The sequence below is a fragment of the Symphalangus syndactylus genome, chromosome 21 (assembly GCF_028878055.3).
Source record: "Symphalangus syndactylus isolate Jambi chromosome 21, NHGRI_mSymSyn1-v2.1_pri, whole genome shotgun sequence".
Taxonomy (NCBI): domain Eukaryota; kingdom Metazoa; phylum Chordata; class Mammalia; order Primates; family Hylobatidae; genus Symphalangus; species Symphalangus syndactylus.
Window position 1 is genome coordinate 2,664,544 of NC_072443.2, and position 72,089 is coordinate 2,736,632.

A 72,089-nucleotide genomic window follows, 5' to 3' on the forward strand; every position below is an offset into this window, starting at 1 on the left:
CCTGAGACTTTGCTGAAGTTGCTTAGCAGCTTAAGGAGATTTTCGGCTGAGACAATGGGGTTTTCTAGATATACAATCATGTCATCTGCAAACAGGGAAAATTTGACTTCCTCTTTTCCTAATTGAATACCATTTATTTCCTTCCCCTGCCTGATTGCCCTGGCCAGAACTTCCAACACTAAGTTGAATAAGAGTGGTGAGAAAGGGCATCCCTGTCTTGTGCCAGTTTTCAAAGGGAATGCTTCCAGTTTTTGCCCATTCAGTATGATATTGGCTGTGGGTTTGTCTAAGATAGATCTTATTATTTTGAGATACATCGCATCAATACCTAATTTATTGAGAGTTTTCAGCATGAAGCGTTGTTGAATTTTGTCAAAGGCCTTTTCTGTATCTATTGAGATAATCATGTGGTTTTTGTCTTTGGTTCTGTTTATATGCTGGATTATGTTTATTGATTTGCATATGTTGAGCCAGCCTTGCATCCCAGGGATGAAGCCCTCTTGATCATGGTGGATAAGCTTTTTGATGTGCTGTTGGATTCGGTTTGCCAGTATTTTATTGAGGATTTTTGCACGATGTTCATCAGGGATATTGGTCTAAAATTCTTTTTTTGTTGTGTCTCCGCCAGGCTTTGGTATCAGGATAATGCTGGCCTCATAAAATGAGTTAGGGAGGGTTCTCTCTTTTTCTATTGATTGGAATAGTTTCAGAAGGAATGGTAACAGCTCCTCCTTGTACCTCTGGTAGAATTCGGCTGTGAATCCATCTGGTCCTGTACTTTTTTTGGTTGATAAAATACCTAGGAATCCAACTTACAAGGGATGTGAAGGACCTCTTCGAGGAGAACTACAAATCACTGCTCAATGAAATAAAAGAGGATACAAACAAATGGAAGAACATTCCATGCTCATGGGTAGGAAGAATCAATATTGTGAAAATGGCCATACTGCCCAAGGTAATTTATAGATTCAATGCCATCCCCATCAAGCTACCAATGACTTTCTTCACAGAATTGGAAAAAACTACTTTGAAGCTCATATGGGACCAAAAAAGAGCCCACATTGCCCAGTCAATCCTAAGCCAAAAGAACAAAGCTGGAGGCATCACACTACCTGACTTCAAACTATACTACAAGGCTACAGTAACCAAAACAGAATGATACTGGTACCAAAACAGTGATATAGACCAATGGAACAGAACAGAGCCATCAGAAATAATGCCGCATATCTACAACTATATGATCTTTGACAAACTTGACAAAAAACAAGAAATGGGGAAAGGATTCCCTATTTAAAAAATGGTGCTCGGAAAACTGACTAGCCATATATAGAAAGCTGAAACTGGATCCCTACCTTACACCTTAAACAAAAATTAATCCAATATGGATTAAAGACTTAAATGTTAGACCTAAAACCATAAAAACCCTAGAAGAAAACCTAGGCAATACCATTCAGGACATAGGCATGGGCAAGAACTTCATGTCTAGAACACCAAAAGTAATGGCAACAAAAGCCAAAATTGACAAATGGGATCTAATTAAACTAAAGAGCATCTGCACAGCAAAATAAACTACCATCAGAATGAACAGGCAACTTACAGAATGGGAGAAAATTTTTGCAATCTACTAATCTGACAAAGGGCTAATATCCAGAATCTACAATGAACTCAAACAAATTTGCAAGAAAAAAACAAACGACCCTGTCAAAAAGTGGGCAAAGGATATGAACAGAGACTTCTCAAAAGAAGACATTTATGCAGCCAACAGACACATGAAAAAATGCTCATCATCACTGGCCATCAGAGAAATGCAAATCAAAACCACAGTGAGATACCATCTCACACCAGTTAGAATGGCGATCATGAAAAAGTCAGGAAAAAGGTGCTGGAGAGGATGTGGAGAAATAACACTTTTACACTGTTGGTGGGACTGTAAACTAGTTCAACAATTGTGGAAGTCAGTGTGTGATTCCTCAGGGATCTAGAACTAGAAATACCATTTGACCCAGCCATCCCATTACTGAGTATATACCCTAAGGATTATAAATCATGCAGCTATAAAGACACATGCACACATATGTTTATTGCAGCAGTAGTCACAATAGCAAAGACTTGGAACCAACTCAAGTGTCCATCAATGATAGACTGGATTAAGAAAATATGGCACATATACACCATGGAATACTATGCAGCCATAAAAATGGATGAGTTCATGTCGTTTGTAGGGACATGGATGAAGCTGGAAACCATCATTCTCAGTTAACTATCGTGAGGACAAAAAACAAACACAGAAAAAAACACAAAATGATAAGGCAGAAACAAAAATCCCAGTCACTTGCAGTATCTGTCAGCTTTCAATTTGGCTCTCCTGTTTAAACAAAGAAAAATAATAAAATTAATCTATGTAAAACATGCCATATATATTCAACTGCTACTAAATACAAAAAGCTTTAAAACTGTGTTCAATTTTGGTTATTACCACAACGCTTATATTAAAATATGTATACTTTTAAATTTGGTTTCTATAAAAAATGGTTTCTAATCTTATAAAAGTGATTTCCTAATACTCAATAAATGTTGCCTAAGGGCTTGTTCAATCCAAATAGCAATTTTAATTATTCCGGAATTTAAAGGTGCTCTAAATTTCCATTTAACAGGGTGAGAATGCTGTCTTATTACAAGTGATAAAAGTTAGAAGACATCGAGCTTATTCCGTTTTAGAGTTCACATCCTGATTATATTTTATATCCTCTTCTTGATTTCTTACTAGATACATATTCATTTGCTCAGCTGGAAAAAATTCTTAACATTATTTACTGACTTTAAGTATGAACTCTACCAGCTAGTTAACAGGAAATATGTAATTAAACGTTGTCTTTATCAAGTAATGTAAAAAAAAAGGGTAAGAGTAACTTTGCAGCCGGGCGTGGTGGCTCACGCTTGTAATCCCAGCACTTTGGGAGGCCGAGGTGGGCGGATCACGAGGTCAGGAGATCGAGACCAGGGTGAAACCCAGTCTCTACTAAAAATAAAAAACAACAAAAAAAATTAGCCGGGCGTGGTGGCGGGCGCCTGTATTCCCAGCTACTTGGAGAGGCTGAGGCAGGAGAATGGCTTGAACCCAGGAGGCGGAGCTTGCAGTGAGCCGAGATCGTGCCACTGCACTCCAGGCTGGGTGAGAGAGCGAGACTCCGTCTCAAACAAAAACAAAAACAAAAACAAACAAACAAAAAAGAGTAACTTTGCAACATAGGCATTGAATGAGCAGCTGGTGATTATCAAAATCTCACACTTAATTGATTTATACTTGTATACCCACAGCTAAACATCTCTACCTGTTTTTCTATGTCATAAATCTAGGACATTACTTATCTACCTAGGAAGAGTAATAAATATTAATAATGTGCTATGATAAACACCCTGCACTCTTCCAAATCTTACAATAAAACTGCTTCAATTTCACTTGTTTAGCTTTTATACTTAGTTTTTTAGTTGATCTATGCTTATTTTAAGGAACCTGAACTACTCTAACAGAATCCACATAATTTTTATATTAGTCAAACTGCTTCTTTCTAATTCTGGTTCTAATAGTTATAAAAAGATAATGATAAATTTATGAAGTAGATACAGTCAAATCTGAGTTTCTTAAAGTATATAGTTAGAATCGGTTATAACTTTAGATATTCGTTCCTGACAGTCTTTTCCCAAAGTTATGATGTCCTTGCTAGGTAATATTGCCACACTCATAAATTAGAAATAAAGACAAAAATGTGAAAACTACAGTAATTTAAGAGAATGTAGGTTTTCTACATGCCATTTCTATTGGCTACTGAAAATAGTGGAAATAAGTAAATAAATAGCTACCTATCCAGAAGCATCTCATGCAAAATTCCATCTTTCCGAGCCTTTTTAAGAATTTCACTGTCTTCTTTACCTATTTTAAGTTTGTGGTCTTGGAAGCTCTGAAATTTCTTTCTGCAAAGAAAATGTCTTCATTGAAAAATACCTCAAACTCTGATTATACATATTTACTATTAAATTTATAAATACTGTCAATTTTTCACTTATTAAAAAAGTCTAATTGTAGGCCAGGCACAGTGGCTCATGCCTGCAATCTCAGCACTTTGGGAGGCGAAGGCAGGCGCATCACTCGAGGTCAGCAGTTCAAGAACAGCCTGGCCAACATGGTGAAACCCCTTCTCTACCAAAAATACAAAAATTAGCCAAGCGTAGTGGCGTGCGCCTGTAGTCCCAGCTACTCGGGAGGCTGAGGCAGGAGAATCACATGAACCTGGGAGGCAGAGGTTGCGATGAGCCGAGATCACGCCACTGCACTCCAGTCTGGGGGACAGAGCAAGACTCCGTCTTGGGGGAGAAAAATAAAAAGGTCTAATTGTATTTTTTTTTTAATAAGCTGGAGCTCTTCAACAAAGATGACCTTCGTGACCTCTCACGAGGAGGTCCACTCATTGGCTGGGTAGCACAAGGCCCTACTTCCATTAAGGCATACTGGCTGGAGTCCCCTGTGTCTTGGCCATAGCACAGCCTTTGACTGGCATCACACCCGTTCTATGAATGAATAGAGAGATTGACTAACCTGAGTGACTAGCTTTGAGAGCTGGTAGGACGATTAGGAAAACTGAAGCCTCAAGAAAAGAAAAGCATTTAACTCAGTGCCTGTCCTAGAGGCCACATTGTGTTGTATCTTCTTGTCAGTTTTATTTTTTCAGACAGGGTCTTGCTCTGCCACCCAGGCTGGAATGCAGTGGTGATCAGAGCTCTCTGCAGCCTTGAACTCCTGGGCTCAATCCTCCTGTCTCAGCCTCCCGAGTAGCTGGGCCTATAGGCATGTACCACCATCCCCAGCTAATTAGGTAATTTATTTTGAAAGCACTTTGAGAAGCACTTCACTGTCAAATCTGTAGGTCTAAAAGGAAAACAATACATACACATAATTGATTTCATATTGTTTTACATTTCCTTTGCCTTCTTCTGGAATGCCATCTTTTTTCTTGGTTTCTCTTTCAACACAGGGTCTAATCTAGATATTGGAAAAGAGAATCCAATGGGTTATATGTTTATCTTCCATCTTCCCCACTTTAGGTATCACATAAGAACATTCGAGATGATTTCTTACGCAGAGGAAAAAATTAACTGAGCAACTATATTCAGAAAAAGGTTCTGGCTATGTGTTTTTACTTCATACATATAATCTATATGAGTAAGTGCTATCACATGCTTCCTCCAAAGCCCTTGTGTCAGAAACACTACAGACAAAATTATTTCAGAAACATTTTACACATCAGATCCTGCTAGGCAATAAAGCAATCATTAACTAATTTACTTTTGTCCTCCAAGTGAATACACTAGGATCAAATTATCCCTAGTAGACAAGTGTTCATTTGATCAGACTGAAAGCTTAATAGCTATTTTATGTTGCAGAGACTATTACCAAAGTATTAAAACTTTTAACATTACACAACTTTTTTTTAATTAATTGGAACCCACCTCTTTTACTAGCTTCTTATATCCTCCTAAGTTTGGATAGATGTTTATTATCACATGTCATAAGTTAATTGATCTGCATTCAACAATTAGGATCACCCACAGAACAGGCAATTGGCAATGGTAAAGACTCATGTCTCCTAAGGGATCTCTGTGGCCAGAGTCCAGTTCCAGGGCTGCTTAGAAAGTGATGATAAATAACGTGTTTGTGCCAATGACATCTTTGTGACAGTTTTGATTAAAGGGGTCCCAGACCTGAAAACATTCCGTGCTAGGGCCTGTAACACAATGTTACCTTTAGTAAGAGGGATCTTTCTTGTGGTCATAAAGGTGAAGGGCTGACAGAGGTAACACAAGGCTACCTTTAGTAAGACGGATCTGTGCTCTGGTCATAAAGGTGAAGGGCTGACAGAGGTAACAAAAGGCTACCTTTAGTAAGAGGGATCTGTGTTGTGGTCATAAAGGAGAGGGGCTGACAGAGGTAACAAAAGGCTACCTTTAGTAAGAGAGATCTGTGTTCTGGTCATAAAGGTGAAGGGCTGACAGAGGTAACACAAGGCTACCTTTAATAAGAGGGAGCTGTGTTCTGGTAGATAAGGCAAGGTCATAAAATTGAAGGGCTGACAGAGATTAGGAGAGCCTGCAATTAAATGGTAAGGGAAAAGAGTCCTAAATAATAACTGTTCAGAGCTTCCAGGTACTTGACTAGCCAAAGAGACCCAGAAAACTTTGTATTTCATCTGAAAATTGCTTTAAATAGTGAAAAACGCAATCTTTGTGTAAGTATCTTTTTATCTTTGTTTAAGTGCAAAGCACTGCACATATATCTGCAATTGTTGCCTTCAATAACACTTTTGTGATGATATCCAGATGCAAAATAATTTAAACGTGATACAATAAAATATAAATAAAATTAAATGTAAGTCACAAAGCCATCTGCATTTCCCCAATGACCTGTTTCTGGAGAAGCAATGTGCTATGAAATACTGAGAGTGGCCTCTGGAGTCAGCTGGGCCTGGGTACACATCCTGTCTTACCACACCTTGAAATCACCGTGATTTCCATGAACTGACTGACAAAAACCACGAGGATGTAAGAAGGGTCAGAGGCTGTCTTCTTTTCTGTAACGCTGAGCTCACATCCACCTCACAGGGGCATTATGGAAACTCAAGACTACAACGCATGTGCCGGATGCACGCAATGAAAAAATATAACATTTCACTTCTCAAAGAAAATACCTACATTTTAGATTGAAATTGTTTGAGCTTTAGATTTGAAATTATCTGAAATCAAGATTATTCTAAAAGAAAATCAAACATATGACCGGAAAACTAACATGAAGAACATACAGAGATTTGATAGATGCTTTTAAATTGCCCTGGTAGTAGAGAAAAATGTAACATAAATTTGTATGCTCTAATAAGAATGAAAGGCATTTTAGAAAAGGCATTTGCCCCCCTCTTAGAGCCTTCCACTCTGGCCCCCACAATGCCTTACAGAGCAAATATGGGTCAGACTGGATGCAACCTGTGATTCCCAACAGAGACAAACAAAGCAAGGTTCAGGATGCTCAGTACTGGGACAGAATGCCAAGAAACAGAAAAACCATGTGTCAATAAGGGGGGATTTATTCTTCAGACATATCTTGGTATATGTTCATAATTAAAGATCAGTGGCTTTCGTGAGTCTAAAAAAGCCTTAAATGTTTTCATCAAATTCCAATTAACTACTTGATTTATCTAGGTTATATTAACAGTATTATTTAGAATTTCATCTTGATATGAAGATGTCTGTGTAACTTTACAATGATGTAAAACAAAGAGTAGCATTAGGGAGGGCACAGGCCAGTGGTGCAATGGATAACACATCTGACTACAGATGAGGGAATTTACCCTGGAATAAGGAACTTTTATTTCCAGCTTAGTGACACACACAAATTTTAAAAATAAAATAAAAATCATGTTTTATGTGATTAATGTTTCTCCTAATGCAAAGAAGTCTGGTACTATTAATAAAAATATTTTTAAAATGTGAGGGCTAAGGCCCCAGAAGTTCTGCTATGATTTTTTATGTTTCATAAAGTGACTATCATCACAGAGGCTCAAGCATTACATAAATACAAATGCATATACCCCTGACCTGGTAATTCTCCTTGTGGAAATTTATCTCCAGGTCCACCCGCACATCTGCAAATTGATGCATATTCAATGTTATGAACTGCAGCACTGTTTATAAGAGCAAAAGACTGGAAACGGCCTAAATTTCCATCTATAAGAGACTAAATAAATTAAGGTGCATCCCTAAAATGGAATATTACGTGGCTGTTAAGAAAGAGAGGAAAAGCAAGAGAAAGAAAAAACTTCCTACATTTAAACTAATAGTAGAAAACACTCCAAGATATGATTTTAAGAAAAATCAAGTCTAGAAGACTACAGAGGAGGCTACCTTTAGTGTAAAACAGTTGAAAATTATAAATATATTCACATGTTTATAAAGAAATTTTAAGAGGCTATAAAAAGAAAGGGAAAGAGGAACAGGAGCTGGGACACAGGTGAGTAAGATGCATGGCAGGCGTATGTCTTCACATGCTTTTATTTGAAAATATTGGACCACGTGTACATGTTACCTATTTTAAAAATTAGATTTTAAAATACAAGCAAGAAAACAAGAACATGAAAGCCTAAAAAGAGCATGTGGAACTACCAGAAAAAGATACTAATCCATGGAGATAATGGCAAGGTAGCTCCTAGATGCACTCATTTCTCTACCACATTGTATAAACGAGCCATCGTTTTAATTATAAATCTATGGGATTTATAATTAAAAATGAGTCTATTTGAAACACCACATTACAAAAACCTATTAACTAAATCTTTAAAGTGACAGTAAAGGACCATTTAACATTTTTAAAGAGATACAGTCACATCGCATGTGTGAATGGAGTTATCTGTATAAAATATCATTACCTTGATCATTTCTTCTCCTGCTGTTTTACTTTTTGCTTCTATGTCTCCTGCTTCATTGCATCTAATAAAGCAGCTATTTGAGGCCAGTAAAGTCATTTTCCCCTAAGTGAAACAAAATAACAAAATAGCCATGAGGATATTTCTTGTAGAAGAAATATTAAGTGTTTAGACTGGATTAATTTTTCCTAACTGATTTAAAAATCAAAGAAAAGAACTCAGAGAAAAACCTGAAAAATATAATACAACAACATATAGAAAAGGAAACCAAAATCACCTATCATTTTACTATTCAAAGATTACCACAACAAACATTTGTAGTGCATCTTCCTAGTAGGACTTTATTCAAATATTAGCACTTTAAGCAAAATTTATTTTCTTCAGAATTAGAAAACATGAAAAGGTATATACAATGCCTTTGGTGATTTGAATTTAAGAATCAATGTCTGAGGGACTTTTGTGTGTAAAAATATTCATAAACTTTTTTAGTTTTTTAATGTTTGATATCTTACACTGCTTTCTATTAAACAAAACATTAAAGACTGATTTTCTTGTGTATCTAAATCTGGGTTATAAATTTGGTTAGCTTAACTCCCTTAACAAATATAATGTTTATAACTTGTATTTGGTTGATTCTTTTGGAAAACTTGGAATACCATAACATTTAGACAAAATATTTATAAATACGATGATTACAAAATGTGTTAACTTTATATCACATCCAGTTAAAAAAGTGCTGATAACATGGATTTAATTTCTTAGTCAAGGTCACAAGGGCTGGGTGGTCTCTCATCTGGATGGCTCCTGGTGAGCCCTGGAACATGGCAGGGTGGTCCAAGACGATTTAAACCTGTGCCACAGATTATTCAGCTGAGTCCTTTTTGCAATAGAGTTTTAAGACCCTCTTTCATTTAAATTTAAATTTTTGACACTTAGTGTCCTTCCTAAAAATAAAATGAAATGAACTTTCCTAAAGTGTTGTATTATTAGTACTACCTAAGTCATCATCTAAGGCCTTAGGATATATTGGCCTTTTCTACTGGTGTAACTTTTATTACAAGTATCTTATCATAACTAGTAGTATCATCTCAAAGGGGTTGCAACATATTAGCGGGTCATGAAATCAATGTAGTGGTTCAATGTAGTGTTTCCTGAACGGTATGGGGGGTGGGGGAAGGAATACACACAGACACACAGAGGAAGGGGTAAAAGAGAATAAGAAATATCAAGATGCATAACACAGGGATAAGTATTGTTAAGCACAACTCTTGCTTTAGTTATACATGTGTGTGTGCTGGGCTGCAATGTAAAAATGCATTTCTCAATGGGTTGGGTCAAAATAGTTTTCAAGTCACTGACTTAAGATTTTATCCTAGGGGATGAGGAAATCAGTCTAAGTGATTACCTCTTTCTGGGGGGATGTTTTTTTAATCTGTCATCTTAGAAAACACTCGGAGTTCCTATTTTCAGTTCATTAGTGTAGACTACCAAAGCTGCTACTCAGGCTGAGCTTATCTTCTATTTGCTTGTTCTGCGTGCTGCCTGTTGGTCCTTACTGTTTTTGATATAGTTATCTACCTTTTAAAGACTGTTTAGCACATATTTTTGTTCAATCTTTACTGCTCACACAAGAGAAAAAGGAAATTATGTATTCTGTATCAACAAAGATTTAACAAAACATCCATATACTACAACTGTCTACTTATTAAAATTAAGAATTAGTATCTTTTTTCTTCTTAGATTAAAACTATCTTTTCGTACACTATTTTAAGCTTATGAACTGAAAGTCTTTTAGAGATAATTTACTTCAATGAACCATTATTTATTTTATGCACAAATTGTAGCAACTTGGTCTTAGCAAGCTCCACTGTTCACTGACAGTCTCGAATGTTTCTGAAAGCATCCATGATTTCTGCTACAAAGAAGATACTTAGGGACTATTCTGTTTTCCTACTCTGAGACCTAAAGTTGACTGGTTCTTTAATGGAAATGAGATCCATATCTAGGCAATAAGGGTACACAGAAATAATTGTGGGCAAAAGTACTAATACTATTTTTGTTGCACTCTATTTTGAGATCTCTTTAAGGCTCTATGTTCTTATTGATTTATTCCAATTTAATGTATTATAGTATTGCATCCTACTTTTTCTTTGTAAATATATTATGATTGTTACAGACTTTCTGTTAAACTGACAGGAAGCTTTTATAAACAATAACAGCACTTACATTTTGAAAGACTGTTTCCCACTGTTCTCTTGGTCCAATTGCATCTGAACGCCCAACAATAAATTCATCTGAATTTATACCAAGATATTGTCCATAGCCAGATTTCAGGGCGATTCTGTACATTAATAAGATAGATAAAAGTTAAAAAATGAGAGAAAATTAATTATAGAACATCAAAACAGGACATGTGTATGTGTGTGGGTGTGTACATATCTAAAATTTCAGACTGGACATATTCCAAGTGTTCAAAAGCTGCATGTAACTCAGTGGTGACTCACTCCTGTAATCTCTGTGCTTTGGGAAGCCAATGGGAGAATTGCTTGATGCAAGAAGTTCAAGATCAGCCTGGACAACACAGTGAGACCCCATCTCTACAAAAAATTTAAAAAATTAGCTGGGCATGGTGGTGTGCACCTGTAATACCAGCTACTTGGGACGCTGATGCAGGAGGATTGCTTGAGCTCAGAAATTTGAGGTTATAGTGAGATACGGTCGCACCACTGCACTCCAGCCTGGGTGACAGAGTGAGACTCTGTGCCTTAAAAAAAAAAAAAAAAAGCTACATGTGACTAGTTGCTGCCATGTTGGACAGTGCAGTTTTAAATTTAGTTTTATATTGTGCTTTTTTAATATAAACATTGTACCTTATATATTACATAACAAATATTTTCGAAATTCATCATTCTTCAATTATACTTCTCTAGTTATAAACTTCAATAATATATTACTAAATCTTTTTCTCTTATTATAAATAGTTCTATGTACATCTATTCTGTACATAAAACTGCTTTATCCTTAGAAAATATTCCTAGAAATAATTGGATCGAAGAGTATAAAGTTCTTATGTCATCAAACTGTTTTCCAGAAAATGCTGCTTCCATTTACATTCTTACCTCTAATTAACAGAGTATGTTTTGTGTCACGGAATTTTTAAACATTATGACTTTAAAAAAATACTTGAAAACCTGATATGAAAAACAGTATCCTATAAATTTGCATTTTAGTAGCCATCTAGAATAACAACTGTTTTTCTTTTCCTTTCCTTTTTAGTATTTAGATTATCTGGTAATGTCCCTTGTCCATTTTTCTATTGAGATCTGATCTCAATTTTTCTACTGGGGTCTTCAGTGCTATGAATTCTACATAAGATACATATGAAAAGTAAGAACTCACTGCCTATTAAGATTATTGCAAATATTTTGCTCATTTGTCAGTTAATTTTCTTTATAATCCTTTTTTGTTTATAATTATAAAGCAGTTTAAAACTATTGAATTTTTTCTTCCTCTGCTTTTATTCTTTGTCTTTCACCATACTTATCAGACTTTCAAAGAAAGTACAGAAATAATCATCTAAATGTGATTTTTTAAAATTATGATTTCTAATCTTTTACCTTACCGAGAATCCCCTGGGATGCCAAAATTGACTTTTAGTCCTTTATACATTAATGATTATATAACAGAAATCATTATCATATTGATGTAACCAATTACTAAAATATGTAAATTCACTTTCAGTATCTTCTACCCAAAGAATCATTCTATACTTTTGCACAAGGTGAGAATAAAAAAGGTTACTTTATAAAATGACTGCAAAAATAGTGAGTAAAAATATTCTTTTGGTCGTTATGATTCTGTAACATTCTCTGCTGGTTTCAACAATATTCCTTTTTTTAGTCTTCCTGTTTGCCTTTGGACTTCCAAACAGTGAGTTTAAATATCATAGCAACAGTGAACCAGGTTTTGTACTATTTGATTTATTTTTTAATCTATCTTATTCAGTGTGTGAAATTATTTATCTTCACTTTTTAACTTACATATTTTTTATTCCAGCCTAGCATTATATATTGATAGGAAACCCACTAAATGTAGATCACAAAATCTATTTTTCAAAAAAGCTATTTTGTTTTTTATATCAAAATTACCCTGTGGGCTTAAGACAGATACTAAAATTTTTAATGAATATAATTAAATTTTTAAAATAACTGATTACTAATTATATTACAACATAAGCTCACCTGGAATCAGATCATTTGATAGCTGCAAACTGCTCTGGAGGACTAGGGCCCTCACCAACTATTGGAGAAAAAAACATTTGAAAATAAATTTGACATTTGCTATAAATATAAAGACATTATTTTGCTTTAAAAAATGTGGCTATTTTCTTCTGCAATTAAATGTAAGAATATTCAGATATACTGATGTCATTGAAATACTGTATCTTTGGAATCAAGATCTATTTTGTCTTCTTTTAACTACAGTGCTAATTTTATATGCTGAGTAAGACAGGGTGATATAATGCTTATTTAATTACTTTTGAGATAGCTTCTCTTTATGTTTTAAAATACAATCATAAATAAGCACTTATTTAAAAAGCTAAATGCTTTCATTTATTCAAGGGATGGCTTTGCTGACCAAATGATACTGCTTTTTATCTTCTAATTACTTCATATCTCATTAGTGCTTCCTCTAATGGGCTAAAGAAAATGAGGAAACTTCAAATTGTTAAACGCACCCAGGTTAGTTTTGGCAATAGGTCTGAATAAAAAAGAAATTCAAACATTTTGACTCAAATAGGTTTTCTTTTTTCTTTCCACTTACTATTTTAATTATTAATCTTGTTTTGATTTCCAAAGATACTCTTCTGGAACTATACGGAATGTTTTCAAATGTTTATATTAGAAAGAGGGACTTGCCAATGGCTGGGAAATATTAAGGAATTAAAAAAAATGGAAGAGTCAAATGCAATGGTTCCATTCCTTTGGAAAATGTTTGAGACTAGTCAGAGTTTGGCCTAAGTGAATGAATGTCCTAAAATCTATACCTGTGGCAGCCTCTTCCCTTCCAGACCCAAACCTTCTTTGTGTGGAGCTCCCAGGGTAAAAAGACCATTGTCGAGTGCATGTATATAGGTTCCCTCATCCATTTCAATGGCTATGGCTCCTGAAATTTCACCAAAGTTTTTTACTGTCCACCAGATTCCTAAAAAATAAAATCAATATTTCAACTTTATATTTTAGTTTTGAAACAGAGTTCTTTTTTTGTTAATATAACTTAGTTTTAAAACCTTTTTATTTTGCAGTTGTAAGAAATAATACAAAGATCTCACATATCCTTTACTCACTTTGTCTCAATGATGACATCTTCCATAAGTATCATACACTGTCAGAATCAGGAAACTGACATTGATATAATCCATGAACCTTATTCAGATTTCACCAGTTTTACATGTACTTGTTTGCATGTATGTGCACAGATTCATGCGACTACCAGCACAGTCAGGATTAGGTTTTTAAAACACAAAATAGCAACATACATCCGTGCACGGGGGTGCATGCCTGTAATCCCAGGTACTCGGGGAGCTGGGGAAGGAGGATCACTTGAGCCCAGGAGTTCAAGGTTATAGTGAGCTATGATCACGACACTGCACTCTAGCCTGAGTGACACAGCAAGGTCCTGTCTCAAAAAAGGACCAAAACAAAACAAAAGGCAACATGTGAAAGTATAAAGTGATATATAGAGAACGGTCTCTCTCATGATGGACCCCATCCATCTATTCATGCCTGCTTTCCAGAGGCAATGCCTATCATAATGTTTCTTAAAAATGCCTCTATAGGAAGACTTTCTAGCATAGCAATCTTTTTTTCTTTTTTGAGACAGAGACTCGCTCTGTCACCCAGGCTGGAGTGTAGTGATGTGATCTTGGCTCACTGCGACCTCCGCCTCCCGGGTTCAAACAATTCTCTGCCTCAGCTTCCTGAGTAGCTGGGGTTACAGGCGCCTGCCACCATGCCTGAATAATTTTTTTTGTATTTTTAGTAGAGACGGGGTTTCACCACATTGGCCAGTCTGGTCTCAAACTCCTGACATCGTGATCCACCCACCTCTGCCTCCCAAAGTGTGGGATTACAGGTGTGAGCCACCGCTCCTGGCCAGTAATCTTAACTATGATTTTAGATTGAAAGTAAAATGAGCAGAATCTATGTCTATGTATACTAAATCCCAATTTGCCAATAGAAATGTTAGACTCTAGGAACAATTATTTAAGCAGTTGTTATAAAAGTTTATATCTTAATGTTAAAAAATGTCCTCAAACCTCCTCCTAAATTGTACTTTAGCTAGAGTAGAAATGAGTCAATCATTAACTGGATATGACATATTAAGGAATTCTTGCTAATTTTACAAGGTCTGATAATGACATAGTATAATGTATAAAAATAAGAAAACAGGTGATGACAGAAAGATATATCACATTAAGAAATGTACATTTATGTACTTATGGGTAAAATGACATAATATCTGTGATTTTACTTAAAATTTTCTAGGAAAAAATGTGTGTGTGGGTGTGTGTGTAAATCAAAGGAGATTGGCAAAATATTGATAATTAATGCTGGGGCCCGGGTACATGGGGGACTCATTATATTCTTTTATGTATGGAATAGTTTGGAAAAGCTTCATGAGAATGAATTCAGCAGTGATTTCCTGTATAGAACATCAAAGGCACAGGCAACAAAAGAAAACATAGACAAACCGGACTTCATCAGAATTAAAAACTTTTTTGTATCAAGGACTGCCGTCAACAGAGTAAAAGGCAACACAGAGAATGGAGAAAATATTTGTAAACTACATATATTATAAGGAATTAATATCCAGACTATAAAGAGAACTCCAAAAAGACAAATACCACAATTCAAAACTGGGCAAAGGATATACACGGACATTGCTGCAAAGATGATATACAAATGGCCAATAAGCACTCAAAAAGACAACATCACTAGTCACTAAGGAAATATAAATCAAAACCATAATGCAATACCACTTCACACCCATTAGAATGCTATTATCAGAACAAACAAACAAACAAAAAACAGAAACCAAGAAAACCAGAAAAACAAATGTTGGACAGGATGTGTAGAAACTGAAACCCTGTGCAATGCCGGTGGGAAGGTAAAATGGTGCATGTATTTAAATGCCACTGAAGTGTACATTTAAAAATAGAAAAACTAGCAAATTCTATATTCTGTATATTTTACCTCCACACACACACAAAACCAATGGAGAAATAGAAAATCAAAATTAAAATTTCAGCTAAAGACAATGAAAAAGCAATAAAACTAATTGCAATTTAGATGCTTGAGTTATAGCTACAATCGTTTTCAGGAAAATAAATAATGCTTTATTCAGAATCATTATCAACAGTGTTATGATTAGCAAGTCTTTCCTATACATGTAATAGTTAATGATTTTAAGTTAGATTTATTTTGTATGTTCTATGCCACATTGACCAAGTACCCTTAATATTAAATAAAATCGTTTAAATATAATATCTCATTAATGTTTTGCAAATGAAGAAGAAATTTCTGGCAGACAAACTCCTCAAAATTTTCACACTCTGTCCAAGTAGGGAAATGATACAATAACATTACTTATAATATTGTCAACTGAAAAAGAAATTACTTTGTGCAGATGCCAGTATTTTTTCTCAATGAGATTTCAAAGAATAAGAAAGCTAAATATAGTATCATCAAGAATTAAATGTGAGCATTCTGCCTATTTTCTGCAAGTGGCCTCCATTCAGCCTTTGGAGGTATGCTTATATGTTTAACGACTAAAGTAACATAACATAATACTTAACGGTGCCACTCTGGGGTTTTAGCTGTGAAAAAGCAATGGATCCTAAGAACACGGGCACCGAAGTTGCCTGTTTCTATATCAGGTTACAGCTCAAGCTCTGTATATGCTGCAGATCCCCAAGCTGAATTCAAGAGAATCCGCTCTAAAATATTACTTGCTATTTAGACACATGCTTAAAGTTATTTCCTTTTAAACCTTAGGCAGATGGTCAAATATTCCTGCTGTATTGTCTCACAATGCATGACAAAGCTTTTCACATATTTTCACATAGTTTAGAATTTTACATATATCTGGCATGCCTGTAATCCCAGCACTTTGAGAGGCGGAAGCAGGAGAATCAATTAAGCCCAGGAGTTCAAAATCAGCCTAGGCAACAAAAGGAGATCCCCATCTCTACAAAAAAATTAAGAAATTAGCTGGGTATGGTGGTAGGAACCTGTGGTCCCAGCTACTCGGGAGTCTGAGGTGAGAGGATTGCTTGAGTCTACGAGGTCGAGGGTGCACTGAGCCATGATCACGTCACTGCACTCCAGCCTGAGCAACAAAGCAAGAGCCTGTCTCAAAAAAAAAAAAAAAAAAAGCCCGATGCACCAGTGTTGTGGCTGATAAGATACTACCAGGGCACCCTCATTCTAGCATCAAGGCTGTGTGACAGCTCACCTCACCTTCTGACTAACCCAGTGCTTCCGTGCTAAGGGCCCCCTTATATCTCTACCTTTATTATGTACTTGGCACAAAGGAATGATATATCTTAGATTTGGAAATGGAATTTTCTTCCCCAATCTTACTGTAGTCTAAGTACCCTTCACAGACCTTCTATTAACCCATAGCTGACTTAGCTTTAGTTCCTGGGTAAATAAAATATGTGTTTTGCAAACTACGATATTATAAGCCCAACTGCTTCTTAATCTAGCAGAGCTCAGTGAAACTGTTTGCTTACAGACATGCTCGTGTTTATTAATGTCACACTTGGTTTTCTCCATGTGAAAGACAGAATTTCTTTCATCCTATTTACCAATCCCTTCAGATCCTAACAGAACAGCTTTAAAAAATTAAAGGGTTTTTTTCTTTCCCTTCACAAATAGGCACGTGCTTACTTATACGGCAAGTTTAGAAAATCCACAACGCAAAAGAAGGTGGAAGGACAAAGAGAAAAAGACGCAGAAGGACTTCCTCTTCCAGCCAAGATGGACTTGCCCTCCCACCATGACCAACCAGAAAACTGAAACTGGATACAGTATTTGAGGAAACTGTTTTTTGGGATTGGAACACAGGCAGAACAGGACTGTGATATTTGAGAACAGGAAAACACAGGAGGCAGATCTCACACACACTTCTGTTTTCTGCCCAATGGCAGTTTCTTGACCACACGGAGAGAGGTAGAGACCTCCAGAAATGAGGCAATTTCACTAAGCTGAGAGTCTTGCAGTGCTAATATGTTGGGAGTTTAGCGAATAAGTACTGGAGAAGAGGGAACTACACACAGGTGCGGCCTCAAAAGAGTATACAAAAGTTGTCTGCAGGTCTGGGTCCAAGGGCTGGGGGGAGTGCATTCAGTAGGCAGGCTCCACAAGGCCTCTGCAGAGTGGCTGGCACTTCTGAGGGCTGACCGGAGATGCCAGAGATCACACAAATTTGGGACACAGCAGAGTGCAGAGAACTCACCAAGTAGACCTGGAACATGTGGCTGAGGCCCATGAGGATGAACCTTCCCTAGCGTAAGAGTCACTGTCGAAGTCTACGGGCAAAACTCTAATAAATAAGCACAAACTAACAAAGGCCCAGGCTTGACAGGAGCAAAAGGGTGGTCAAATAATTTAACTAGGCATCAAGACATTTAACAGAAATAAGGTTAAACTGTTATGAAAATGAAAGACTGAATTTATAAGGAAGACTTAACAATCCTAAATGTCTACACATCTTATGAGAGCTTCAAAATACTTTAAGCAAAAACTGCTCAAGTAGACAGATCTAGAATTACAGCTGGAGATTTTAATATAACTCTCAATACACTGTAGGATTAGTAAAAAATCAGTAAGGACACAGAAGATATGCACAGTCACAAGCTCTACCTGTTGACCTAACAGACATCTAAGGAACACTGAACTGGCTGGGCACCACGGCTCATGCCTGGAATCCCACCAATTTGGGAGACTGAGGCAGGCAGATTACTTGAGGTCAGGAGTTTGAGACCAGCTTGGCCAACATGGTGAAACCTTGTCTCTACTAAAAATATTTAAAAAATTAGCCGGGTGTGGTGGCAGGTGCCTGTAATTCCAGTTACTCCGGAGGCTGAGGCAGGAGATTCAGTTGAACCTAGGAGGCAGAGGTTGCAGTGACCTGAGATTGCACCACTGCACTCCAGCCTGTTGGGCAACAGAGAGACTCCATCTCCAAAAAAAACAAAAACCCTGAATCAACATCAGCAGAATACACATTCTTTTCAAGTGTACATGGAAATTCACTAAGAAAGTATGTTCTCCAACTATACTATAAATGAATTAGAAATCAGCAACAATAACATACCTATAATATCTCTATGTAGTAGAAATTAAAAACAATACACTTCTAAATAACTCACGTGTCCACAAAAAGAAAAATCACAAGGAAAACTAGATAATATTTTGAATGGAATGAAAATGAAAACAAAATGTGTTGACTATAACTGAAACTAAAGTGGAATGAAGAGGTCTAACTCCCTTCTTAAGAAGCTATAAAACAAGAGCAAAGTGAACTTAAAGTAAGTTAAAGGGAGGAAAAAAAAGACTGAAAATAAATAAAATAGAAAATGAAAATAGAGAAAATAAGTAATACTGAAACAGGCTTGTCCAACCTGATAGCTGCATGTGGCCCGGGCCAGCTGTGAATACAGCCCAACAAAAATTCATAAACTTTCTTGAAACATTATGAGATTTTTTTTGCTTTTTTTTTTTGGCTCATCAGCTTATCGTTAGTGTATTTTCTGTGTGGCCCAAGACAATACTTCTCCTTCCACTGTGGCCCAGGGAAGCTAAAAGATTGAATACACCTGTACTAAAAGATCATTAACGATCTAAAATAAATGATCTTATAAAGAATTGAGAAACCTCCAGCTAGACTGACTGATCCAGGAAATAACAGCAAAAACACAAATTACCAATATGAAGAGACTGCAATACAGATTAGATTCTGGATCTTATAAAGAATTGAGAAACCTCTAGCTAGACTGACTGATCCAGGAAATAACAGCAAAAACACAAATTACCAATATGAAGAGACTGCAATACAGATTAGATTCTACGGATATTAAAAGCATATTAAAGAAAGGAACATTCTGAACAATTTTATGCCAATAAATCCAACAACTTAGATGAAATGAAATTTTCTTAAACGACACAAACTACCAAAATTGACACAACAGAAAAATCTGAAAATATCTCTTAAAAAATTTTAATTTTCCCACAAAAAAACTAAAACCAAACCAAACAAAACCCTCTAGGTTCAGTTGACTTCACTGGTGAATTCTATCAAACATGTAAAGAACAAATCATACCCATCTCACACAGCTATTTCCAAAAATAGGAAAGGAGACAGCACTTTCCATCTAATTTTATGACACGCAATATCACCTTGACACCAAAATCAAATAAAGATATTACAAGAAAAGGATACAAAAGTCCAATATCTCCCATCAACACCAATATAGAAATCTTAAAAAAAAAAACACACAAAGACCTAGAAATCAAATCTAGCAATATCCCAAAGGACAACGCACCACAACTAAGAGGGGTTTATCTCAGGGATATAAAGTTACTTTAAAAATTGAAAATGAAACCAATGTAATTCATTGGCATAATGAAGAAAGCCGTATAATCATCTTAACGGATACAGAAAGAGGCATCTGACAGCATTAAACACCACTAAAATAAAAACTCCCAAGAAAAAAAGTTTAAAGGGAATGTCCTCATTTTGATAAAGGTTTTCTCTGCAGATCCTACAGACATCATACCATATGGTGGACTACTGAAAGCTTTCTGCCTTAGCTTGGGAACAATGCAATTATGCCCATTCTCATGACTTCTGTTCAACACTATGGAAGTCCTGGACAGTATAATAAAGCAATAAAAAGCAAGACAAGACACAAGGATTAGAAAGAAAGAAGTAAAATGATAGTCACAGGAAACACAATTGCAAATTTCTTAGTTTTCTATATAAGCAAACCACTAGAAGTAATAAGTGAAACAGACTTATCAGACTACAAAGTCACCACACAAAAATCAATTGCATATCTACGTACTGACAGCAAACAACTGGAAAATCAAATTCAAAGGTTCTATTGACAGTAGTGTAAAATTATAAAATACTTAAGAATAAATGTTTAAACAGTCATGCAAGACTGCTACATTGAAAATTATGAAATATTGAGACCCAATATTAAGATGTTGATTCTCCCCCAAATGATCTGGACTCAATACAGTTCTTGAGAAAATCCAACAAGCTTCACTGTAGAAATTAATAAATTAATAGTTAATAAGTACAAAGTTGAAGGACTCACACTACCTGATCTCAAGACTTCATGAAATTATAGCAATCAAGAGAAATATACCAACAGAAAAACAGACAAACGTATCGATAAAACAGAGTCCAGAAATAGACCAATACATAGAAAGTTAATTGATTTATTATGAAGATACCAAAGTGGATTAATGGAAAAAGGAAACACCAGTGGTGCTGGCACAACTGGCTATCAAGATGTAAAAAAAAAAAGTAAATCTTGAAACCGAACTCACAACGTCATGCCAAAATTTAATTTGAGATGAATGACAGATTTAATATAAAAACTAAAACTATGATGCCTCTAAAAGACAATGTAGAATATTTTCCTGACTTTGGGGTAAGCAAAGATCTCTTAGATCAAAGAGATAAGGCAGTAACCATAAAAGAAAAAAATAAATTAAGCTTTATAAAAATTAAAAGCTTCTGACCATCCTGGCTAACACGGTGAAACCCCGTTGCTACTGAAAACACAAAAAATTAGCCGGGCGTGGTGGTGGGCACCTGCACTCCCAGCTACTCGGGAGCCTGAGGCAGGAGAATGGCGTGAACCTGGGAGGTGGAGCTTTCAGTGAACCAAGATCGCGCCACTGCACTCTAGCCTGGGAGACAGAGTGAGACACTGCCTCAAAAAAAAAAAAAAAAAAAAGCTGCTCATCCAAAAACCACCATTAAGAAACTGAAAAGGTAAAACTCAGACAGGGAGAAAAGACTGATAACACCATCAACTCTTGGCAAGGATGTAACTGGAGCACTATCTCATTCTTGGTGGGAGAGTAAAATGGCACAACCACTTTAGAAAATTTTTGGCAGTTTCTTATATGGTTAAACATTCACCTATCCTTTGACACAGCAATTCCACATCTACATATCTACCCTAGATATCTACCCTAACTTTAGAATTGTTGATTTGCCATTTTGAAAGCAATGATTCTTCCAGAACATTAGCTTTATATCATTCCATATTTTATATATTTTTTAAGTTACCATAATTTATGAAGATTCAAAATGCAACTTGCCAAGTTTTAAAAGAGAAAAAAAAATGTATGGAAAGAACTAAACGGAAAATAGGCTGGTTAAGTGTGTTTAGGTCAGTTTATTTCTAGCATCATTTACAGGCTACCCTGATGTTGTATTTAAGATTTTCATTCATTTCAGAGTTCACAAAATAATGATTTTTCCTGTGAAGATACTTCCTTTAAGAGACAACCGACTTCTACAATTAAAATGCATACATGTGCAAAGAAAATAACTTGTAAAATATATTTGGTTGAATAACATTTACATTAGGACTTTAAAATTATGTATCAGAATCTCCAGCTATTAAGCAGTCTAATAGTGCCTACTAAGTCAGACAGTTAAAATTTTTCTCTCCTGAGAATGAAGCAAAGGCATCAGTAGCATCTACTGTGCTAAAGAATAAATGGAATTTATAACTGTAGGTAATATTTAAGCACTTTAAGACGAATAGGAATACATCATAAATTTCTAACTAGGAAAATATTTTCAATGAGATCTCAAGAAACGTTAACTTTTTTCAGAATAGAGCACTGAAATGTGACTCACCAACACTATCAAGCTGGGTTTCTTCATCTTCTTCTCTTTTTCTCTTCTTATCTTTGCTCTTTTTCCTCTTACTACAGCACATAATTTATATAGATGAGTTTAGGTATATTAATTTGTATGATAAATATCGTAAGATTGAAACGTGGAAGTCTTTTAAGCTGTTTTGTTTATAAGTTATTGATTTAGGAAGACTTACATTGCTATGCCCTCTTAAATACACTACTGAGAAGTTGCTTCAGGCTTTGTACATATTATGTTAGAGTTCAAAGCAGATTGTAGAGCCACACTGCCAGATTTTAAATCCTGATTCCTTCGCTTCTTAGCTCTGTGATTTTTGGAAAAGGTACTGAATCTCTCTGTGAGTCAGTTTCCCCACTTAAAAAATTAGGATAATAACTTAACCTAACTCTTAAGGCTATTGTGAGGTTTAAGAGGTAATATGTACCTTCACACATTGCTGGTGGAAACGTAAAATGGTGCAGCATCTACAGGAAACAGTTTGGGGTTCCTCAAAAAGTTAAAGAGTTACCACATGACCCAGCAATTTTACCGCTAAGTATGTATACCCAAGGGAAATGAAAACATACGCCCAGAAAAATACTTACATAAGAATATTCACACTAGCATTAGTCACAATAGCCAAAAAAGGGAAACAACCCAAATGTTCATCAACTGATGAATGAATGAAAGAAATGTTACATCCATACAATGGAATACTATGCAGCCATAAAAGGAACAAGTGCTACAACAATGATGAACCTCAAGAATGTTATAAGAGAAAGAAGCCAGATACAAAAGGCCACATGTTGCATGATTTCTTTCTTAAGAAATATTCAGAATAGGCGATTTCACATAGACAGAGTATTAGTGGTTGCCAAGGACTAGCAGAGGGGGAGGATGGGATTTGACTGCCTTAATGGGTAGGGAGACGTTTCCTTCTGAGATGATGAAAATGCTGAGCAACTAGACAGTGGTGAATCTCTTGAATGTATACTAAAAACCACTGACTGTACAAAAGGGTGAATTTTATAATTATGAATTACAGCTCAATAGAAAAAAGGAAAAAAACCAACAGCGATTTGAAAAAAGTTAACGTCTGAAGGGCCTACGACAATTTCTTGGCACATTGAAAGTGCTATATAAGCATTAATTATGATTATTACGATAATCTTAAGACACTCTTGTCTGTGTTTTCGTCATAAAGTTTTCAGAAGATAACTCTCCTCTCCTCACAGGAAATTCACAGAGTAAAAATCTCACATTTATTCAGGATATACCTGTCGTTTATTCTGGCATCTTCATGAGGCCAGACTCCTAGACAGGGTTCTCAAGGCCAGTGGCTTCAGCTCACTCCTTGATACTTTCTTTCCATCTCACCTAAAAGTACCAAAACCTCTGTTTATCATGGAGACCAGGAGAAAATGCTCAACATCTGTATGTACAGTCAACCTCGGGCAAATCTGCCAGTTAAAAAAGCGGGGATATGAGTGCATAGGTATTTTTTTTCCTAAAGAGCTAATAAATTACCACCACGACCTCCTCCTCACATTTGGCTCAATTTATTTACTGCATATATGTTCTCTCATTTAATTCTCACAGTCTTCTAAAAGTATAAAAAATCATCTTAAAGTATAAATGTCTAAACGGAGATTCAAAGATATTTGATCTCTTAATGAGTAAATGGAAGTTCAGACATATTAATCAACTTGCCACAAATTACAAAATCAGTAAATGACAGAGTGCAGGTTCGAGTCCATATCCCTATCAAAGCCCATATACACCTCAACCACTGTGTGATTCATCCTGGTTTCACTCTACATATTAGGTTAGAAAAAATTAATAAGTTTCCTAGGAAGAGACAATGGAGAAAAGAATAATCCCTAATAAAGGAAGTTATTATCATGAACTACGAAATCAGACTGACACAGACCCTCCAGGCAGAGGCCTGGAGAGATGCCTCAGGGGACGCAAACTCGTGGGAACGGGGTCATTGGTCACCCGTCCGTCTACCCTGTTTCCAGGGTCGTCCACGCGGGAGGCTGCCCCTCTCTGCACAGGTACCAGAAGCCGCGGTCCGGCCTCCGTCCAGCCTGGACAGAGGCCAGGGCGAAGCCTTGGAGGCCACGAAGCCGGCTCTCCCCGCCATGGCTTCCACCGGACTCGCGGGGGTGGAGTGCGTCCGAAAAGAACGGAGGAGGCTCCCGCCCGAGTTGCAGGACCCACCTCTTTGCCTTGGTTCCCTTGAGCACGAGCTTGGTAGACTTCACATAGGAGTACACGGCCATGGCTCCGGGAGACTTCTGCGCAGAGAGGCTGAAGCCGGCTCAGGACGAGTATGTGACCCGGAGCAGCATCAGGGCGGGGAGAAACAGAAGTGGAGGCGAAGTAAACACTCTCTGACAGGGTACCTCTCTCCAGAACCCGCCTCCGTCTTCACCGAAATGCTGAATGGCTGAGAGTTCCACTTCCGGGTTTCTGCCAGCGGGGGCTACGGCGGAAAGGTGCCCTAAGGTGGCCGAAAGGTGTCCGTGCGCAGCGGCTCCCTGGCGCCCTCTCGAGGAGCCCCTGAGGATTCACGCCTCCCTGAAGGGAGGAAAGCCCACCAGAGGCGCCGGTGCTGCCGGTGGCGGGGCTTCCGAGCGCGCTGTGGAACCGCCTCCCGCTAGGGCTGCGGGCTGGCGACGGTCCCCGCCGGGGCGGGAAGCGGCTCCGGCTGCCCTCGCCGGCCTGCGGCAGCGCGGCTGGAAGCGCAGGCCATTCGTGCACGGGTCACTCGGGGCTGTGCCTCGGGCGACTGTGTGTGCAGGAAACAAGCAGGAAATACCCTAATATAGAATGAAGAGCCATATTGAGGGCCGCAGACATCGCGAGTGCTGTGGGAATGTGGGCTGAGGTGGAGGGTGATGGTGGCGCGTGTTACAGGCTCAGGGGTCAGGAGAAGCCTAATGGTGGAGGCGGCATCTGAGGAGGGTCTTGAACACTGGGCAGGCTTTTGCCGGACAGAGATGGAGGAAGCTAGTCCTGTCTAATGGAGGAAACAGGGCGGAGGCATGGAGGGAGACGTGCAGCGCTGGTGTGAGGAGCAGCGAGCAGGCCAGGCCTGTAAAGCAGAGTGAGGGAACCAGGATAGAGAAGGCAAGTCGGGGTCCTGCAAAACCACCACACTCAAGCTGCGGCTCTTTCCCTAACAGAGACCAGTTGGGTTCCAAACATCCACGAAGATCTTATTAAATTCCTGATCCCTGGTGGCATCATCGACTTAGGATTGGCCCATCTGAAACCTGACTCAGAAACAAAACCGTCACAATGTGCGGAGATGAGCGTCCTTACCCACTATCATAAAGTATTTTCCGGTGTTTTCATAGTGCTGCGCTTCCTAATCCCCATTCCATGGCAATCCACATGCCATGATGCCCGGAGTCATTAACAAAGGAGACACACAGGGGCTTCTCACGTTGGCTTTCTAGGGTTTTGATGAAAATCTGTTTCCTCATCTCTTACAATGTGGTTAGTATCATTTAGGGTTGAAGAATTAAATGGTATGAATTATATAGGGTGCTTATTATAACCTACATGGAAAATGTCTAGGAGATGTTAGCTATGCTCATCACCAACATCGTTCCTTTATGGTAATAATCAGATAGGAAGGTCGACACCAAGAAAATGGATACATGCTCTGAGGGAATGAATGTGGAGAGATCAGAATGTGGTGGTTTTGCAGGACCCCGACTTGCCTTCTCTATCTTGGTTCCCTCACTCTGCTTTACAGGCCTGGCCCGCTCGCTGCTCCTCACACCAGCGCTGCACGTCTCCCTCCATGCCTCCGCCCTGTTTCCTCCATTAGACAGGACTAGCTTCCTCCATCTCTGTCCGGCAAGAACAAAGCCGTACAACATGTCTACAGTAAAGAGATAGAGAAAGAAAGAGAGTCTATAAAAGAAGAAATGAAACAGAGTGACCTTATAGAAATCAAAGCAAAGGAGAGTTTCCGGAAAGGATAATATCATTTAATATCCTAGATGTTTAGGAGCATAAGATGGAAAAAAGGCCTTGTGGTAACTGACATTGTGGCAGTCTTTTGGTAAGCTCCATTTCCGGTACAGAAGTAGAAAGTCAGCTTGAAGCAGAGACTAGGTGAAGAAGCTGTTGGCTGGTCACATGGGGAAATAAATAAGGGATGGCATATGCCATATTTCTGGATTTCTTTCTTTCTTGCCCAGCCTCTGTATATGCACAGAGTTTGGCAAAAACTTACAAAAAATAAAAAAGAAACCAATTTCGTTTGTAGACTCAAATATAATGCTTTGTGTTAGAATCAAGATAAATTCATGCCTCTCCCTTCTATTCTCACTGTCAGTTTTGAAATTAAACATCAGGTTTTCTTCTTCATTAAAATCATTTTCAACCCCTCGTAGGTGTTTGTGGTTTTGCGGAGTTACATAAGTGGTCAGGTCTTGATGAATCCCCAAGCACAGTTTCCCAAGAAGCTAGTGGAGGAGGTGCTCACCAAAATATGAAGAGTAAATCAACACATAGGAAGATATAAGACACAGGGAACAGGAGATTCAATGTAGTAAGCAGATTAAGGGAGTTCCCAGGTAGCTGGTAAAGGAATACCTTGGGATGACAGCAGTGAACCGGACATGTGCAGCCAGTCCAGATTGGAGCAGGAGACTCAAGTGCTAAGCATATTAAAGGATGCCATTACCAAGTTGCCCATTGCCTTTGCACCATCTTTTTACCATGACAGCAGCTTACCTGAGTAACTCTGAGAAAGATTTTTCTTTTTGACTTGTCTTAACCAAAACTTACATTAATAATAAACTTGTGGCTCTCCCCAACAAAGAAAAAAAAAGGAGGGAACAAACACTTTCAGCGAAGGCAGAATTCTGAAATTCTGCTCATATTTTTTTCCAGTAACTTTCCTATGTTTGTGAGGTTATTCAGTCATAAACATCCTAGTGAAATTTTTTTCAAGTTTTTCTAATCATAATAATAACTGTGGACGTTTGTTTAAAATGTGTATTCCCGGGCCTCTCACCTGGAGATTCTGAGTCAGGAGATCATGTATGGGACTCAGAATATATGTGTTTGACAAATATCACAAGTGGTTCTTATGGTCAGGCAAATTTGGGAAACTAACCAGGAATTTATGTTTTTATGACTGGCAGCTAGAAAAGGTTCCTAGAGACTTTGATTTTTGAAAATAAAATATTTCTTTTCTAAAAGGAAAATTGTATGACTAGATACAACATTTATACATGCAACACATGTACTATACTGTGTGCTTTTGTCATATTTACAGTTAAAGATGTGTAAGAACGCTCTGAGAAAAATTTTATATTACGTGAAAAGAGGGTTAAATCAGGGTGGGGGAGAAATGGGAGGGGTGTGCTTATTGCTGCTAAAAGGTAGAAAAGCCAGAATGATAGCCATCTAAAGTTGCAAATAGCACATTGTAAGTTGAGGGAGCTTCATAATCATGTCTGAAACCTTCTTTGATACACTGAGTTGTAAACAGTGGCTTTGGACAAGGTTTGAGGGAGAAACCAACTATGATTTAAAGTGTTCATTTAAAAGGCCTCAATTAAAGGAAAGTCTTTGTGTTTATTTGAGCTAATTTAACTTCAGGACTAACAATTTACTAGCCCTTAACCTCTTAAAAATTGTCTTTCATTTCAAATGAAAGTTTAAGGTGGCCTTTGTGTTCGACTGGTATATTTGTGCAAAGACTTAACAGCAAGGTACTGTACATTTCTAAATGTTTACTTCTTAATTGTGCTGGAAGAAATATACTACTTGATTATTTTTAAAGCAAAGTAAAACAATTTGTTTTGACAAGTAACACTGTATTTTCCCAGTTTTATTGTGGCAAAGATGAGGCTTAATGTCACTAAACATCAGAGAAATGCAAATCAAAACCAAAACGAGATACCATCTTACGCCGGTCAGAATAGCTACTATTAAAAAATCAAAAAACAACAGATCTGGGGAGGCTGTGGAGAAAAAGGAACATTTACACATAATTGGTGCAAATGTAAATTAGTTCAGCCACTGTTGAAAGCACTTTGGAAATTTCTCAAAGAATTTAAAAATAGAATTACCATTCAAGCCAATAATTCCATTACTGGTATATAACCCAAAGAAAATCAGTTATTCTACCAAAAAGACACATGCACTTGCATGTTCATCGCAGCACTATTCACAATAGCAAAGACATGGGGTCAGCGTAGGTGCCCATCAACAGTGGATTGAATCAATAAAATGTGGTACATTTACACTGCATTATTAGGCCATTCTTGCATTGCTATGAAGAAATACCTGAGGCTGGATAATTTATAAGGAAAAGAGATTTAATTGGCTCACAGCTCTTCAGGCTGTACAGGAAGCATGGGGATGGCATCTGCATGGTGCCTGTGGAGGCTCCAGGGAGTTTTTACTCATGATGGAAGGCACAGAGGGAGTAGGCACATCACATGGTCAGAGCAGGAGAAAGAGAAAATGGGAATGGCGGTAAGTATCACACACCCTTAACGCAACCGGATCTTGAAAGAATTCACTGTCACAAGGGTGGCATCAGGCCATGAGAGATCCACCCCCATGAGCCAAACACCTCCTACCAGGCCCCACCTCCAACACTGAGGATTACATTTCACCATGAGATTTATGGGGGCTATCTTCCAAGCCATTTCATACACCATGGAATACTATGCAGCCATAAAAATAACAAAATCATGTCCTTTGAAGCAACGTGGATGCAGCTGGAGGCCATTATCCTAAGTGAATTAATGCCGGAACATAAAACGAAATACCACATGATCTGACTTATAAGTGGGAGCTAGACACTGGGTACTCATGGACATAAAGATGGAAAGAATAGACACTGGGACTACTACAGGGGAGAAGGAGGAAGGCAAGGTTTGACGAACTATTGGGTACTATGTTCATATATTAATCTGTTCTCACACTGCTATATAGAACTACCTGAGACTGGGTAATTTATAAAGAAAAGAGGTTTAACTGACTCACAGTTCCACAGGCTGTACAGGAAGCATGGCTGGGAGGCTTCAGGAAACTTACAATCATGGCAGAAGGTGAAGGAGGAAGCAAGGCACATTCTACCATGGTGGAAGGAGAGCAAGTGAGACAAGAGAGATGTGTCATATGTTTAAACCGTCAGATCTCATGAGAACTCAACATCTAAGAACAGCAAGGTGGAAATCTGCCCTCATGAGCTAATCACCTCCCACCAGGTCATTCCCCCTACATTGGGAATTACAATTCAACATGAGATTTGGGTGGGGACACAGAGTCAAATCATATCAAATCAGCATCTGGATGATGGGATCATTCATACCCCAAAACTCAGCATTATGAGATATACCCATGTAATAAACTGGCACATGTACCCCTGAATATAAAATACAAGTTAAAATTATTTTCAAAGTAAATTAATAAATGAATAAATATATGTGATTAAATTAAATTAAAATTTTCAATTAAAAAATTTGACAGTGATTTCAGCTTGACAGTTACGTAAGTTATGTAAATGGGAACAGTGAGTTCTGTAGGGTTCGGATCAATTGCACTATCTGTACTAAGTTGATGTCCGTTTTGGATGAAAAAAGAAGAGAAACATAGATCTAATGGAAAAAATGGACAAGTTTTATGATAGAAAAAGAAGAATGGAGGAAATAGGACTGAGGTTAGTGATTGATAGATATTAAAAGACGACAAAGTCAAAAGCCACTGGTTGCAGAAAATATTGATTAATATTGTTTTATTCCAGTCATACAACAAAATCCTATGCCCTGCCTTCAGAGAAAATCCTTTTAGCCCTGTAATTATCTTTATTCCAAGCACCATTCCATTCATTAAGTAGTGTATAGGGTGATTAATAAGTGAATTATTCAGAGAATTAAGACAGAAGTTTTGAGTATTTCAGGGTGATATTAATAGTATAATCAATAAACTAAAATAAAATTTGACTAGAGGTGTGATCACCATGAACGCCATGTTGGTATCTTGTTAGATTTGGCAACCCAAAGTTGACAAATTTATTAATAAAATAAACGTTCATTGATGATTAATTTACAATTAGTAGACAGGCTCTTTTTTCTTCCCTTTCTTTTTCATTCATTCATTCCTACAGAGCAGTGACTTTCATTCTAAAATTCCCAGAATCCTAAAGAATTATTGAATGTCATCATAGGGAGCCAGGTGTGGGGATTCCCAAAAGTTGTATTTAATACTTGAAAAATCTTGAAAAGTTATATATTTACACCAGAAAAACTATACAGGTTTTAAGTTATATATATATATAGTTGAATACTTTTTATTTCTATCCAGACCTAAGTCATTAGAGTTAGTAATGTTGATTATTTCATACTGACCTAATGGGTAGCCTTTATATATCATTGATTAATTATTAATAAAATAAGAACCCCCCAAAATTAAAAAATAATTATACTTTGTGGATTTTTCTTAAGGCTTTTGTAACATAAAATCAGAGGAGAGGATTAAAAGTGATCCTTGACTGTTAAAAAGGCAGGGAAATACCAAGTTAGAAAATTGTATGAAAACAGCAAGATGTATACATGGCCCTCAGACCAGCTGCCTGTTTTAATAAATAAAGTTTTATTGGAGCACATCCATGGATCTGTGGTGCTTTCCTTCTACAATGGTAGAGTTGAATGGTTGCTATAGAGACCGTATGGTTTGTAAAGCCTAAAATATTTATCATCTGGTCCTTTATAGCAAAAGTGAAGCCAGTTTTATAACATTCACTTTACAAATTAAGATACAGTGGATGCTGCCTTAACGGACCTCCACTTAACTGATTTGCAATCAGCACTTTCTGGTACCCCTGTACAACTTATTGACTGATGTCCACTGCAAACTAAAAGCCTTTGAGCTACTTTTAATGCCTGTGCATTTCTCCTTCCATCACAGAAATTGTATAGTTTCTAAGAGGAAGCTGTGTTCATTCCTAAATATGTTTACACCATTTGTTCTTGCTCTTGTAGTTATGCAATTTAATTAAATATTATATTGGTAGGCCGAGGCAGGCCGATAACTAGGTCAAGAGATTGAGATCATCCTGGATAACATGGTGAAATCCCGTCTCTACTGAAAATACAAAAAAATAAGCAGGGCGTGGTGGCGGGCGCCTGTACTCCCAGCTGCTTTGGAGACTGAGGCAGGAGAATGAGGTGAACCCGGGAGGTGGAGCTTGCAGTGAGCAGAGATCACACCACTGCACTCCAGCCTGGTTGGCAGAGCGAGACTCCGTCTCAAGAAAAAAAATAAATAAATAAAATAAAATAAAATAAAATAAAATAAAATAAAATAAAATAAAAAATAAATAGGCCGGGCGCGGTGGCTCACGCTTGTAATCCTAGCACTTTGGGAGGCCGAGGCGGGCGGATCACGAAGTCAGGAGATCGAGACCACGGTGAAACCCCGTCTCTACTAAAAATACAAAAAAGCCGGGCGTGGTGGCGGGCGCCTGTAGTCCCAGCTACTCGGAGAGGCTGAGGCAGGAGAATGGCATGAACCCGGGAGGCAGAGCTTGCAGTGAGCCGAGATTGCACCACTGCACTCCAGCCTGGGCAACAGAGCGAGACTCTGTCTCAAAAAAATAATAATACTAAATAAATAAATATTATATAAACTGAGAAAATGAGTATAACAAGAATAGTGTTGTTGTTTCTCTGAGAAATAAACTAAATGTGTTGGGAAAATGAGACACTCAAACAGTTGCTGCCAGCTTAACTGTTGGCAAGACAACTAGAAACAAATGGGAAAAATTGTATAATCTAGGATTTCAGATTGCTTTACCCCAGTTGTCTTCACAGAAAGTGATCAAGAAATGAATGACAACATATCATTGGCATAGTTTCCACAGGAAACTCCACTCAGTGAATCCATGCGAGGCTTTGACCTTGTCATCAAAATACTGGCAAATTTATTTACACATGTCTTTTAAATTAAAGTTTTAAGGACTTACATCTATCTATATACTTTTTATGATTCCTCCATCTAACTTAAATTTGTTATTAATCTTTTTATTACTAGTCCCAATCTTATTGAATAAGGGGACTTCTACCGTTTGTGCTAACCAAAAGTTTACTTTGATGAAGTTGGAATTATAAACACAATAATTCAAGTTTAAAGAATTAGAATGGTAATGGTTAATACAATATAGTATGCCTAAAAATCACTTGAAAATCTTACTAACAATACAAATTCTTGTGCCTTAGGCCAGAGATTTTGATTTAATAGGTCTAGCGTGGGGCATAGGAATCTGTATTTTTAAGGAGTGTTAAAGGAAAATTGCTTCAAGTAGGGTAAATTATGACTTACAAATATAAAATGAACATTTTTCTAAGATTTTTGTTTAACTCATTTACTTAATGAGGGAGTCAGTAAGATGTTACAATGAGTTTTATGGAAAATTAAAAGAGCCACACATATCTAGGCACTAAGGAACACAAATAAATTTGCTTGATAGGTTCAAAGCTGACTTCTTGATGGAAGGTGGAAAAAGGAAAATTAATTATACTTCCACCAAAATCAATCATTTGCATGTCTATAGACAAGAATATTTGCATTACTCTCAGTAATCTACAACTAACAGGACTGCAAATAACAAAGAAAACAAAAGGCAAAGAGACCCCATAGAAACAGATAACCCAGGTTATTCTAGACAAGACTGAGATTACTTGAAGACACTCAGTGGTAATTTCGTTGGTTCATCTTATCTTTCCATTTTCTCCTGAAACAAGCTGCTCAAGCAATTCAAGTACAATGAATGTGGTCAGTGGGTCACACCTGGAGAAATCATTTTCTAACCTATAATCAAAACTGTTGAATTACTCCCTTCACTAGAAAGAATAAAAGATTACCACATAAATTTATATTATGATAATGGCCCACTATGAATGCTTTGGTGTTCTTAATTTTCTTAATATTTATTAATATTTCTGAAATAACTACTAAATGCCAAGCAATATATTTTCGAATTTAATCTTTCATTGACTTTTACTTTCACTTCAATTGAGCTACTCATTTTCATGGCTATAAATTTAACTTTTCAATACTTAAAAATTGATTTCTAATGTTATAAACTTTAATGTTCCACTCTGTGACCTGCTGTTTCAGACTCTCACTTCCCTACTGCCAATTCACCTTCTCTTCTGTCTCTTTGAGTGCCCCAGTACCTTGACTCTTCCATTTTCTTTTTTTTATTAAGTGGACACATGATAATTTCACATGTCGATGGGGTACAATGTGGTATTTTGATACACGACAGATTGTTAAAACCTCTCCTCCCTATCTTTCCCAGTCTGGTAACCAGTCTTCTACTCTCTATTAGATCAGTGTTTTTAGATTTCACATATGAATGAGATCAGGTGATATTTCTCTTTCTGTGGTTAGCTTATTTCACTTACCACAATGTCCTCTATGTTCATTCATGTTGTCACAAATGACATGATTTTATCCTTCTTTTATGGCCAAATGTGCATATGATATAGTTTGGATTTTTGTCCTGACCCATATTTCATGTTATATTGTAATCCCCACCGTTAGAGCTGGGGTCTGGTTGGAGGTGTTTGGGTCATGGAGGTGGATCCCTCATGGCTTGGTGCTATCCTCATGATAGTGAACAAGTTCTCGAGCTTCCTGAGGCCCCAAAAGCAGATGTTGGCACTATGCTTCCTGTACAGACCACAGAACCAGGAGCCAATTAAGTCTCTTTTCTTATAAATTATCCAATCTCAGATATTTCTTTATAGCAATGCAAGAATGGCCAAATACAGCATATATGCCACATTTTCTTTATCCATTCATTCATTGATGGACACTTAGGTTGATTCTAGGCTTTTGTGAATAGTGCTGTAATAAACATGAGAGTGCAGAAATCTCTTTGAGATACTGATTAAATTTTCTTTGAATATACACCCAGTAGTGGGATTTCTGGATTATGTTGTAAGTCTATTTTTAATGTTTTTGGAAGTTACATTGTTTTCCATAATAATTGCTCTAATTTACATTTCCACCAACAGAGTATGAACATTCCCCTTTCTTCACATCCTTGCCTGCGTTTGTTATTTTTTGACTTTTTCATAAAAGGCATTCTAAGCAGGGTGAGATTATATCTCACTGTGGGTTTTTTCACTTGCATCTGTGTGAAGAGACCACCAAACAGGCTTTGTGTGAGCAATAAAGCTATTTATTTCACCTGGGTGCAGGCGGGCTGAGTCTGAAAAGAGAGTCAGTGAAGGGAGATGGGGTGGGGCCATTTTATAGGGTTTGGGTAGGTAAAGGAAAAAGGGGGGGTGTTCTCTGGCAGGCAGCAGTGGGGGTCACAAGGTGCTCAGTAGGGGAGCTTTTGAGCCAGGATGAGCCAGGAGAAGGAATTTCACAAGATAATGTCATCAGTTAAGGTAGGAACATGTCATTTTCACTTCTTTTATGGTGGAATGTCATCAGTTAAGGCAGGAACCAGCCATCTGGATGTGTACGTGCAGGTCACAGGGGATATGATGGCTTAGCTTGGGCTCAGAGGCCTGACATTCCTGTCTTCTTATACTAATAAGAAAAATAAAAGAAATTAGTGGTAAAATGTTGGGACGGTGAAAATTTTGGGGGAGTGGTATGGAGAGATAATGGACGATGTTTCTCAGGGCTGCTTCGAGCAGGATTAGGGGTGGTGTGGGAACCTAGAGTGGGAGAGATTAAGCTGAAGGAAGATTTTGTGGTAAGGAGTGATATTGTGGGGTTGTTAGAAGAAACATTTGTCATGTAGAATTATTGGTGATGGCCTGGGTACAGTTTTGTATGAATTGAAAAACTAAATGGAATAAGAGAAGGCGAAAAACAGGTATTAAAGGACTAAGAATTTGGACGACCTAGGACATTTAATTAGAGAGTGCCTAAGGAGGTTCAGCATAGCTTTGCCAGCAAAGGTTATTCATTTACTTTAAGAGTTTAGAGTGGCGGTTTGAGGATAGCACCAGGAGATATCAGCTGTGATGGCTTGGAGAAACAGTGTAAACTGGCAGTTTAAACAAGAGCAGGGCAGGTATGAGTAGTTGAGAATGGTGAATAGGAGTATGACTTGACAGAAGACAGTAGGGATGACAAGTTTTTTGGGGCACAGTCCAAGTTGGTCTGGTGTCTGAGATGAGACGGGACTAATAAAAAGGGGCGTCTATACAGGAGCTCAAATGGGCTGTACCTTGTAGCATTCTGAGGACAGGCCTGAATTCTGAGAAGGGGAAGTGGTAAAAGTATTGTCCAGTCCATTTTAAGTTGGTGGCTGAGCTTGGTGAGGTGTGTTTTTAAAAGACTATTAGTCTGTTCTACTTTTCCTGAAGACTGAGGACTGTAAGGGATATAAAGGTTTCACTGAATACTAAGAGCCTGAAAAAATGCTTGGCTGATTTGACTAATAAAGGCCGGTCTGCTATCAGACTGTATAGAGGTGGGAAGGCCAAAAAGAGGAATTATGTCTGACAGAAGGGAAGAAATGACTGCGGTGGTCTTAGACCCTGTGGGAAAGGCCTCTACCTATCTAGTGAAAGTGTCTACCTAGACCAAGAGGTATTTTAGTTTCCTGACTTGGGGCATGTTGAGTAAATCTAATTTGCCAGTCCTGGGTGGGGGGCAAATCCTTGAACTTGATGTGTAGGGAAGGGAGGGGGCCTGAATAATCCTTGAGGAGTAGAAGAACAGCAGATGGAACACTGAGAAGTTATTTCCTTGAGGATAGATTTCCACAATGGAAAAGAAATGAGAGGTTCTAAGAGGTGGGCTAGTGGCTTGTATTATAGCATAGCCTGCCTTTGCTGGTGTGTGGTGATTGGGTCTGGTGGAACTGCCATCAATAAACCAAGTGAGATCAGGGTGAGAAACAGGGAAGAAGGAAATGGGGAAATGGGATGAACGTCAGGTGGATCAGAGAGATGCAGTCATGAGGGTCAGGTGTGGTATCAGGAGTAATGTGGGAAGCCGGACTGAGGTCGGGCCAGGAACAATGGTAATTGTGGGAGACTCAACAAAGAGTGAATACAGCTGAAGTAGCCGGTAAGCGGAACGTATATGCATCAGGTGTGAGAAAGAAAATAGATTTTGGAAATTATGAGAGCTGTAGAGAGTGAATTCAGCATAGTTTGTGATTTTAAGGGCCCCTAAAAGTATTAGTGTGGCAGCAGCCGCTGCACGGAGACATGATGGCCAGCCTAAAACAGTAAGGTCAAGTTGTCTGGATAAAAAGGCTACAGGACGCGATCCCGGTCTTTGTGTAAGAATTCTGACTGCACAGCCCTGCACTTCAGCTGTGTGTAATGAAAAGGGTTAGGATGAGTCAGGGAGATCTAGGATGGGGGCAGTGTCTAAAGATGTCTTCAAGGAACAGAAAGAGGAGTGGGGAAAGGATTTAGGATCTATGGGGTCAGCTAGGTTTCCTTTTGTGAATTTATATAATGGTTTTGTTAGGATGGCAAAACCAAGTATCTAAAGGCAAAAGTATCTAACCATTCCCAGGAAGGAAAGGAGTTGTTATCTTTTAAAAGGGTTTGGGGTTTGAGAGGTTGGTCAGACATGATTGGCAGAGAGAGCACGTGTGTTTTTATGAGAATTATGCTGAGACGGTAATGGATAAGGAAGAAATTTGGGCTTGACTGAAGTAATGGAGGCTGTCTGTGAAGCTTTGCGGCAGTACAGCCTGGGTAACTTGCTGAGCCTGATGGGTGTCAGGGTCAGTCCAAGTGAAAGTGAAGAGAGGCTGGGATGAAGGTTGAAAAGGAATAGTAAAGAAAGCATGTTTGAGATCCAGAACAGAATAATGGATTGTGGAGGGAGGTATTGAGGATAGGAGAGTATATGGGTTTGGCACCATGGGGTGGATAGGCAAAACAATTTGGTTGATAAGGCATAGATCCTGAACTAACTTGTAAGGCTTGTCTGGTTTTAGGACAGGTGAAATGGGGGAATTGTAAGGAGAGTTTATAGGCTTTAAAAGGCCATGCTGTAGCAGGCGAGTGATAACAGGCTTTAATCCTTTCAAAGCATGCTGTGGGATGGGATATTGGCATTGAGCGGGGTAAGGGTGATTAGGAATTTAATGAGATGGTGGAGTAGAGGTATCTTATACTTGTGGGTTAAGGCGGGGGGATACAAGAGGAGGATGCAAAGGAGGCTTTGGATTGGGAAGAAGGGCAGCAATGAGATGTAGCTATAGTCCACGAATAGTCAGGGAAGCAGATAATTTAGTTAAAGTGTCTCAGCCTAATAAGGGAACTGGGCAGGTGGGGATAACTAAAAAGGAGTGCTTAAAAGACTATTGTCTAAGTTGGCACCAGAGTTGGGGAGTTTTAAGAGGTTTAGAAGCCTGGCTGTCAATACTTAACAACAGTTATGGAGGCAAAGGAAATAGGCCCTTGAAAAGAAGGTAATGTGGAGTGGGTAGCCTCCATATTGATTAAGAAGAGGATGGACTTACCTTCCTTTGTGGGAGTTACCTAAAGCTCAGCGTCTGTGATGGTCTACAGGGCTTCCGAGTTGATCGGGCACCGTGTCTTCAGCTGCTAAGCCGAGAAGATCTGGGAAGGAGTCAGAGAGCCTTGAGCCAGAGTTCCAGGGGCTCTGGGAGTGGCTGCCAAGTGAGTTGGACAGTCAGATTTCCAGTGGGGTCCTGCAGAGATGGGACATGGCTTAGGAGGAATCCTGGGCTGCAGGCAATCCTTGGCCTGGTGGCCAGATTTCTGGCACTTGTAGCAAGCTCCTAGGGGAGGCGGTTCTGGAGGAATGCATGGCCACTGCAGTTTAGGCGTTTGGAAGATCTTGTGTGCTGGAGATGTGGCTGGGGTTTGTCTCACAGTGGAGGCAAGGAATTGCAACACAGAAATATGTTGCTACTTCGCTGCCTCTACTCTATTATTGTACACCTTGAAGGGGAGGTTAATCAAGTCCTGTTGTGGGGTTTCAGGGCCGGAATTTAATTTTAGGAGTTTTATTTAATGTTGGGGGCAGATTGGGTAATAAAATGTATATTGAGAATAAGACAGCCTTTTCACCTTTTAGGGTCTAAGGCTGTAAAGTATCTCAAGGTTGCTGCCAAATGAGCCATAAACTAGGCTGGAGTTTTATATTTGATGAAAAAGAGCCTAAACACTATCAGATTTGGGATAAAGAAAAAGGCGCATTAACCTTGACTATGCCTTTAGCTCCAGCCACTTTTTTAAGAGTAAATTGCTGGGCAGGTGGGGGAGGGCTAGTCACAGAACGAAACTGAAAGCCAGATCAGGTGTGAGGAGGGGAGGTGATAAAAGGATTATAGGGTGGAGGAGCAGAGGCTGAGGAAGAATTGGGAGTAGCTCAGCCTGGCGAGGAGGGGAGAGGTCAGATGGGTCTGTAGAAAAAGAAGATTAGAATGACTCAGCAACGCTTGGGGTTGGGACTGAGGGGACAGGTGGGAGGGAAAGAAGGAAGATTTGGGATGAGTCGCATTGGGAACAGAGACTAGAGAGGGACTGATATGCAAAAGAATGCCTGGACATCAGGCACCTCAGACCGTTTGCCTATTTTACGACAATAATTCTTTAGATCTTGTAGGATGGAAAAATTGAAAGTGCTGTTTTCCAGCTATTTGGAACTACTGTTGAGTTTGTATTGGGGTCAAGTGGCATTGCAGAAGAAAATATGATGCGAGATGCTTAGATTTTAGGTCAGGTGAGAGTTGAAGAAGTTTTAAGTTCTTAAGAGCACAGGCTAAGGGAGAAGAAGGAGGAATGGAAGGTGGAAGCTTGCCCATAGTGAAGGAGGCAAGCCTAGAGAAAAGAGAGTAGAGACATGGTGAAGGGGTGGGGGTTCTTGCCCTCCAGAAAAGCAGAGAAGGGGTTGGGTCATGGAAATAAGGGGCTGGGGCACAGAGATAAGAGGTCGGGGTGTGGAAATAAGGGATCGGGGCACAGAGATAAGAGGTTGGGGTTCCTGCCTCTCCTCCAGAAAAGCAGGACTTGCCACTAAGGGTGAAGGAGAAGGGGTTGAGGGGTTCTTTCCTCTCCCCCAGAAAAGTGGAGAAGGGGTAGAGACACGGAGAGAAGGGGTTGGGGTTCTTGCACCTCCCCCGGAAAAGCGGGACTTGCCGCTAAGGGTGAAGGACCAAGGCAGACATCCCTGTGTGGTCTGACACCTCTGAAACCTGGGTGAATAATCAGAGAGGTGTCCCTGCAATGATTGAACACCAAGGGAAGGCTGGCTTCCCTACTCTGTGATCGGCGCCAGAGTTTTGGGTCCACGGATAAAACGTGTCTCCTTTGTCTCTACCAGAAAATGAAATGAATTGAAATTAACAGAAGAGAGAGATTGAAGTGTGGTGCCAAGATTGAAAGGAGAAAGAGATTGAGGGATAGTGAGGGAGGTTGGAGAAGAGAGTAAAAAAGGCCACTTACTGTTACTGGATTTGAAATTGGTGAGATGTTTCTTGGGCTGTTTGGTCTGAGGACCTGAATTTATAGGTGGATCTTTCTCACGGAGCAAAGAGCAGGAGGATAGGGGATTGATCTCCTTAAGGGATGTCCCCCAATCCGAGTCATGGCACCAAATTTCACTCACATCCGTGTGAAGAGACCACCAAACAGGCTTTGTGTGAGCAATAAAGCTGTTTATTTCACCTGGGTGCAGGTGGGCTTATCTGAAAAGAGAGTCAGTGAAGGAATATAGGGGTGGGGCCATTTTATAGGATTTGGGTAGGTAAAGGAAAAAGGGGAGTTGTTCTCTGGCGGGCAGGAGTGGGGGTCACAAGGTGTTCAGTAGGGGAGCTTTTGAGCCAGGAGAACGAATTTCACAAGATAATGTCATCAGTTAAGGTAGGAACAGGCCACTTTCACTTCTTTTGTGTTGGAATGTCATCAGTTAAGGCAGGAACTGGCCATCTGGATGTGTACGTGAAGGTCACAGGGGATATGATGGCTTAGCTTGGGCCCAGAGGCCTGACAGGTTTGACTTGCATTTCTCTGATGATTAGTGATGGTGAGCATTTTTTTCATATACCTGTTGGTGATTTTTATGTCTTACTTGGAGAAACGTCTATTCAGCTCTCTTATTTTCTAATCCAATTATTTGTATTTTTGCTATTGACTTGAGTTTTCTATAAATTTGAGATATTAACCCCTTATCAAGTGAATAATTTGCAGATATTTTCTCCCATTTTCTAGGTTGTCTGTTCACTCTAGTGATTGTTTCCTATGCAGTGCGGAAGTTTTTATTTGGTGTAATCCCATTTGTTTATTTTTGCTTTTGTTGTGCATGTCTTTCAATGTCTTTTCTAAAAAGTCCTTGCCCAGGCTAATGACATATAATATTTCACCTATGTTTTCTTCTACTAGTTTCATAGTTTGAGGTCTTACATTTGAATATTTAATTTATTTTGAGTTGATTTTTGTATATGATGAGAGACAGGGGTCTACTTTCATTCTTTTGTATGTGGATATCCACTTTTCCCAGCACCATTTGTTGAAAAGACTGTCTTTTCCCCATTGAATGTTTGCATCTTTGTCAAAAATAAGTCGTAGGTAAATCTGTGGATTTATACTTGGGCTCTCTGTTTTTGTTCCACTGGTCTATGTGCCTGTTTTTATGGCAATACCATGTTGTTTCAGTTAGGATAGCTTTGTAATATATTTTGAAATTAGATACTGTAATACCTCTAGCATTGCTCTTTCTCCTTAAGATTTATTTGGCTATTTGGGGTGTTTTGTAGTTTCACATGGATTTTAAGATCTTTTTTAATATCTGTGAAGAATGAAATTAGAAATTTGACAGAGATTATATTGGATCTATAGATTGATTTGAGTAGTATGGTCATTTCAACAATATTAATTCTTCTAGTCCATGAATATGGGATATCTTTCTATTTATTTTAACTTTTTTCAATTGCTTTTATCAATGTTTAATAATTTTCATCTTTCCATGGCTTAATTTACTTGTAGGTATTTTGTTTCTTTAATAGCTGTTTTAAATGGGATTACTTTCTTGATTCCTTTTTCAGATAGTCTGCTATTGGTGTAGAGAGATGTTACTGATTTTTTATGTTGCTTTTGTATCTTGAAACCTTGTTGTATTCATTTACTACTTCTGATTCTCAGTGGTATAATTAGGGTTTTCTACATATATGATCATGTCATCTGCAAAGAGGGACAATTAGCCTTTTTTTTCCAATTTGGATGCCTTTTATTTCTTTCCCTTACCTAACTGTTCTGACTAGGATTTCCATTAGTATGTTGAAAAAAGTGATTAAAGTGAACATCCTTGTCTTGTTCCAGATCCTAGAGGCAAAGCTTTCAACTTTTCACCATTCAGTATAATGTTGCCTGTGGGTTATCACATATGGTCTTTATTTTATTATGTTCTTTTGTAAATAATTTGTCAAAAAATTTGATCATAAAAGGATGTCTAATTTTGTCAAATGCTTTTTCTGCATCTATTGAAATGATTATATGTTTTTTATCCTTCATTGTTTAATGTGATGTATCACATTTATTGATTTACATGTGTTAGACCATCCTTACCTCCCCGGGTAAGTACCACTTGATTATGGTGAATAATATTTTTAATGTGCTTTTGAATTATCATTGCTAACAGTACTCGTTTTGAATGTTTGCATCTACGTTTATCAATGATATTGGCCTGGAGTTTTCTTTTATTTGCTGTTCTTGTCTCATTTTGGAATCAGGTAATGCTGTCTTCATAGAATGCGTTTGCAAGAGTTCCCTCCTTTACATTTTTTTGAAATCATTTGTAAATAATCTGTATAGGTTTTTTAAACGTTTTGTAGAATTTGTCAGTGAAAACCAACAAGTTGTGAAATTTTCTTTCTTCTTCTATTTTTTTTAGAGACAGAGTCTCACTCTATCACTAAGGCTGGCATACAGTGGTGCAGTCATAGCTGACTGCAGCCTCAAACTCCTGGTCTTAAGTGATCCTCCTGCCTCAGCCTCCTGAGTACAAGTACACACCACTATACCTGGGGAATTTTTATTTTTATTTTTAGAGATGGAGTCTCGTTGTGTTGCCCAGGCTAATCTTGAACTCCTGGCCTCTAATGATTCTCCTGCATTGGGCTCCTAAAATGTGAGATTACAGGTGTGAGCTACTGTGTGAAGAGTTTTGGATTTTCCTTGACTGACAGACTAATCGCTCCTTCCATCTCATTATTTGTCATTGGTGTGTTCACATTTTCTATTCCTTCTTTCTTCAATTTTGATAGGTTATATGTGTCCAGAGCATACATATTTCTTCTAAGTTTTTCAATTTATTGATGTATAATTGTTTGTAGTACTTACTCATGATTCCTTATATTTCTGTAGTGTCCATCATAGTATACCCTTTTTCATTTCTGATTTTATGTAAATTTTCTCTTTTTTCTTAGGTTGACAAAACATTTGTCAATTTTACCTTTTCAAAAAACATTCTTTCATTTAATCATTGGTATTTTTTGTCTTCATTTTGTATATTTGTGTTCTGATCTTTATATTCTTTTGCTAATTTGGGTCTTAGTTTGTTCTTGATTTTATAGTTCCTTGAAATACATCGTTAGATGGTTTATTCATTATCTTTCTTCTTTATTGATGTAGAAATGTATTGCTATAAACTTTCCTCTAAGGACTGTTTTGCTGTATTTCATAAGTTTTCATATGTTCTGATTTCATTTTTATTTGTCTTAAGATATTTTTAAAATTAAATTTTGTTTCATTGACCCATTGGTTGTTTAAGGATATGTTGTTTAATTTGTATGTATTTGCACAATTTCTGAAGTTCCTCTTGTTGTTTATTTCTAGCTTTATTCCTTATGGTCAGAAAAAACAAGTGATATGATTTGATTTTTTGATTAGCTAAGACTTGTTTTGTGGTCTATCATATCTATCATGGACAATGTTCCATGTGCAGGAGAAAAGACTGTGAATTATTCAATTGTTGGATGAAATGTTATGTAAATAACTGTTAAATTCTTTTGATGTAAAGTGCAGTTTAAATGTTTCCTTGTTGATGTTTTTTCTCAACGATCTTTTCATTACTGAAAATGGGATGTCGAGGTTTCTTACTATTATTGCACAGGTTTTTGTCTCTCCTTTTAGATCTATTAATGTTTGCTTTATATATTTAGGTTCTCCAATGTTGAGTGCATTGTATATTTACAATTATTGTATTCTCTTGTTGTGCTCACCCCTTTATTATTACATAATGGCCTTGTTTTTCTGTGTTTATAGTTTTTTACTAGAAGTCTATTTTATTTGATATAAATATACTTACTGCTGCATTCTTTTGATTTCCATTGTCATAAAATATATTTTTCCATGTGATCACTTTCAATTTATGTGTGTATTTACAGGTGACAGGAGTCTCTTGTAGAAAGAACATAGTTAGGTCTTGTTTTTAATCCATTTACCCATTCTCTGTCTTCTTCCTGGATAATTTAATCTATCTACATTCAAGGTAATTATTGATAGATAAGGACTTGTACTGCCATACATGGTTTTCTTGTTGTCTTTTAGAATTTTTGTATCTTTTTGTTCCTTTATTGTCTTCCTTTGTAGTTAAGTGATATTTTTCTGTGTGTTTTTGCTTCTTGTTCTTTTATTTTTAGTGTACCTATTAAAAATTTTTGCCTTTTGGTTACCATGAGGCATGAAAAGAACATTTTATGGTTTCAATAGGTAATTTTGAATGGATAGCAACTTAATTTTGATAATAAGAAATGGGGAAACGCAATCACTCTGCTCTTTAACTCAATCACTCCCCCACATTTTGCATTTTTGATGTGTGCCCTTTTCTTTCAGTTTGAAGACTGTTCTTTAACTTTTTTTATTTTATTATTATTATACTTTAAGTTTTAGGGTACAGGTGCACAATGTGCAGGTTTGTTACATATGTATACATGTGCCATGTTGGTGTGCTGCACTCATTAACTCGTCATTTAGCATTAGGTATATCTCCTAATTCTATCCCTCCCCACTCCCCACACCCCATGAAAGGCCCTGGTGTGTGATGTTCCCCATCCTGTGTCCAAGTGTTCTCATTGTTCAATTCCCACCTATGAGTGAGAACATGCGGTGTTTGGTTTTTTGTCCTTGTGGTAGTTTGCTGAGAATGATAGTTTCCAGCTTCATCCATGTCCCTACAAAGGACACCAACTCATCATTTTTTATGCCTGTATAGTATTCCATGGTGTATATGTGCCACATTTTCTTAATCCAGTCTATCATTGTTGGACATTTGGCTTAGTTCCAAGTCTTTGCTATTGTGAATAGTGCCGCAGTAAACATACGTGTGCATGTGTCTTTATAGCGGCATGATTTATAATCCTTTGGGTATATACCCAGTAATGGGATGGCTGGGTCAAATGGTATTTCTTGTTCTAGATCCCTGAGGAATCACCACACCGACTTCCACAATGGTTGAACTAATTTACAGTCCCATCAACAGTGTAAAATTTTTCCTATTTCTCCACATCCTGTCCAGCACCTGTTTTTTCCTGACTTTTTAATGATCGCCATTCTAACTGGTGTGAGATGGTATCTCATTGTGGTTTTGATTTGCATTTCTCTGATGGCCAGTGATGATGGGAATTTTTTCATGTGTCTGTTGGCTGCATAAATGTCTTCTTTTGAGAAGTTTCTGTTCATATTCATTGCCCACTTTTTGATGGGGTTGTTTTTTTCTTGTAAATTTGTTTGATTTCATTGTAGATTCTGGATATTAGCCCTTTGTCAGACGAGTAGGTTGCAAAAATTTTCTCCCATTCTGTAGGTTGCCTTTTCACTCTGATGGTCTTTTCTTTTGTTATGCAGAAGCTCTTTAGTTTAATTAGATCCCATTTGTCAATTTTGGCTTTTGTTGCCATTGCTTTTCGTGTTTTAGAGATGAAGTCTTTGCCCATGCCTATGTCCTGAATGGTATTGCCTAGGTTTTCTTCTAGGGTTTTTATGGTTTCAGGTCTAACATGTAAGTCTTTAATCCCTCTTGAATTAATTTTTGTGTATGGTGTAAGGAAGGGATCCAGTTTCAGCTTTCTACATATGACTAGCCACTTTTCCCAGCACCATTTATTAAACATGGAATCCTTTCCCCATTTCTTGTTTTTGTCAGGTTTGTCAAAGATCAGATGATTGTAGGGCATTATTTCTGATGGCTCTGTTCTGTTCCATTGATCTATATCTCTGTTTTGGTACCAATACCATGAAGTTTTGGTTACTGTAGACATGTAGTATAGTTCGAAGTCAGGTAGAGTGGTGCCTCCAGCTTTGTTCTTTTGGCTTAGGATTGACTTGGCAATGTGGGCTCTTTTTTGGTTCCATATGAACTTTAAAGTAGTCTTTTCCAATTCTGTGAAGAAAGTCATTGGTAGCGTGATGGGGACGGCATTGAATCTATAAATTACCTTGGGCAGTATGGCCATTCTCATGATATTGATTCTTCCTACGCATGCTGACTCACCTTTTCTAAAAAGACAACTGATTTTCTTATGCTTTTAAGTTCAAATTTATCTTGTCTCCTTTTGATTAATTAAAACAACAGGTTATCAAAAACCTTAACAGAAAATATTCTTATTATTTATTGAATCAGAAGAGAAACAGGAAATACCGTGCTTTCTTGGGCCTGTTTCCTATACTCCAACATCATAAGAATTGTTGTTGCTTCTATAATGTTCAGCTTCAAATTATTTTGCCTCATCAATCAAAATGAATTTCCTGAATTTTCTCCTCCTGTTCAAAATGGAACTGCATTCATCCACCAACCCCCAGCCCTAGGACTGTTTCTTTTATTCTGATAGTTTGTGATATCCTTGACTTCACAGCAGAAAGCTGTGAGTCTCCCAAACCCCTTCACTCGGGTCCCATGGAGCCTGCCTTCTAAAGTCTCTTCATTCTTCTTTCTTTGAATGTTCATGGCCACCTTGTTGTTTAGACTCTTATCCCTGACTATAAGAGATCCCTGAGGTCTTCCTGCCTGTGGTCATGCCTAATTTATATGCTTCCTAAAATGTGATGTGATCATGTCACTGCCTTGCTTAGAAGCCATGTACTGGCTTCCAACACGTGCAGAATCAAGTGCTTGCTGTTTAACATGATATACCCAGTCCTCCAGATTCTGGCTTCCAGTTATTTTCTCAGCCTCAAAAAAGCACCTCACTCTCCAAACATAGCAAATAGCTTGTGCTCTCCTGCCTCCTGCTCACACCTCCATTCCTTCCCCTCTACCTGGATGCTCCTCTCTTCAGCTGCCCCTCCCGCGGTAAGCTCCCATGGATTGACTGGTGCTTGAGTGTTTTTTGCACTTTGGACCTCCCGTCTCTCACTCCTGGTTTCTGTCTGTCTACCTGTCTTGACCCGCCACTTGCACTTCCTCTGACTTATCTGCATAATTCTGGTTGACAGTGTTATTTGTTAGCTTCATATCTACTGGTTCTCTTAATTATTTCTCAGCTTCCCCACACCAGGCTCCTTGCCCCATATTTATAAGCTGCTGTTGGCTTGAGGGTGACTGTGCCTTTCTAATAAAACTATTTTACAGACTGATAGTTACAAGGGTATAGTAGAAAAGAAATGAATCTACCTTTGAGTGTATTTCAACATATCTAGTGATCCATAAATATTTTCTTATTATTATCATTATTGTGATTTTTAAATAGATGATCAGGGAAGGCAGAGTCTAGGCCACGAATCTGAACTTAGGCATTCATCTTTATTAAGATATTTGGGATCTCTGCAAGTATTCTGAATTTTAAATGGCATTCAGTGATTCTATAAAATAGGAATTTTGTTTTACTCTGAACTGGGTAGTGTTTCAGCAACTGGCTACTGTGTCATTATTTCTATAAATTCAAAATGTATAAGGAATATTTACCTTTTCACAACGGAGTATCCCGGGTCTCAGTTCTCAACCGTTTTTCTAGGTGCACTCATGCCTCTGTGATCTCATGAAGTCCAATGGCATTAAATTCCAGGTATGTGTGCATGGTCCATGAATGCATATTATCAGCTCCTACCTGTCCTCTAAAATTTAGACTCATATCTAATTATCTACCAATTAACACCACTTGGAAGACTAATAGACATCTCAACTATCACACATCCATAAGGGAATTCTTGATCCTCCACTTTCAACCCCTGGGCCCAACACTCCTCCGTCTTCTCCGTCTCAGTAAGTAGCATCTCCAGCATACCAGCTGTTAGGCCAGAAAACTTACCCTGACCCCTCTTTGTTTCTTAAACCTCATGTCAGCATACACCGTTGAACTGTGTTCAGAGTCTGAGCTTCCCTTGCCACACCAATTGTGTACAACCTGCTTCACTTTACGTCATTGCTGTCATGGATTATCAAAGTTGCTTCCTAACTCCTCTCCCTTTCTCTTTCTCCCTTCACTTTGTTCTTCACTAAGCAACCAGAGTAAGCCTTTATTTATTTTATTTTTTGAGATGGGGTCTCCTCTGTCGCCCAGGCTGGAGTTCAGTGATGCAATCTGGGCTCACTACAACTTCTACCTCCTGGGTTCAAGCGATTCTCCTGCCTCAGCCTCCCAAGTAGCTGGGACTACAGGCATGCATCACCAAGCCTGGCTAATTTTTGTGTTTTTAATAGAGATGGGGTTTTGTGATGTTGGCCAGGTTGGTCTCGAACTCATGACCTCAGGTGACCCAGAGGAAGTCTTTTTAAAGCATAAGGCAAATAATGATTTCATCTGCTTAAAACCTTCCATGGCTAGGAATTTCTTAAACCATCTTGTCCTCTGACACTTCTCTGGTCTCTAGTCCAATCAATCTCCCCTCTATTATTGCAATCTTCAAAGTCACCAGGCAGATGTGCTTCTGCCTCAGGGCCTTTGCATGTGTGGTCCCCTTTGCCTGGAATGCTTCCTCATCAGGAATCAGCATGGCTTACTTCCTCTCTTATCCAGGCCTTTGTTTAATTATTAATTATTACTCTGTCATAAGAAGAATCTTTTCTGACCGTTTCACTTAAAATGGCACATTCTCACTCTCTATTCTCTAATTTTACTTTATTCTTCTTTAAAGCACTTCTTACCATCTGACCTATCTTGTATACACATTTTCAAATTTCTTCACTGGTTGCTCCCACTCTGCCCTATGCAAGCTCCATGAGAGCAGAGACTATTTTGTTCATTGCTGCATCTCTATCTCTTAAAATAGTTCTTGGCATAAGTAGGCATGCAGGTTAGTATTGCGTGCATGAATGAGGACAATAATGGGCCCAAATTCTTCTGGAAAATTTTTCCTCAGTCTTGAGGCTAGTTTACTATCATCAGATTACTTGGTTTCTTGACCATTAATGACTCACTGTATCTGTCCTATTTACAGGCACATCTTGGAAATATTGCGAGTTCAGTTCTAGACTACTGAAATAAAGAAACATTGCAATAAAGTTGCCAGATGCATTAGCCCGTCATGAGACTCAACCGGTCTTTTGAAATTTTGAAGCCAGACGTTGACTTCTTCTCTCTAACCGTGAAAGTCCTAGATAACTTGTACCTCCAGTAGAGAAGGCTCTTTCATCTACACTGAAAATCTATTGTGTTGTGTGGCTGCCTTCATCAGTGATCTGAGCTAGATCTTCTGGGTAACTTGCTGCAGATTCTCCATCACACTTCCTGCTTCACCTTGCACTGTTACGCTATGAAGAGGGCTTCTTTCCTTAAATCTCATGAACCAACCTCTGCTAGCTTCAAACTTTTCTTCTGCAGCGTCCACACTTCTCTCAGCCTTTATAGAACTGAAGAGTCAGGGCCTTCTTCTGAATTAGGATTTGGCATAAAGGAATGTTCTGGCTGGTTGGGCCTTCTATCCAGACCATTAAACTCTCCATACCAACAATAATGCTGTTTCACTTTCTTACAATGGTGTGCTCACTGGATTAGTGTCCTTCAAGAACTTTGCCTTTGCATTCACAATTTGGCTGTTTTGTCCAAGAGGCCTAGCTTTCAGCCGGTCTCATCTTTTGACATGTCTTCTTCACTAAGCTTAATCATTTCTAGCGTTAGATTTTAAGTGAGAAATGCATGAGACTCTACCTTTTACACGAACACTTATAGGCCATTTTAGGTTTATTATTTGGCTTGTAAGATTATTAATTGGCCTAATTTTCACATTGTTGAGTCTCAGAAAATAGGGAGGCCCAAGGAGAGGAAGAGAGATTGGACAGCAGCCGGTTGGTGAGGCAGTCAGAGTCCATAGAGTATGTATCAATTAAGTATGCCTTTGTACATGAATGCAGCTCATGGTGCCCCAGAACATAGCAGTAATGTCAAAGGTCACTGATCACGGAGCACCATAACAGGTATAATAATACATTTTGAAATATTGCTAGAATTATCAAAATGTAACACAGATATAAAGTGAGCCCATGGCATTTGAAAATGGCACCAAAGCTTCTGGTTAGCTGAAAACGTGGGGGTTCATAGAGGAGGGTAGTGTCCAGGGAGGTGAGGAAGTGCCATGCCACATCCCCCATACATTGCCTTATGTGTCTCTTCGCCTGTATCTGTTGTATCATCTTTTATGATAAGCTGGCAAACGTGTTTCTCTGAGTTCTATGAGCTGCGGTGGCAAATTAATCAAACTCAATGAGGGGATCATGGTAACTTCAACTTGAAGCCAGTCAGTCAGACGTTCTGGAGGCCCAGACTTGCAACTCGTTTCTGGGAGTTTGGCGAGAATCTTGGGTACTGAGTCCCCAACCTATGGGACCTGATGCTATCTCAAGGTAGACAGTGTCAGAAATGAATTTGAGCACATCCAAATCGTGTCTGCTGCTTGATGCATGGGGAAAAGACCCCCATATATTTGGTCAAAGAAGTCTGCTCTGCTGATTATTTCTGTGGTGTGAGAGTAGAGGAAAAATAATGAGGTTTGAGAGAGTTTTTCCTACATAATGTCAGTGAAGTGGGATTTGCTTGAATGGCCCTGACTGATGGAAGCATGTGCTTTGAAAAGAGAAAGGATTAAAGGGCGGGAGGATGAAGAATCTTCGATTCCCAGGTGGCCACGTGGTCACCCATGGTATGAAGCTGCAGCTATGCTGAGATCAGTTACTAAAGGTAAAAGTTATCAGCCAAATTTAGAGATGGATCCAACCTCCCAGGAATTAGTTCACTGGATGCATAAGAAAATGCAAACTAACAAGAAAAAGAAAAAGATTCAATCCCTTTGTTATTATTACCTATAATGGCTAAAATGAAAGCTAAAGAGGGTGCTGGGTCAGGCCTTGAGGCTGGACTAAATTCAGATGTGGGTCTGTCTCAACTCAGGCCACTAGATTCAAAGCCACCCAGAAAGGGGAACATTAAGCCTGGGCACCAGAAAGTACCTTCAAAACTGGTCACCAAGAAGGTAGTGAAGGTGGGAGAAGGGAAAAACCAACTACTACTGAAACCAGAGGGTGTCTTGTGAAGGAACTGCTCCATTTTGAACATTGATATCATCAACTTCTCGAGGAACCTATACTAAAACAGATTGACAGTGACTAATTTAGGAGCAGCGTCTCTGGTTTTAAATGCTGCAGAGTGAAAGAGTTGTTTGGGCTGGTGCAGGACCCACACTCACTACTGAACGACCACAGATTGGTATATGTGATCCAGACACACAGGAGGTTATTCCTACGGGGACAGCCAGCCGAGTGGACTAGAGAAAAGCCATGGGAAGGTCTGTTTTCCATGATAAGTGGACTGTCCAACTCCACCTATAAATGCCAAGCGGAACACCCCAGATGACCCAGCCGATATGCTTTGTATGTGAGACATGAGGGGCTGACTTTATGATGATGGGGATATTCCCCAGCTGAATAGGCCTGTTACCCAGGTAATGATAAATTCTGTCAGTAAAGGGGCTCCTTCTACGTGGGCACCCCTTGTGACATTACTCCTGCAGAATCCAACATCAGCTCCAAAAGCCTTATCAAATTTGCTATCTCTGCTTCCCCTGTAATCTCAACGCTGTGGGAGGCTGAGACAGGTGGATCACTTGAGGCCAGGAGTTTGAGACCAGCCTGGCCAAGATGGTGACACACTGTCTCTACTGAAAATACAAAAATTAGCTGGATGTGGTGGTGCATACCTGTAGTCCCTGCTACTCAGGAGGCTGAGGCAGGAAAATCGCTTGAACCCAGGAGGCGGAGGCTACAGTGAGCTGAGATCATGCCACTGCACTCCAGCCTGGGCGACAGAGTTAGACTGTCTCAAAAAAAGAAAAAAAATATGCAATTTACTCCTCTTCAAAGTCAGTAATAAAGACGGGGAAAATAAGTTCAAAAGTAATCCCTCTGTTATTGCATTAGAAAATCTCCCTCATCCCCAAATGTAATATACTATTACTTAACCTTTCCTTTTGTTTTCCTTTATTTAGTCAGTTGAATCCCTTTCACCATGCTCACGGTAAAAGAAACGTGACCGAATTTTGTGAGTTGAATTAGACAAATCCCTGATCTTCCCTGTTTGTTAAAGTCAGAATTTAGGGTACTTTCTTTTATGAATTAGCATTACCTTAATCAAAAGAGCTCAATGAGATTTACCTGGCATGACTGGTAAGGTAATTATGTTTCAGAATTTACTGAAAAAGAAAGTTCTTTTATTTGTTATGCTTTCAAGGAGTAGAAAATAGTAGTTGAAAATCTATACTAAAAAGGGTCAAAGTGTGTTGGGGCGTGGTTGAGCTACTTTGAAACAGACTGGTGGGAAAGAAGTTTGTGTCGAAGTTCAGCCTGTGTCAGCAGCTAGGCCTCCGAATGAGACACACACTACAGAAAGAACACACGGGCTGTGGCCATTCAGCAACTGAGCACCTATCCCAGGCACTGTGACTGCAAGGATGAATAAGATGCACACTCCCTACACTGCAGACGTGTTATGCTGGGGTCTCTGGCACTGTGACTGCAAGGATGAGTAAGATACACACTCCCTACACTGCAGACGTGTTATGTTGGGGTCTCAGGCACTGTGACTGCAAGGATAAGTAAGATACACACTTCCTACTCTGCAGACGTGTTATGCTGGGGTTAGCAGACAAGTGGAAATGCAGGAGTTTCTCATTTCAATACAGGATGATCAAAGCTCGTACAGAGGAAGTTCAGGGTGCTGTAGGAGCACATTGAGGGAGCACCTAAACTCTTTAGAACTACTGATGATACAGTTTATATTTGGAAATATTAGTAGGAACGGTATTAAAAAGTTGGGTAAATGAGAATAGTGTACTAATTTATTTATGTTATTTAGCACAGAGTAATAATGTAGATGATTTTGTTAGCATAAAAAATAATGTTTGAGGCCAAAGAAGAAAGAGACATAAGAAGTTTTTAGTCTCACTGTTGAAAATACACATTGCACAGTATATAATTCTCATGAAAATACATAAGAACATGTGTAAATGCAACGCACATGAATCTGTAGAAAGAATAATATTGCATATTATTCACTTACTACTGTTTTTCTTTCTTTCTTTTTTTAATGAGACAGAGTCTCACTCTGTCACCTAGGCTGGAGTGCAATGCTGTGATCTTGGCTCACTGCAACCTCTGACTCCTGGATTCAAGTGATTCTCCTACCTCAGCCTCCCAAGTAGCTGGTACTACAGGCATGCACCACCATGCCTGGCTAATTTTTGTAATTTTAGTAGAGACGGGGTTTTGCCATGTTGGTCAGGATGGTCCCAAACTCCTGACTTCAAGTGACCCACCCGCCTTGGCCTCCCAGAGTGCCGGGATTATGGTGTGAGCCACTGCGCTCGCCTCAGCTATTACTCTTGAAAGCACAATTGTAGGCATTTAGTAGACATTTAGTTATTGAATAGAACTCAAGGAGATTCTGAGGGGTATATTTAGTTGAAATTGCAATTAAGCAATGACTGTATCAGAAGACCATTTTTGTTTAAATTACTTCTAACGACTGAGACGCAGGAGATGTACCAGGGTTGCATCCCAGGTGAGGTCCACATCAGAGAATCTCGGGCAGGACCATCCAGCCACTTCCCTTACAGGGAAATAGGTTAGTCTGTCTGGTGAACGTCCTGACAGGCCCTTTAGCATGGTGCTTTTGGTAAATCCAAGGAATGGAGTCTATTTTGGAATCCTGAAATACTCAAAGATGGTTTTGTCTCCCAGGAAGGGCATCAGCTGAGATAACTCAAGTAGCATTTGAGAAGAAGCAGAAGCAGGCAGGTCACTCTCTGCACCCCCAGGAGCAGATCATAAGACCTCATTTGAGAGGAGCAGTCCTTATACCCAGAAGAAAGAAACATCCTTATCTCTGAAGATACAGGGACACAGAGAAGAATTTGAACACACAGGCCTTGCAAAGTTCCCCCACTTTATCTCCATGACAACATACTCACTCTGCCCAATTGTACCAGTCCCTGGCGTCCACGGTTCATCCAACCTAACTAAGCACTATGATACACAAGGTTTCCTGTTTCTTTGGGACATTTTCTTATGAAGACTCCTGTGCCACATAAAACTTTTTAAATAAATGAGTACGCTTTTCTCTCGTTAATCTGTACTTTGTTACAGAGGCATTGGCCATAGTCTTAGTGAAAGGTGAGGAAAAGAAACTTTTCATCCCCTAAAAAGGAATAAAAAAAGAATTATTGGGTATACATATTATCAACCCAACGAGAGAATTCTGTTCCATGTGTCTTATTTCCTCTCTATGTTTTATTATTCATGGACAGACCCTCTACTCTTGATCCATTTGATCAAAAAATCTGTGAAGACTGCATGCTGGAGTGTGGCCCTAGTATGGAGGGTCTTGCAGCTGTATGTGAAACTGGACACTTGTGGACTAGAGCTCCCCAGTGAGGAGAAGGATAAATGAACCCCACAGAAGCCATCAAGTGAGCTCATATGACGAGCTGATAAAGAATTTGGGAGGACTCTTTCTCTGGACTTTTGGGATGATTTCCTTCTTCACAGCAGAGTGTAGGTCTTCTAGAGCCCTTTGCCATGGGAAAGCTGTGCCCTCCTACTCTCCTCTGAGGCTGTGTCTTCCTCATGGGAAACCTGTGCTGTCCTATATCTCCTCTGAGGCTGTGTCTTACTAATGGGAAGGCTGTGCTCTCCAATTTCTCCTCTGAGGCTGTATCTTCCTCGTGGGAAATCTGTGCTGTCCTATTTCTCCTCTCAGGCTGTTTCTTCCTCATGGGAAACCTGGGCTCTCCTATATCTCCTCTGAGGCTGTGTCTTCCTCATGGGAAGGCTGTGCTCTCCAATTTCTCCTCTGAGGCTGTGTCTTCCTCATGGGAAGGCTGTGCTCTTCTCTGTCTCCTTTGAGGCTTTCTGCCTCATGGGAATGTTGTGCCCTCTGATGTCTCCTCTGAGTCTCTGTCTTCCTCAAGACAAAGCTGTGCCTTCCTCTGCCTCCTCTGACGCTGTGTCTTCCTCATGGGAAAGCTGTGCTCTCCTACTCTCCAGTGAGGTTATGTCTTCCTCGTGTGAAAGCTGTGCCCTCCTATGTCTGCTCTGAGGCTGTGTCTTCCTCATGGGAAAACTGTGCTCTCCTATTCTCCTCTGAGGCTGTGTCATCCTCATGGGGAAGTAGTACTCCCGTATTTCTCTTCTGAGGCTGTGTCTTCCTCATGGGAATGCTGTGCTCTCCTATTTCTCCTCTGAGGCTGTGTCTTCCTCATGGGAATGCTGCCCTTTCCTATGTCTCCTCTGAGGCTGTGTCTTCCTCATGGGAAAGCTGTGCTCTCCTGTTCTCCTCTGAGGCTGTGTCTTCCTCATGGGAATGCTACCCTTTCCTATGTCTCCTCTGAGGCTGTGTCTTCCTCATGGGAAAGCTGTGCTCTCCTGTTCTCCTCTGATGCTCTGTCTTCCTCATGGGAAAGTTTCGCTCTCTGATTTCTCCTCTGAGGCTGTCGTCCTCAATGGAAATCTGTGCTCTCCTGTGTCTCCTCTGATGCTGTGTCTTCCGCATGGGAAAGCTCTGCTCTCTTATGTCTCCTCTGCTGCTTCCATCCCCATTGGAAATTTGCGCTCTCATATTTCTACTCTTGTCTTCCACATGGGAAAGCTGTGATGTCCTTTGTCTCCTCTGATGCTGTCTTCCTCATGGGAAAGCTGTGCCCTCCTATATGTGCTCTGAGGCTGTGTCTTCCTCATGGGAAAGCTGTGCTCTCCTATGTCTACTCTGAGGCTGTCTTCCTCATCAGAAACCTGGGCTCTCCTATTCTCCTTTGAGGCTGTTTCTTCCTCAAGGGAAATCAGTGCCCTCCTATTCTCCTCTGATGCTGTGTCTTCCTCCTGCAAAAGCTGCCCTCTCCTATTTCTCCTCTGAGGCTGTGTCTTCCTCATTGGAAAGCTGCACTCTCCTATTTCTACTCTAAGACTGTGTCTTCCTCATGGGAATGCTGCATCCTCCCATGTCTCCTCTGAGTCTGTGTCTTCCTCCTGTGAAATCTGTGCTCTCCTATGTCTTCTCTGAGGCTGTATCTTTCTCATGGGAAAGCTGTGCTCTACTATTCTCCTCTGAGGCAGTGTCTCCCTCATGGGAAAGCTGTGCCCTCCTATGTCTCCTCTGAGGCTATGTTTTTCTCATGGGAAAGCTGTGCTCTCCTATTTCTCCTCTGAGGTTGTGTCTTCCTCATGTGAAAGCTGTGCTCTCCTATTCTTCTCTGAGTCTGTTTCTTCCTCAAGGGAAATCTGTGCTCTCCTATGTCTCCTCTGATGCTGGGTCTTCCTCATGGGAAAGCTGTGCTCTCTTATGTCTCCTCTGATGCTGTGTCTTCCTCATGGGAAAGCTGCACCCTCCTATGTCTCCTATGAGTCTGTGTCTTCCAACTGGGAAAGCTGTGCTCTCATATGTCTTCTCTGAGGCTCTGTCTTCCATATGGGAATGTTGTACCCTCCTGTGTCTCCCCTGAGGCTGTGTCTCCCTCATCGGAAATCTGTGCCATCCTATGTCTGCTCTGAGGCTTTGTGTTCCTCATGGGAAAGCTGCGCTCTCTTATGTCTCCTCTGAGGCTGTGGCTTCCTCCTGGTATAGCTGTGCTCTACTATTCTCCTCTGAGGCAGTGTCTACCTCCTGGTATAGCTGTGCTCTCCTATTCTCCTCTGAGGCTGTGTCTCCCTCATGGGAAAGCTGTGGTCTCCTATTCTCCTCTGAGGCTGTCTTCCTCATGGGAAAGCTGTGCTCTCCTCTGTCTGCTCTGAGGTATGTCTTCCTCATGGGAATGCTGTGCCTTCCTATGTCTCCTCTGAGGCTGTGTGATCCTCATGGGATAGCTGTGCTCTCCTATTTCTCCACTTTGGCTGTCTTCCTCATGGCTCAATGGCAGTTCTGCAGCACACCCAAAAATCACCGTATTTCCCAGCATTTTATATGTTGTGCCTGAGCGTGAATCTGTACACTCTGTGTAAGCAGGAATTAACTGTTAGGCACACAGGGCCTTGTGAATTGCTAAAAGGCTCTCCTCTGGACAACATTCATTATGGGTTGTGATCAAGTTACAGAATATTCATGTTGCTTTCTTAGTCAGCCTTTTTTGTGACTATTGATCTTTGATCACGATTGCAAATTGATTTTCATTTTTGTGCTTATATATTAAGGAATTGTCTCTTTGTTATTTCAAGTGAGCCCTTTATAAAATTAATTTAGTCACCCATTCAGACCTACAGGCTACAAAAATGAATATTATATAGATATAGACACTGCATTCATATAAAGTTTCCTAATAGGTATATCTGGGCTTCAATTTTCACGAAAGGAAGGCTCACTTTTAGTGAGCTCACTTTTAGGACAAGCAAAATCTTATATATTATAGGTTAAGAAAGATAAAATAACGAAAGAAAAAGATAATGGAAATAAGCTGCAATTCTTATTTTCTTGTTTCTTTATCACCAGGTTTTGCAGGATTCAGCTCCATGAGAAAGTTTTCCCCATTATTAGTCTCCTAGTAGAGTTTGTAGTTAGGAAAGAAACTCAAAACTTCCCCCGCCCCTTGCTGTGTTTTGGTTGTATATTCTTATTCTTGGATTTAGTCAACATAAATTTAAGGCTTATATTCAAATAAAGCTTGTAAAATAAAATGTTTCTTCTTTCAAATTTGCCTCTGTAGTCTCTATCCCTTATCAGATGCCAAGAATAATTCAGATGGTGGACACAGGGTTTGTTCTTTAAATAAGAAAGCAAGCCTTGTTTTCTTACAAATGAGTAGAAACTGCTGAAAGATTGGGCCCCTGCCTCACACGTCTATCTTGTCTTCCTGGGAGAGTCATGGTGCTATATTATCTATCCTTCTCCCTGGTTTCTCTAAAGATCCCTAGGCCTCCCATGTGCTGGAGAGTGAGAGAGGATTTAAGTCTTTCTGAGAGTGACTCCTCACGTTACTGTGGTTTTCTGTTACTAATACCAGTACTTACTTTCCCAGCATCTGTGACAGTTTCCTTTTTCTGTCTGTCTTTCTTTTCTCTAGGGTAATGAACACAAGGTAACTCCTCTTAAGAAACAGACAGTGAAGCTTAAGCCGAATATCGGATGGCTTACACTTCACTCCAAGGGTTCCGATTAATCATCCTCTGATTTCCCCTTGGCTTTTCTAAGAAAAGTACAGCTTTATGTTTACTAAGACTAGAGAAATTCAGCTTTGCAGAAGGAACATAACATCTCAGTTGCTGTAGTCTTTGTTGTTATCATTTGTAACCAGGAGCTCGAATTTTCTTTCCTGGACCTGTCTGTTGTACAGTGCAGCAGGCTCTTCTCTGGTGATGCAGGAGAAAGGATGGAGCCCTCCTCTCTGGGATCTTTTGGCCCAAGAAGCCTTCCAAAATGTGAAATGTAGGCTCCGAGTGTAGGTGTTTTTGCCTCTTTTGTTGGCTATTCTGTCCTGATGTGGGGAATAGTGCTTGGCACAAAGTAGACCCTCAGGAGATATTTATGGAATGAATGAATGAATCCTCCATGAAATAGGTTTATTGGATGGGTTTACTGGAGCTTGACCTCCAATGACTTTCACACGGGGAGACAATGTTGTCAGTGAGTTTCATGGTTGCCTTTCTATTCCAGCTGTTTGTCCTGGGAAGAGTTTGCTGCACCTTCCAGTTTCAGTAATCATAGAAGTGAAGTTCCCTGCAGTTCTTCAAGGAACCTTGAGAATTCAGAAGGTCTTGGGGTGGCTGCATCAATCCTGCAGACAAATGCCAATCAGCAGAGGGGCCATTCCCAGGGACACATGGCTGGCTGCCTTGGGCCTTGGCCAGGTAAGACACACAGCATGCATGCCTACATGATTTAATTCTGAATGTCATAGACCTGGCAAGTCATAAAATAGCAACCAATAATTATGTGTTATAGTGCTCACTTCCTCACAGAAATCTCAGTGTATGTGAAGATAGGTTGGAATGTGTAAAGAAAAGCTAAGAAAGCAGATTTCTGATAAGAACAGCATGTGACTTGTACAGCAGCTCTGAATTACTGCCCAAAGGATGGAATGCTGACAGTTCCTTCTTTCTTACCTGTGATTGCTAGAATTTTATTTAGCAGATCGTTTTTGAGCCAATCTCAAAATGAGAAAATTTTTGAGGAATTATGCATAGTGGGAAGTATATTCTTTCCCTTGTTGCCAGTGGAGATTCCACTGGTTACAGGGCAGATTTCCCACTGCAGGGTCGATGTAGATGCTGCTGCTGTCTTTGCACATAATAGTTTATGACAAAGAGACCAAAATAATTCCTGTTTAGCCATGCGGTTCTCTGTAAATGTGCTTAGTTGGTCATCCAAAGCGATGACATTTAAGATATAGTTGGTACTCTGTTTATCTTAAAGAAATATTTTTAAATTAATTCTTCAGACCTATGTAATATTTTATCTTTTCTGTTTAATAATATCCAAATGTGCTTTGGTGAAGCACAAAACACATGTGTGTTTCTTCATAAATCAGTCAGATAACTTTGAAAATATATTTCAAGTATGTAGCAAAGACCCTCAAAACAATTATTGGAGCAGTATAGAAAGGTGAGTTTGCTTCAGTTTTGGATTATTAATAGACTTCACTGTTATGTCACTGTTACGTAGTGAAGACAGAAATATGCCTTAGAAGTCTCTGGTTAAGAGCCAAGACTTTTTCTCCTGTATCGTTTCAGATCCCGTCATTTCTATCTGATCTTTAGGATAGGCTATGCACATTCAGAGTGTTGAGTAAAATTATTAGAAAATATAATACCCATAACATGATTCTTTATACCCTTTAAGTAAATATGCTGGCACATGAATTCACAATTTTAAACTCTGACTTTGTAAGAAATTTGCATGTATATCGAATGAAGATATTGTTACCCTTGTGTTCTTTGTGCGTGATTTATGACAAAATTATGAGACCTTTACATATGTGGAAATAAAACACGTAAAGTTATTTCAAAATACATATCAGGTCCATCACTGTGTTCTGTCAATCTTATCTCTAAATATTTCTCAAGTTTCTTCATTTACTTTCATTTCTATTCCCACAACCGGAGTCCAGTTCACCATCATTCCTCACTCTCCGGACTCCTGGAATATAGTTCCATTCTCCATGTCTCCAAATAATTAATGACACTGAAAAAGCACATTATGTAAAAAAAGTAGGAGTCCAAATTGAACATTCAAGTTGATTGTAATGAAAGCTCACTAAAATGTTCACAGTGATAAAATTAGCAGTGTTACTTATTTTGCTTTTTTATACTTTTTAATATTTTATAAGCAGTCTACAATAAGCATGAATTATTTTTAAAAATTTTATTAAGGTGCATTCTCATTTGGGTGCAGTGGCTCACGCCTGTAATTCCAGCACTTTGGGAGGCCGAGGCGGGTGGATCATGAGGTCAGGAGATTGAGACCATCCCGGCTAACACAGTGAAATCTCGTCTCTACTAAAAATACAAAAAATTAGCCAGGCGTGGTGGCGGGCACCTGTAGTCCCAGCTACTCGGGAGGCTGAGGCAGGAGAATGGCGTGAACCCGGGAGGCGGAGTTTGCAGTGAGCCAAGATCGCACCACTGCACTCCAGCCTGGGCAACAGAGCGAGACTCCATCTCAAAATTTAAAAAAATGTGAAAGTGAAAACAGATACCATCTAAAATCTACTACTTAGAAATTCTCATTATGAAATTAGGTGAACGTCATGTCAAACATCTTATTGTTTCTCTCCATGTATCTACTCAAAGACAGGTGCATGGACATGCACCTATGGAGAGGGTGAAGAACCACTATTTAGCGAGTTAGATACAGGCAAAAATATGTACAAGATCAAACTATGCATCATCTTAAAAAGATTAAAATGTATTAGGTTAACAATTCGTACCTAAAAAATTAAGCCTTATTTAAAATGCAGGCTGTCAGTTATTGAAATAAAAACATCATGTGACCTCAGCTTTTTACGTTTTGGACTTAGCCACACTGCACCCAGCTCTATTCCAGTTCTTTCCTCTTGCCGTCAGCTTCTACCACTCCATCGTAGGCCTGACTTCTAGAAGAAACACGGCTAACCTGCTAGGGCTTTAGACCTGATCTGCCTTTCTTAGGGAGAGAGAGATGGAAAGAAAGAGATGGCTTCTTCTTTGCAGAAACATGTCAGCTGCCTTCTTCTCAATTTCCCTGGAAAATGTTTATGTTCACTCTCCCACCAGTGAGCAGGTAGATGCCTGCGCGGGTAGCCCATTCTTACAAAAACGTTGAACCCCTTACGTAAAATATTTTGAATAAAAACAATTGATTAAAAAGAGTAAACATTTTGAATAGAAACAATTGATCAAAAACAATAAAATATACAGCTTTTCAAATTAAACAGAGCAGGTGAATTTAGTAGGGAATGAACAAAGTAGTTCACAATATAAAGATTTCTGAATTCAGTGGTCTGTGTCTTCACTGCCCCAAAGAAATGAAAACAAAAAACATTGAGAAGCAGTTACAGGGACAATCAGCAGTGATTAGCTGCTTCCTTTTTACCTGTTACTTCGTCTTCATGAGACTGTCTCAGTACCTCTGTCCTGCTCTGAAAGCCACTTTGTTTCACATGGCAGTGTTTTGATGTCAGCAAGAGCCAGTCTTTGCAGATCTTTGCTATGCAAGTTACTACCAAGTGTGACTCTGGGTATAGCCGTTAAGCACTGCACCCCAAATCCCCTGTCTGTAATATGGAAATAATAAAATCTAACTCTGAGACATAATTTAGATTACAAGAGGGTATATTACAGTAGGTTATAAGCAAAGGTTTATTCTCTTTCCTGCCTTTTATCATCTAATCTAGATTTTTTTTGGAGGAGAGAGGGAGCTCGTGTGTTTCAAATATATCACTTACAAATAATTTACTACTGAATTAAAGACTAGGTCTAAAATTTTGTTTTTAAATTGATGATTTTGATCCACATCTTTTGTAGGATTTCTTTTAGAGTTGGATTTATTGTCATCCTCTAGTTTTGTGCTTTACATTTTCCTCCTGTTACTATGTTGCCCTTTTCTTTCCTTTTTTCTTTCTCTTTCCCTCTTTCTTTCTCTCCTCCCTCTATCCCTCCCTCCCTCTCTTTCTTTCTTTCTATCTTCTTCTTTCTTCTTTCTTTCTTTCTTTCTTTCTTTCTTTCTTTCTTTCTTTCTTTCTTTCTTTCTTTTTCTTTCTTTCTTTCTTCTTTCTTTCTTTCTTTGTTTCTTTCTTTCTTTCTCTCTCTCTCTCTCTCTCTCTCCTTTTTTGACTGAATTTTGATTTTAAAATTATTTTTACCCTCTCTACTAGTTTGGAAGCCATAAACCCTTTTTCTAATCATTCTGTGGTTGCTCTTAACAAAATCCAAAATGAATCTGTTCTCCTTCCTAGCAATGCTGCATCTTAATTCTCATCAACTGTCTCCTGCTTTACACTGTATTTTGTGCCTTATTTAGATTCTGCCTCCACATATTTACAGTGTTTTTATTATTTCATTTATACCAGTTTCTTTATTATTCCTTTTTTCATCCCAGACCCTTTTTATGGAATCATTCACTCTCTCCGAAGTATTTCCATTAGCAATTCCTTTTATTTTTTTGAGATGGGAGTCTCGCTCTGTCCCCTAGGCCGGAGTGCAGTGGCACAATCTCTACTCACTGCAAGCTCTGCCTCCTGGGTTCACGCCATTCTCCTGCCTCAGCCTCCTGAGTAGCTGGGACTACAGGTGCCCACCACCGAGCCGGTTAAATTCCTGTATTTTTAGTAGAGATGGAGTTTCACCGTGTTAGCCTAGATGGTCTCAATCTCCTGATCTCGTGATCCGCACACCTCAGCCTCCCAAAGTGCTGGGATTACGGGTGTGAGCCACCGCACCTGGCCTTCCTTTAGCAATTCTTTTAGCAAGAGTCTGATTATATTAAACATAGATTCTGTTTGCCAAAATGCGTTTATTTTGTCCTAATTATGACACAATAGTTTGCTGAGCAAACATCTTGAGATGAATGCTATTTTCTGTCAGAATTTTAGGCTAGTGCTTTGTTTTGGATCCAGTGATACTGTTGGAAAAGTTGTTTCTCATACAACAGTTATTTCATTGAAGGTAAATTTTCACTCTGGCTATTTTTAAGGTCTTTTTTCTTTTTTTAAATTTTGGTGGCCTGAAGTTGAAGTTTGTGCCCAGATGTGGGTTTCTTTCATCTAATCTGCTTAGAAATGTTTGGTTTCTCTTATTTCTCTATCTTCACCTCCTATTTTTTTTATTTTTCATTTTTATTTTTATAGAGATGGGGTTTTGCTATGTTGCCTGGGCTGGTCTTGAACTCCTGGGCTCAAGCAATCCACCTGCCTTGGCCTCCCAAAGTGCTGGAATAACAGTTGCGAGCCACCACGCCCGGCCAATCCTCACCTTCTGGCCACTCTTCAGAACCTGTTGTGTCTTTGAGGGCTGATCTTTATGTATCTCAACCTTCTTTCATATTTTGCATTTCATTATCTCCATTATGTCTCTGAGCTTCATTCTAGTAGTTTAACTATGTCATTATTTTCTTAGCTACATTAATCTTTTCTTTATGTTACCTACTGAATTTTTAATTTGATTGATTACATTTTCGGTTTGAGAGGTTCTTTTTGGTTCTTTTTTCAAACAGCCTGTTTTCCTTGATATAGCATTTTGTTTCTAGTTCATAATTTCAATTTCTTTCTTGAATAATTTAAAAATACTTATTTTGTACTTTGCATCCAATATTTTTACACTTTAAAGTCCTTGGTGGTTTTTTCTGCTCTTGGTTGTTTCTGTTAACTCTTGTACTTTGCTTTTCAAAAAATATTTTGGATTAATCTCACATTTAACTGTTTGGACTTCGCGTGCAAGAATCTGTCAAGGTTTACGTTGAGGGTGCACCTTCCACAGAGAATTTGTGTTTTGGTTTCTTGGGCATTCCTGACTCAAGTTTATGTAAAATAGTTTCTCGTTTCAACTTCCCTGGAATTAATGGGTAGTATGAATTGCAACCCAACTCCAGAGAGTGTCAACTGTGTAGATGTTGTCACGAAAAACATCCAAGTTTGTCACTCTGAGTCCAAAATAAGGATGACACTTTTTGGTCACCTTTTCTCATCTTTTTAAACCAGTGGATGGATATCTATACCGATATATATTTATGTCTTTCTATATAATCTATATAAACAATATAAACGTTTACATCAATGTTGTGGGGGCTGGCGTTCTACTCCACTCCACTCCATTCCATTCTATTCTATCCTATTCCATTCCACTCCACTCCACTCCACTCCACTCCACTCCACTCCACTCCACTCCACTCCACTAGGTTCCATTCCATTACATTCCACTCCATTCCATTCCTTTCTTTCGACAGGTTCTGACCCTGTCACAAAGGCTAGAGTGCAGTGGCACAAGCTTAGCTCACATTTCATTTCACCATTCCATTCCGTTCCGTTCCATTCCATTCCATACCGTTCCATTCCATTCCACACAACACTCCACTAAACTCGACTCCACTCCATTCCATTCCATAACATTCCACTCCATTCCACTCCACTCCACTCTATTCCACTCCGTTTCATTCCATCCCATTCCATTCCACTCCATTTCACTCCACTCCACTCGACTTCACTCCACTCTATGACATTCGATTCCACTCGATTCCACTCCACTCCACTCCATTCCAGTCCATTCCATTCCATTCCATTCCATTCCATTCCATTCCATTCCATTCCATTACGTTCCACTTCATACATTTCCATTCCTTTCTTTCAACAGGATCTCACTCTGTCACCCAGGCTGGAGTGCACTGGCACAACCTCAGCTCACATTTAATTTCACCATTCCATTCGATTCCACTCCACTCCACCCACTCCACTCCACTCCACTCAATTCCATTCCATTCCATTCCATTCCATTACACTCCTTTCCACGCCTCTTCACTCCATTCCACTCCACTCTGTTCCATTCCATTATATTCCATTCCACTCCAATCTACTCCATTCCTTTCTTTTGACAGGATCTCACTCTGTCACCCAGGATGGAGTGCAGTGGCACAATCTCAGCTCATGTTTCCTCTCACCATTACATTACATTGCTTTCTACTCCATTCCATTACATTCCATTGGATTCCATGCCATGCCATGCCATGCCATGCCATGCCATGCTATGCCATGCCATGCCATTCCATTCCATTCCACTCCACTCCACTCCAATCCACTCCATTCCATTCCATTCCGTTCCACTGCATTCAACTCCATTCCATACCATTCTATCCCGCTGCATTCCACTCCACTCCAATCCATTACACTTCACTCCAATCCATTCCATTCAATCTCATTCCATTCGACTCCATTCCACTCCATTTCACTCTATTCCACTCCATTCCACTCCATTCCAGTCCAGTCCACTCCATTCCATTCCATACCATTCCATTCCACTCCATTCCATTCCATTCCTTTCTTGCGACAGGATATCACTCTGTCACACAGGCTGGAGTGCAGTGGCACAATCTCAGCTCACATTTCATTTAGCCATTCCAGTCCATTCTATTCCATTCCATTCCACTCCAATCCGCTCCACACCATTCGACCACACTCCATCCCATTCAATCCCATTCCATTCTACTCCACTCCACTCCACAACACTCCATTACATACCATTCCATGCCATTCCACTCCACTCCACTCCACTTCACTCCATTTGATTCCATTCCGTACCACTCGATTCCATTCCATTCCTTTCTTTTGACAGGATCTCACTCTGTCACCCAGGCTGAAGTGCAGTGGCACAATCTTAGCTCACATTATATTGCACCATTGCATTCCACTCCCTTCCACTCCACTCCACTCCACTCCATTCCAATGCACTCCACTCCACTCCACTTCATTCCATTCCATTACATTCCACTCCATTTTATTCCATTACTTTCTTTCGATAGGATCTCACTCTGTCACCCAGGCTGAAGTGCAGTTGCAGAATCTCAGCTCACATTTCATTTCACCCTTCCATTCCATTCCACTCCACTCCACTCCACTCAATTCCATTCCACTCCATTCCACTCCACTCCACTCTACTCCATGCCATTCCATCCCATTCCATCCAATTCCTTTCCACTGCATTCCACTCCACTCCACTCCACTCCAATCCATCCGACTACATTCCTTTCCCTTCCAACCCATTCCATTACACTCCATTCCACTCTACTCCACTCCACTACCCTCCCCTCCACTCTTCTCCACTCCATTCCATTCCATTTGGTTCCACTGCATTCCATTCCATTCCACTCTATTCCATTACATTCCTTTCTTTCAACAGGATCTCACTCTGTCACCCAGGCTGGAGTGCATTGTCAATATATCAGCTCACATTTCATTTCACATTTCCATTCCATTCCATTCCATTCCATTCCATTCCATTCCATTCCATTCCATTCCATTCCTTTCCATTCCACTCCACTCCACTCCATACCACTCCATTCCACTACACTCCACTTGACTCCACTGCATTCCATTCCACCCCATTCCAACCCACTCCATTCCACGTTGCCCCACACCGCTCCATTCCACTCCATTCCATCCCTTTCCATTCCACTGCTTTCCACTCCACTCCTCTCCACTCCACTCCACACCACTCCATCCCATTCTATTCCACTCATTTCCACTACACTCCATTCCATTCCACTCCACTCCATTCCATTCCATTCCATTCCATTCCATTCCATTCCATTCCTTTCCACTCCATTCCATTTCATTCCATTCTTTCAACAGGATCTCACACTGTCACCTAGGCTGCAGTGGCACAATCTCAGCTCTCATTGCATTTCACCATTCTGTTCCGTTCCGTTCCGTTCCGTTCCATTCCATTCCATTCCATTCCATTCCATTCCACTCCATTCCTTTCCTGTCCACTCCACTCCGTTCCAGTCTATTCCATTCCACTTCATTCCACTCCACTCCACTCCACTCCATTGCACTCCATTCCTTTCCATCCCATTCCATTCCACTGCATTCCACTCCTCCCCACTACACTCCACTACATTCCACTCCATTCCAAACCATTCCTTTCCACTCCATTCCATTCCAATCCACTCCCCTCCACTCCCCTAGACTACACTCCATTCCATTTCATTCCACTCTACTCCATTCCACTCCATTCTTTTCTTAAGACAGGATCTCACTTTGTCACCCAAGCTGGAGTGCAGTGGCACAATCTCAGATCACATTTCACTTCACCAATTCATTCCATTACTTTCCATTCCGTTCCATTCCATTCCATTCCATTCCATTCCATTCCATTCCATTCCATTCTCTTCCCTTCCGTTCCATTCCATTCTCTTCCCTTCCGTTCCATTCCATTCACTTCCATTCCATTCCATTCCATTCACTTCCATTCCATTCCATTCCATTCCGTACAATTCCTTTCCATTGCATTCCATTGCATTCCATTGCATTGCATTGCATTGCATTGCATTGCATTCCATTCCATTCCATTCCATTCCATTCCATTCCATTCCATTCCATTCCATTATTCTTCTTCACTCCATTCCATTCTATTCCATTCCATTCAACTCCACTCCATTTCACTCCTCTCCAGTCCACTCCCCTCCACTGCACTCCACTGCATTCCATTTAATTCTTTCTTTTGACAGGATCACACTCTGTCTCCCAGGCTGGAGTGCAGTGGCGGATACTCAGCTCACATTTCATTTCAGCACTCCATTCCACTCCATTCCAATCCACTCCATTCCATTCCATTCCATTCTACTCCTCTCCACTCCATTCCAAGCGACTCCAATCCACTCCAATCCATCCCATTCCCTCACATTCCATTCCACTCCCTTGCACTCCACTCCACTCCACATAACTCCATTCCATTCCAATCCATTCTATCCCATTCCATTCCACTCCATTCGTCTCCACTCCATTCCACTCAAATCCACTCCATTCCTGTGTTCTCCACTCCACTCCATTCCTTTCCATTCCATTCCTTTCCATTCCATTCCGTTCCATTCCATTCCATTCCTTTCTTTCAACAGGATCTCACTTTGTCACCCCGGCTGGAGTGCAGTGGCACAATCTCAGCTCACATTTCATTTCACCATTCCATTCCATTCCCTTCCACTCCACTCCACTCCTCTCCACTCCCATCCACTCCACTCCAATCCACTCCACTCCACACCACTCCACTCCATGACATTCCCTCCTGTTCCATTCCAATCCATTCTGCTCCACTCCACTCCACTCCAGTCCATTCCATACCATCCCATTCGATTCCACCTCATACCATTCCACTCCACTGCACTCCACTCCACTCCACTGCATTCCATTCCATTCAATTCCATTCCACTCCATTCCTTTCCATTCCTTTCTTTCAACAGAATATCACTGGGTCACCTAGGCTGGAGTGCACTGGCACAATCTTAGCTCACAATTCATATCACCATTCCATTCCATTCCATTCCATGCTGTTCCATTCCATTCCATTCCACCACACTGCGACTCCATTTCATTCCATTCAGTTCCATTCCACGCCACTTCACTCCACTCCACTCCATTCCATCCAATTCCATCCCATTCCATTCCACTCCATTCCCCTCCATTCAACTCTGCTCCACTCCACTCCATCCCATTCCATCACATTCCATTCCACTCCCTCCCCTCCACTCCATTGCACTCCACTCCACTCCAATCCACTCCACTCCAGTCCATGCCATTCAATCCCATTCCATCCCATTCCTTTTCACTTCATTCAACTCCACTCCACTCCACCCGACTACATTCCCTTCCATTCCAATCCATTCCATGTCAGTCCATTCCACTCCATTCTACTCCAGTTCACTCCACTCCACTCCCTCCCCTCCACTCCACTACATTCCATTCCATTCCATTCCATTCCATTCCATTCCATTCCATTCCATTCCTTTCCGCTCCATTCCATTCCATGCCATTCCTTTCCGCTCCATTCCATTCCCTGCCATTCCTTTCCGCTCCATGCCATTCCATTCCATTCCGCTCCATTCCATTGTCCTCCATGCCACTCAACTCCATTCCATTCCACTCTGTTCCATTGCATTCCGTTCCATTCCACTCTATTCCACTCCTTTCGTTTCATTTGTAAGGTTCTCACACTGTAAACAAGACTGGAGTGCAGTGGCATATCTCAGCTCATATTTCATCTCAACCTTCCATTCAATTGGGTTCCATTCCATTTCATTCCATTGCATTCCATTCCATTTGATTCCATTCCATTCCATTCCATTCCATTCCATTCCATTCCATTCCATTCCATTCCATTGGATTCCATTCCGTTGCATTCCATTTCAATCCATTCCATTCCACTCCACTGCACTCCACTCCATTCCATTCCATTCCATTACGTTACATTACTTTCCACTCCACCCGACTCAACTACACTCCAGACCTTTCCATCCCATTCTATTGCACTGCATTCCCCTCCACTCCACTCTACTACACTCCACTCCACTCCATTCCATTCCATCCCATTCCATTCTACTCCATTCCAATCCACTCCACTCCCAACCAATCCACTCCACTCCAGTCCACTCCATTCCATTCCATATCATTCTATTCCATTCCATTCCAGTCTTCACATTCCATTCCACTGCATTCCACCTCACCTCACTCCACTCCACTGCACTCCATTCCATTACATTCCTTTCTTTCAACAGGATCTCACTCTGTCATCCAGGCTGGAGTGCATTGTCACCACATAAGCACGTTTCATTTCACTATTCCATTCCATTCCATTCCACTGCATTCCACTCCACTCCATTCCACTGCATTCCATTCCACATCAATCCACTCCACTCCCCTCCACTCCACTCAATTCCACTTTTCTCCACTCCACTCCACTCCGTTCCGTCCCTTTCCATTCCACTGCATTCCACTCCAGTCCACTCCACTCCACTCCATTCCACTCAACTCCATTCCATCCCATTCCATTCCAATCCATTCCACTAAACTCCACTCTGCTCCACTCCACACCACTCCATTCTATTCCATGCCATCCCACTCCATTCCACTCCATTCCTTTCTTTCAACAGGATCTCACTCTGTCAGCAAGGATGGAGTGCAGTGGCAGAATCTCAACTCACATTTCATTTCACCATTCCATTCCATTCCATTCCACTCCACTCCTCTGCACTCCTCTCCACTCCATACCACTCTATTCCACTACACTCCACTCCAATCCACTCTAATCCACTCCCCTGCATGCCATTCCAGCCCATTCCATGCTATTCCTTTCCACTCCATTCCACTCCACCCGACTTCATTCCATTCCATTCCATTCCATTCCATTCCATTCCATTCCATTCCATTCCATTCCATTCCATTCCATTCCACTCTATTCCACTCCATTACAGTCCAGTCCACTCCACGCCACTCCACTCCCTCCCCTCCACTCCTCTCTACTACACTTTGCTGCACTCCATTCCATTCCATCCCATTCCATTCTACTCCTTTCCAATGCAGTCCACTCCTTGCCAATCCACTCCACTCCAGTCCACTCCATTCCATTCCATACCATTCCATTCCACTCCTCTCCACTCCACTCCACTGCTCTCCATTCCATTCCATTCCATTCCATTCTATTCCATTCCATTCCATTGCATTCCACTCCACTCCATTCTGTTCCATTCCATTCCATTCCATTCCATTCCATTCCATTCCATTCCATTCCATTCCACTCCATTCCGTTCCATTTCATTCCACTCCATTCCATTACATTCCTTTATTTCAACAGGATATCACTCTTACATCCAGGCTGGAGTGCATTCCACTAAACTCTGCTCTGCTAAACTCCACTCCACTCCATGCTTTCCCTTCCATTCCAATCCATTCTTCTCCATTCCATTCCATTCCTTTTTTTCGACAGGATCTCACTCTGTCACCCAGGCTGGAGTGCAGTGGCACAATCTCAGCTCACATTTCATTTCACCATTCCACTCCACTCCCCTCCACTCCACTCCACTCCATTGCACTCCACTCCACTCCAATCCACTCCACTCCAGTCCATGCCATTCAATCCCATTCCATCCCATTCCTTTTCACTTCATTCAACTCCACTCCACTCCACCCGACTACATTCCCTTCCATTCCAATCCATTCCATGTCAGTCCATTCCACTCCATTCTACTCCAGTTCACTCCACTCCACTCCCTCCCCTCCACTCCTCTCTATTCCATTCCATTCCATTCCATTCCATTCCATTCCATTCCATTCCATTCCATTCCACTCCATTCCATTACATTCCTTTCTTTCAACAGAATATCACTCTGCCATCCAGGCTGGAGTGCATTCCACTAAACTCCACTTTGGTAAACTCCACTTCACTCCATTCCATTCCCTTCCATTCCTTTCCATTCCATTCCATTCCACTCCATTCCATTCCATTCCTTTCTTTTGACAGGATCTCACTCTGTCACCCAGGCTACAGTGCAGTGGCACAATCTCAGCTCATATTTAATTTCACCATTCCATTTCACTCCACTCCACTCCTCTCCACGCCATTCCATTACAATCCATTGCACTCCACTCCACTCCAATCCACTCTAATCCACTCCACTCCTTGCCATTCCATCCCATTCCTTTTCACTTCATTCCACTCCACTCCATCCGACTACATTCCACTCCATTCCAACCCATTCCATGCCACTCCATTCCACTCCATTCTACTACAGTCCACTTCACTCCACTCCACTCCCTACCCTCCACTCCTCTCTACTCCATTCCATTCCATTCCATTCCATTAAATTCCATTCCATTCCATTCCATTCCATTCCATTCCATTCCATTCCATTCCATTCCATTCCATTCCATTAAATTCCATTCCATTCCATTCCATTCCATTCCATTCCATTCCATTCCATTCCATTACATTCTTTCTTTCGACTGGATCTCACTCTGTCAGCCATGCTGGAGTGCTTTGTCCCCACCTCACCTCGCAGTTCATTTCACATTTCCATTCCATTCCTTTCCATTCAATTCCATTCCATTCCAGTCCACTGCACTCCCCTCAACTCCACTACATTCCACTGCATTACACTCCAATCCACTCCACTCAACTCCACTCCACTCAATTCCATTCCACCCCATTCCATTATACTCCATTCCACTTTACTCCACTCCACTCCACTTCACTCCCGTTCCATTACACTGCATTCCCTCCACTATACACCATTCTATC

General features: G+C 39.8%; 1 pseudogene; it reads right to left on the reverse strand.

Annotated features, from left to right (window-relative positions):
* Positions 1-2,060: 2,060 nt before the first annotated feature.
* LOC129471336 (protein FRG1-like) lies at positions 2,061-24,876 on the reverse strand (annotated as a pseudogene).
* Positions 24,877-72,089: the final 47,213 nt, after the last annotated feature.